The sequence below is a fragment of the Lolium perenne genome, chromosome 2 (genome assembly GCF_019359855.2).
Source record: "Lolium perenne isolate Kyuss_39 chromosome 2, Kyuss_2.0, whole genome shotgun sequence".
Lineage (NCBI taxonomy): Eukaryota > Viridiplantae > Streptophyta > Magnoliopsida > Poales > Poaceae > Lolium > Lolium perenne.
The window spans coordinates 321,522,296-321,594,384 of NC_067245.2; the positions used below are offsets into that span (position 1 = coordinate 321,522,296).

At 43.6% G+C, this 72,089-nt stretch overlaps 3 protein-coding genes across 5 annotated transcripts; 2 read left to right on the forward strand and 1 right to left on the reverse strand.

Annotated features, from left to right (window-relative positions):
• Nucleotides 1-22,695: 22,695 nt before the first annotated feature.
• On the forward strand, nt 22,696-27,610 carry LOC127336620 (multiple C2 domain and transmembrane region protein 5). Of its 2 annotated transcripts, none has more exons than XM_051363453.2 (2): nt 22,696-23,047; nt 24,277-27,610. In XM_051363453.2, the coding sequence occupies exon 2, from the start codon at nt 24,311-24,313 to the stop codon at nt 27,347-27,349; it is 3,039 nt and encodes a 1,012-aa protein (XP_051219413.1). In that variant the 5' UTR covers nt 22,696-23,047; nt 24,277-24,310; the 3' UTR covers nt 27,350-27,610. The 2 variants fall into 2 exon arrangements, with proteins under 2 accessions (XP_051219413.1, XP_051219414.1); XM_051363454.2 differs by having other exon boundaries at nt 24,282-27,610.
• A 393-nt stretch (nt 27,611-28,003) lies between these two features.
• On the forward strand, nt 28,004-30,328 carry LOC127336622 (probable phospholipid hydroperoxide glutathione peroxidase). 2 transcript variants are annotated; one of them, XM_051363456.2, is made up of 7 exons: nt 28,004-28,084; nt 28,170-28,246; nt 28,485-28,561; nt 28,639-28,700; nt 29,710-29,828; nt 29,931-30,098; nt 30,185-30,328. In XM_051363456.2, exons 2-7 carry the CDS (start codon nt 28,187-28,189, stop codon nt 30,212-30,214), a joined length of 516 nt encoding a protein of 171 aa, XP_051219416.1. In that variant the 5' UTR covers nt 28,004-28,084; nt 28,170-28,186; the 3' UTR covers nt 30,215-30,328. The 2 variants fall into 2 exon arrangements, with proteins under 2 accessions (XP_051219416.1, XP_071682922.1); XM_071826821.1 differs by lacking the exon at nt 28,004-28,084 and having other exon boundaries at nt 28,091-28,246.
• Nucleotides 30,329-30,412: 84 nt separating this feature from the next.
• Nucleotides 30,413-32,989, reverse strand: LOC127336621 (AT-hook motif nuclear-localized protein 10). Its single transcript, XM_051363455.2, has 5 exons — nt 31,929-32,989; nt 31,439-31,506; nt 31,114-31,281; nt 30,865-31,020; nt 30,413-30,766 (listed from the first exon to the last, which is right to left on the reverse strand). Exons 1-5 carry the CDS (start codon nt 32,524-32,526, stop codon nt 30,518-30,520), a joined length of 1,239 nt encoding a protein of 412 aa, XP_051219415.1. The 5' UTR covers nt 32,527-32,989; the 3' UTR covers nt 30,413-30,517.
• Between the last annotated feature and the right edge of the window lie 39,100 nt (nt 32,990-72,089).

A 72,089-nucleotide genomic window follows, 5' to 3' on the forward strand; every position in this document is an offset into this window, starting at 1 on the left:
TAACCGTATTGTGTGGAAGATGATTGTTTGCAGAAAACAGTAGAACAATATTGCAGAGATTGTATTTCGGTAAAGAGAATTGGACCGGGGTCCACGGTTCACTAGAGGTGTCTCTCCCATAAGACGAACAAAGACATGTTGGGTGAACAAATTACAGTTGGGCAATTGACAAATAAAGAGAGCATGACCATGCACGTACATATCATGATGAGTATAGTGAGATTTAATTGGGCATTACGACAAAGTACATAGACCGCCATCCAACTGCATCTATGCCTAAAAAGTCCACCTTCAGGTTATCATCCGAACCCCCTCCAGTATTAAGTTGCAAAGCAACAGACAATTGCATTAAGTATGGTGCGTAATGTAATCAACAACTACATCCTTAGACATAGCATCAATGTTTTATCCCTAGTGGCAACAAAGACAACACAACCTTAGAACTTTCACATCGTCCCGGTGTCAATGCAGGCATGAACCCACTATCGAGCATAAGTACTCCCTCTTGGAGTTACAAGCATCTACTTGGCCAGAGCATCTACTAGTAACGGAAAGCATGCAAGATCATAAACAACACATAAGCATAGCTTTGATAATCAACATAACAAGTATTCTCTATTCATCGGATCCCAACAAACGCAACATATAGAATTACAGATAGATGATCTTGATCATGTTAGGCAGCTCACAAGATCCGACAATGATAGCACAATGGGGAGAAGACAACCATCTAGCTACTGCTATGGACCCATAGTCCAGGGGTAGACTACTCACACATCACACCGGAGGCGACCATGGCGGCGTAGAGTCCTCCGGGAGATGATTCCCCTCTCCGGCAGGGTGCCGGAGGCGATCTCCTGGATCCCCCGAGATGGGATCGGCGGCGGCGGCGTCTCTGGAAGGTTTTCCGTATCGTGGTTCTCGGTACTGGGGTTTTCGTCACGGAGACTTTTTATAGGCGAAAGGGCAGGTCAAGAGGCGGCACGGGGGCCCCACACCACAGGGCCGCGCGGCCAAGGGGGGGGGGCCGCGCTGCCCTATAGTGTGGCCCCTCCGTGGCCCCTCTTCGTCTCTCCTTCGGACTTCTGGAAGCTTCGTGAGAAAATAGGCCCCTGGGCTTTGATTTCGTCCAATTCCGAGAATATTTCCTTACTAGGATTTCTGAAACCAAAAACAGCAGAACAAAGAATCGGCACTTCGGCATCTTGTTAATAGGTTAGTTCCAGAAAATGCACGAATATGACATAAAGTGTGCATAAAACATGTAGATAACATCAATAATGTGGCATGGAACATAAGAAATTATCGATACGTCGGAGACGTATCAGGGCTCAAGTACTTAAACTGCCGGATATGCTTTTGAATGAACCTGTAATCCGTGGTATGTGTAGAAATATGGGAGAGATCAAAGAGATTCAAGTCAAATTGCCGGCTGGGTATGTTGGAGAATTTGTACGATTACAAGTCAGACTTGATGTGAAGAAAAAGCTCACCAGATTTGTCTCTGTTACTAAGGATAAAAAGAAAGAATGGTATCAAGTTAAGTATGAGAAATTACCGACTTTCTGTCATAATTGTGGCCATCTGGGGCACTGGCACGAGGAATGTGGAGATGGAGTCCACGATGAGTCAAGTTTTGAATGGGGAGAGTTTATTCTGGCAGGAGGAGGTAGAAGCCAAGGGAGAGGAAGAGGAGCTGGTCGTGGTGTACCGGGGCGAGCTCCTTTCATGGGGAGAGGGAGAGGAAGTATGGGTGACCAAGGTCAAACTTGGGGCAAGCAAGATTGGAGAAGGGATGGACTAGGAAAATTTACAACTGATGAAAACCTAGATGAAGGAGTTAATCCCAGGAAGCGTCTAAATTTTGATGCTTCAAATATCAATGAAGGTACTCTGGCGATTGTTGGTCAGGGGAATAAAGTTTTGGACATTATAGGGAAGTTTGACAATGGCTCTACTGAGGAGGGCAAAGGCTTGGAGAATACTCCAGGCAAGATTCAACATCCGAAGAGAACAAGAATGGATGGTAATTCAGGTGGAGATGGAAACCTGACAAACTCTATATCGGCGGCCTCCGGGATGGAGGTTGTCCGGGAGCAATGAAAATATTAAGTTGGAATTGTCGTGGCCTCAAAAAGGCTGCGGCAATTAGGGGCCTGCTCGACGTTATAAGTCGGCGGAGCCCTGACATTGTTTTTCTGTTTGAAACTCATCTCGATCTTTTTCCAGCTGAGATGCTTAGGAGACAATTGCGCATGGATTTCAAAGAAGTGGTGATTAGTGATGGGAGAAGTGGTGGTCTGATCATTTTTTGGAAGAAAGAGGTTGTGCTGTCAGTTAGGGACAAAACTGAGAACTTCATAGATGTGTTTATTGGGGCTGGACAAGATAACATATGGCGGTTTACTGGTATGTATGGCGAGCCGAGGTGGGAAAATAAACATCTAACGTGGCAGAGGTTGAGAGAATTAAGCCTGATTTCTGATATGCCATGGTTAGTGATGGGGGACCTGAATGATATTCTTTATCAGTTTGAAAAAGAGGGAGGGAGGACTAGACCGGTTAACTGTATGCAAGCATTTAGGGATGCGATTGATGATTGTAATCTGTCAGATATGGGATATATTGGAGATAAATTTACCTGGCAGCGTGGCAATATAAGAGAGAGGCTGGACAGGGCTCTGGCAAATGAGGCATGGAGTGATAAATTTCCTGATGCATGCCTCCACCACCTAGACTATTACAGATCGGATCATAGACCGATTTTGATGTGTTTTGAAGAACCCGTGGTGGAGGAAAATCGAGGGCCGCCTGTGTTACGCTTTGAAGCAAGGTGGTTAAAGGAGAAGAATTTTATGGATATTGTGCAAGGTGCTTGGAACTTAAGTGACCCGCTGGATATGGATCTACCATTGGCGGGAAAGCTGGCGAAAGTTCATGATCAACTCCATAGATGGGACAGGTCGGTTTTGAAAAGAAATAAAAATACTCTAAGGAAAACACAACGTGAGCTTGAAAATGTAGTGCGCCAGTCGATGTCCCCAGAGAATCTAGCTCGCCAGAAGGAGTTAGCGGATGAAATTGAAACACTTCTTGAACTGGAGGAGATACACTGGGCTCAAAGGAGTAGAGTTGACTGGCTGAAATATGGCGATCGTAATACAAATTATTTTCATAACGCTGCTTCTACAAGGAGAAAGAAAAATAGAATTAAGAAGCTCATTGATGATAACGGGAATCATATAGAGGGCACAGCATACCTAAACCCTCTTATCTCTGATTACTTTGCTGGTCTGTTTACTACTGAAGTGGATGAACCGGAGCCTGATTTATTATCTAAAGTGATTCCGAAAGTGACTGAACAAATGAATAATGGTCTGATTGCTGATTATACACCTGAGGAGGTTAAGAAGGCCCTTTTTTTCTATTGGTGATACAAAAGCACCCGGGACGGATGGGTTACACGCTCTCTTCTTTAAAAAATGTTGGGGTATTATTGGGGATTCAATTGTCAAAGAAGTCCTGGAGGCTATAAATAACAAGGTGATACCTGAGGGTTGGAATGATACAGTTATAGTCCTAATTCCTAAAGTGGACTCCCCGGAGAAAATTTCCCAATTCAGACCAATAAGTCTATGCAATGTTCTATACAAGGTAATATCCAAAATGATTGCCCTGAGATTGAAGGTTATTTTGGATGAAGTTATCTCAAATGTTCAAAGTGCCTTTGTCCCTGGTCGGTTAATTACTAATAATATTTTAATTGCTTATGAAAGTATGCATTGCATTAAAAACAAAAAGACAGGGAAAAAGGGTTATTGTGCAGTAAAGTTGGATATGCACAAAGCATATGATCGTGTGGAGTGGATTTTCCTTGAGAGGATGATGATAAGGCTGGGGTTTCATCTTGATTTTGTCGGTCTTATCATGTCTTGTATCAGGTCGGTTAAGTACAAGGTGAGGTATAATGATCAAGAGACAGAGGGTTTTACTCCTAGCAGGGGTCTCCGTCAGGGAGATCCGTTGTCTCCTTATTTATTCCTGTTGTGTGCAGAAGGCCTTTCTAGCTTACTGGCTCATAAAGAGGAGGTTCGTGGCATCGAAGGCGTTAGGGTGTGCAGGAATGCACCATCGGTATCTCATTTACTTTTTGCTGATGATTCCCTAATTCTTATGTGGGCAGATATGACTAATGCAACCTCATTGAGACAAGTTCTAGAAGAGTATTGTGCAAGTTCAGGACAGATGGTAAGTGAGGCAAAGTGCAGTATCTACTTTAGTCCCAATGTTGATGTGGGTGTAAGGGCAGATATATGCATTGAACTGAATATTATGACAGAGGCAATAGCTGAAAAGTATTTGGGTTTACCATCTATGATTGGCCTGGATAAAAGTGAAAGTTTCCTGTATCTTCTTGAAAGAATTATTGAGAGGCTGAAAAGTTGGAAGGAAAAAATTCTGTCACTTGGTGGTAAGGAAATATTACTCAAGGCAGTTATTCAATCAATACCAGTATATGCTATGGGTGTTTTTAAAATTCCAAAGAGTCTATGCAAAGAGATGAATGATGCAATGTCTGCTTTTTGGTGGGGAGATACAGAAGAGCAGAAGAAACTCCATTGGTTTGCTTGGTGGCAGATGTGTATTCCGAAAAAAGCTGGAGGAATGGGTTTTAGAGACCTTTACTCTTTCAATTTGGCTATGCTAGCTAAGCAGGTCTGGCGACTTGTGGTTAACCCTGATTCTCTCTGTGCCCAAGTATTGAAGGCGAAATATTATCCTCATGGTGATATTCTAAAAGCAGGCCCTAAAAAGGGATCCTCTTATTCTTGGCAAAGTATTGTCGCTGGGTTACATACTTTTAAACGTGGCCATATATGGAGAGTGGGAAATGGAAGAAAAATAAATATCTGGGAGGACCATTGGATCGCAGATAGTAAATCAAGGAAGGTTCTTTCAAGAAGGGGTCAAAGTATTCTCCGAACTGTTGATGAATTAATAAACCCTATTACTGGTGAGTGGGATGAAGAATTGATCAGAGAGAATCTGCTTGCTATTGATGCTGAGAAGATACTGCGGATACCGCTCAGTAACGCCATGTCTGAGGATTTCATTGCATGGAATAATACAAAGACATATTCTTTTACAGTTCGGTCAACTTATTACACTGAGTGGGATCACCAATTTGGGACTAAGATCCGCAGACAAGATGGACAAGGATCTGCTTCTTATAATCCAGTATGGAAACAGGTTTGGGAATTGGCAGTACCAAATAAAATTAGAATCTTCATGTGGCGATCTTTGCATGGTGTGGTACCTGGACGCTCGATCCTAGCAGACAGGCATATCAAGGTGCATCCAGAATGTCCTGTGTGTAGAAGAGGACCGGAGGATATGCGTCATCTTCTGTTTACCTGTGATCGCGCTACTGATGTTTGGAGAACAATGGGGCTGTCTGATTATATTAAGCAAGCGTCAATTGGTGAAAGATCAGGGTCTACCATTCTTGAGGATTTATTATGCCGACCAGCTAGAAAATCACCAATTCTGGGTAATCTTCAAGTTAAAGAAACCATAGCTGTTGCTTGTTGGTATCTATGGTGGCAAAGAAGAGAAATAGTGAAGGGGGAGAGAGTTGCAGGAGTAAGACAATCGGCGTTTGCAATCCAAGCTTTAGCATCTAACTATATTCCTGCAGCTTCATCATCTTGTATGGCGCGGGACATCTCATGGAGTAAGCCTCCTCGTGGAACATATAAACTGAATGTGGATGCAAATTTTCATACTAATGGTACAGGCGCTGCCGGGGTGGTGTTGAGAAACGACCGAGGGGAGGCTTTAGCCGGTCTCGCATGCCCATTATCGCATGTTTATGATGCAACGACAGCTGAAGCTCTGGCTCTATTCAAAGGGCTGGTTTTTCTCCTGGATATAGGTATCACAAGAGTCATAATTGAATCTGATTCTCTGGAAGTGATTAAAGCATGCAACGCTGAGGTGGAAATCTGGAGTCCCTATTCGGCCATCCTTTATGATTGTTTTTCAAAGGCTCAAGAGTTTGATTGTATTACCTTTATCCATTGTATTAGAGAGGCAAATCAGGTGGCACATGAACTAGCTAGATATGCTTTTACTAGTAATTCTGTAGTTAGATGGGATGAGTCCCCTCCTAGCTTCATTCTGCCATTTGTACTTAAGGATGTAACTATGTACTGATTTTGGAGCAGCAGGTACCAGACGCACTCTTTTCCTTCCAGGGTATCTAAGGGGGCTGGAAGGTTTTTAATGAGGCGGCCTGCTGGCTCGGGTTAATATATACGATGTTTCAAAAAAAAAAAAACATCAAATCCGTCCTCTCGGAGAATGAGAGGCTGGGGCCAATCGACCTCTCAACCCATCTCGCGCTTGATATAATATGACCCCTGTTAGGCCGCTGTGAGTCAAAGATAAGGGCTACTCAAACAATGACATATCGATGGATCGCGAATGCTATAAAATGTGTAAACTGACATGTGGAATTCGCATTTAATAAACCCAGGCAGATTAGGGAAGGAGTGAATAGGAGGAATTGAGGATGATACCACGGATAGCGTCCTGGTTTCCTGATTAAGGAATCGTGGTGTTTTCCTTGCAGATACGGTAGTGAGCGGTGGCATCGTTCTGCTAATATGCTAGCACACACGCGCCTACTGGCCGTTCTTTTTCTGGTTGCTTTCAATTATTTTACTGGTGAAAGAAAATGCGGAGTACTAGTTTGTTAGGCTGGGGTCGTGTCAAGTGTCATCGTGGCGTGGCATATTCTGGTTGCTTGCGTGGGTAGTTAGGATGAAAAGTCGGATGGATCGTTCAGAAACGATGAGACGGGAGGTGTCGTAAGCGATGATTTGGAACGTATGGTTGGTCGCTATCGACGGAACGGACGAGTGCCGACGTGCTGCTGCCGTCCAACGGTGATGTGGCTGTTGGGAGCCCAGTGCCGACGGCGATATTTCCTGTAATCCCCACAATACAAGGATCCTCGTAATAGCGATGTTATGTTCGGTTCCATTAATTTCCGATTCGTGTAAGAAGGATCTCCACTCGTTTGGCCTCCCCACGCCGAAATCTGACGATATTTCCGTCCGGATTGGAGGAAAATTAGGTCTGGGAAGGCCCATTTTCCCAGCCGCGAGCCCAGGATGGATGCAAGTACTTTCACGTTATTCTCCGAATTCAGACAAATTTGGGCGAAGCGCGTTCAAACATAAGCGAAATTCAATGATATTTAACATATATATGCGAGTTCGTACATAAATAGGCCGAATTCGTACATATATTTGAATTAGGCGATTGGCAAACTAAAACTTAAACTAAAAAGCGGCCTCCTACATGCCGAAATGGCGGTAGAAGGACGTGTAGTCGCCGCCGTCATCATCGTCGCTCGAGCCGGCGTCGTCCTGGGGCGGCGGTGCCTCGTACCAGCGGCTCGTACCCTGGCCAGTGTCGCCGGCGCGTGGCGGCGACGGCCGGTAGATGTCGTCGTCGCTGCTCTCCTCGAGCTTGATCACCTCCCTACTGGGCGCGGCGGCGTTCCTACCGGCGGATGGTGCGGCGGCGCGGGCGGCGAGTTGACGCGCGGCGGTCAGAGTCCAGCATCCGCCGCCGATGCTCCGCCTCTGGCGCTCCTGGCCGCCTGGACCACTCCAGTGCGGCGTCGATGGGGAGGCTGTTGTCGGCGGGCACCAGGTCCTTCAGCGACCTGGCGATCGCCTCCGCCACCGCGACGTCCTCTGCGCGCTTCGCCTCTTCCTCGGCGAGCTGGTTCGCGGCGGCCGAGGTGTCCTCCTTCTTCGCCGACTTCCTCTTCCGCCCGCACTGCGGAGAGGAGGGTTGGTCGTGGATGACGAGGGCGCCGCTGCTGCGCCCTCTGCTCGACGGTGGAGACGTTGGCTCCTTCTTGACGCGCGCCGGTGTCGACGGAGACGCCGCCTCCTTTTTCACTGGCGCCAAGGATGGCGCCGACCTGGAGAGCGACCTCGACACCGATCCGGAAGACGACGAGCTGGCAGCCATGCGCCGTGGCTGCCAGATGTTTCCCCGACGGCGGGTGGCCGATGCCCTCGATAGAGGGGGCATCGTCAGCACCGGGAAGTTGCTGCCCTCGATGTGCTCGAGGACGTTCTCCAGCGTCCTATTCGGCACGCTCCACCAACGTCGGCGACCCGCGACGTTGTTGCACGGAGGCGGCGGGCCGTCGTAGGCCGCCAGCTCCTGCTCCCACCACCGGAGGAAGAACGAGTTCCAACTCGTGTAGTTGTCGGGGTGGTGGTGCGGGTCGGCGCGCTCTTCGTCCGTCATCGTCATCCGAGCCTCCTCGATGGCGACGTCGAGGGCGTGGCCCCGGGGCGGCGGCGGGATTGGTACGCCGCCAGCACTTAGCCGCCACCCGCCGCCGGGAGGCCTCGTGTCCGGCGGGCAGGGGTACCCCGCCTGGTGGAGGAGGTGCCCCTCCCACGCGTGGAGCGACCGACGGGGGAAGCCGTTGTTGGCTGCGCCATCTTCGTCGTTGAACGCCATGGATCGGGAGAGTGGAGCGGGGATACGCGTCGCGGCGAGTGGAGCGGGGTATATAGGCGCGGCTGGTGCCGGCGATTAAATGACGCGTGGAATGCGACGCGTCCACGGCGAGCTGACCGGAGGCAGCCTTTTAGTGCGCGCGGAAGACGATGCGTGTGTCGCTGACCGGTCAGGTCCACCTCTGCGGCGAAGACGAAGCGAAAAGCGCGGGAGAAATATCTCGGCGTTTCGCGCGCTTTCGCTTCATCCGGAGTCTCCGAGCGCTCCCCGGTAGGACGGGGTTGGCGTGGGCTCGCCGGATGGATGAAAGCCCAAATCCGGCGAAAAACGAGGAATCGTGGGCGCGGCTGAACCATTTTTCGCCGTCCGGATGAAAAAATGGCACGCCAGGGACCTGTTCGGGGAGATGAGTGGAGATGCTCTAACCCGCCCGTGTTGTAGTTGTAGGTTATTCTTTCAGACAAGGGAGTGGGCAGTGCCTTTGATGCTCTGCTAGCTCAATAATGATGACCCCCTTTTCGCTTGAAATTAGTAAACATATATTATTTCAGCCTGTTGACGGAAAACGAAAACAATGTCCAGTGTAGAAGAAGACCATGTGGCGTAAGGAAGCTTATTATACACCGGTCGGCAGCTGGTAGGCACCGCACACCCCCTGCGTGGGTGTGGGCCTAGCCCAGGTAGATCGTTTTCCCCCTTTTTGTTTTTTCTTTTTTTGGTTTTTTTCCAGAATCGAGTTAATATTAATATTTAAAATGTTTAAATTCCAAAATGTTCCAATTTAAAAAATGTTTGAACTTGAAAAATGTTCAAGTTTGAAAAATATCTAAATTCGAAAAATGTTCAAGCTTGAAAATTATTCGAACTAAAAAATGTTCAAATGTTTTTGTTTTTTATTTTAAAATTGTTCAAAATTTCAAAATATTAAAATTTTAAAAAACATTTAAAAATTTAAAATGTACAAATGATTAAATGTTTAGATTTTTAAAAATGTTGGCTTAAAAAATCTGTAAAAATATATATTTCAAAAAATATAGACAAGAAACAAGAGAAAAAACGAATTTTTTTTGTATGCGACGACGAAGCGATTCTTTCTGCTTCGAGACCGCGTGGTCTTGGCAATCCTATACACCGACCAGGTTGGTTTATACGGATCGTCGCACACTCTCCCCCGGGCATGGGCCTAGCCCATATATCACTTAAGGGTTTTTCCCGTTTGCTGATGTTTTTTCATTTTTTTTCCAGTTTCTGCTGTTTTTTTTGCGGTTTTTAATTTCGGTTTTCCTTTTTTTCCTTTTTTTTCTTTTTTCTATGTTTCTTTTTTATCGTTTTATTTTTCTATTAAAAATAATTTTCGAAAAATTTGAAATTTTACAATGTTCATATTCAAAAGTTGAACGAATTTCTAAATTTGAACAATTTTAAAATCTAACAAATTTCAAAATTCGAACAATTTTAACATTTTGAACGAATTTTTGAATTTTGAACGAATTTTGAAATTTGAACAATTTTAGAATTTGAACGAACAAATTTCTAATTTTGAACGAATTTTCGAAATTTGAATTATTTTCAAATTTTGAACCATTTCTGATTTTTCTAATAGATTTTGATTTTTTAATGATTTTCGAATTTAAAAAATGAATTTTGAACGACTTTCGAATTTTGAAAACATGAATCGTACATATACAAAAAAATTTGAACAAATTTTAGAATCATAAAAATAAACAGAAAAATGTTATTTTTTGAAACAGAATTGTAAACAGAAAAACAGAAAAACCGAAAATAAAAAACAAGTTACCTGATGGGCCACGGCCCAATTAACAGCCGCCGGGTTGGAGGTGTGTGCGGCACCCCGTTCGCGTTGACCTGGTGGGCATATAGCACCTCCCCGTGGTGTTGGCGAAGTCTTGTACACCTGGTGTGTACGAATCATCAGACACCCCACCGACCAGGCCGGTTGGTTGGGCCGCGGCCCATTAGTAGTAGGTACGTTTTTTTTTATGTTTCTTTTTTGTTAATATTTTTCTTTTTTAATATCTAACTTTTAAAAAAATATTTCGGAGAACAAATTTTCAAAATCTATTCAGATTCGAAATTTTAAAAATTTAAAAAATGTTCAGATTTTGATTTATTTTTTTTCGAAATTTGAACATTTTTTCGAATTTGAATATTTTTCCAAATTTGAACGCTTTATATATTTGAACGGATTTCAAATTTGAACGCTTTTATAATTTGAACATTTTTGTATTTGAACATTTTTCAAATTTGAACGGATTTCAAATTTGAACAATTTTTTGTATTTGAACATTTTTCAAATTTGAACGGATTTCAGATTTGAACATTTTTTGTATTTAAACGGTTTTAAAATTTGAACGTTTTTAAAATTTGAACATTTTTTAAATTTTGAACAGTTTTCAATTTTTCTGAATTTGAAATATTTTCAAATTTGAACAAAAATAAATATAAACAAAAAAGAAACAAAACAAAAAAAAGAAACAAAAAGGAACAGAAAATAAAAAAGGAAAAGGAAAAAAAAAAGAAAAAAAGAAAAGAAAAGAAAGAAAGAAAAACAGAAAACAGAAAAAAGAGGCGAACTGGGCCGACCAGGCCGGCCCATACCGCGCGCGGGGGTGTGCGGCGCGCGGTAGGGACCGACCTGGTCGGTGTATAGGATTTGCCGGTGTTGGCAGCAGCACCAGCACAGTTGCACTTTGGGCTGACATGGAACGAGCATTGTATCGTTGGGCCTGCACTTGGACCTCGACTGGTGCAAACACATCGTAAGAGAGAGAGACCGGCCAGTCAATCGTAGCAAGGAGACCACTCTCCGGCCGGTTCACTGATCGCCAACCTCTCCTGCCTCCCTCTACTGTGTGTGTTTGCCTTCTTTATCTGCTTTTCGCCACCACAGCACGCTGCGACCCAAAGACGGAAATACTTTCCAATCGTTCACTGTTCCGATCGGTAGGATAGGATCAATTGGCCATTTCGTGGAGGAAAATGAAGGAGGCACATGACAGACTCATTGTTCTAGCATCATGTTCGTCCTTTGGGAGAGTGAGGGACCGGAAGCAAATGAATCTCGAATCGTCACTTGGTATAACACAATCCAGCATCTCTAACCGAATTAGTACAAAAATTTAGAGGAGACAAAGCCTTCATATGACTTAACTTTTTATATTTAGTCCTCTAAATTTTGCGCTACAGACCCAATAGTTTGGACGACTAAAGATCTTTTTTCAGAATAATTTGCAAATTTAAGCACATGAATACATGAGAACATATACCATAATTAGATTTATAATCATGTAAGTAGACTCATAATGCATATATAGTCATACAAATTGGTAGCATCATCTAAACCTGACAAATTGATAGTCATACAAATTGATAGCACAATCAAATACTTGTTAAGGACCGAACATTTCCACTAGTCATTATCTATAACCTAAGTAGGAATAGAAGGGAAGAAATTCCCTAATTCTAGAACCTAAATAGTTAGAGTTTAGTTCTAATTATTTAGCAAGCCAAGTAGCTCTACATGTAGAGCTAGGATAAATCTAATCAACGAGTTATTCTTCTGTAGTTTATTTGCAGTTTTACCTCATCTTAATTAGGAAGTTATGTTGATCTTTTGTAAAGTCTCTGTGCAGTAATTCTATAGACATGCATTGGCCCCGTATATGTTTTTGTTGTACCATCTGAGGGATGTAATACTAGTAAAACAGTGTTTTAATGATGTTTTTTGAAGCAACCAAACATTTCATTAATCGAAAATCAAGTTACATGAAGCAACACATGTGGAAAATAAAAGACAAACCAAGATAAAATGATTATCCTGAATTTTCAGATAAAATCCAAAAAGATCGAAACATACAAAACGATCTCTAGGGTTTCCTGCAACCACCGTAGCCAACAGTTGGCGTCCAACTGCAGCGCCGCCGAGACGGACACAGGAAGAGACGCTGCGCCTCCACCATTGCAAGATTCAAAAAAGCACCATCGCCAACAACGTTTTGTGATTCAATGAACATGCCTGCTGAACCAGCGAGGCACATGTCGTTGTGGCACGTCGACTAGGGGATGTCCCCATGTTGTCTTGGACCAAGATACACCGCCTCCTATCGAAGAAGTCGCAGAAGAACGACATATCCACCACCCACAGACCAATATATTCGCTCCAGAAGAACCACATCGGCCTGGTCGCCAGCGTCGTCGCGGATAACAACGAATGCCAGCGACACACCGAGAAACATAACTCACAAGCTCTGAAAAACAGCGAGAAGACCAAGCTATCGATCTGAAGAACCGATCAGCACACGTTGCCATCAACTCCGAGACGCCCTTAGAAGGTTGTCGCCTGTGAAGGAGTAGAGTTGAGGCAAATTTATTAGCCCGAACGCCGCTCCGACCACCCCAACGGTGCACCATAGGAAACAAAACCTAACCCTAAGAGCATCTCTAGCAGAGCCTGTAAAAACGCGAACTGAAAATTTGGAGTTCAGTTCACCGAACTCGTGTTTACGGGTCGAAAAATTGCTGACACGGAACAAAGCCCGTAAACTAAAACTCTAAAAATGCATATTCCTAAATATGCCACTGGACCCACATATTAGCTCTTTTTTTCTTTTTTCCTTGCCTCCTCCTTCTTCTTCCTCCAGCCACCCCGGCCTGCTCCGCCGTCCTGCCCTGCGCCGACAGAATTTAAACTTCTGTAGATAATGGGGTGCATGCTAAATGACTACACCACAAAACAAGGCCAATTTGAACAACACCAACAACATAAGTAAACCAACTTTAAAAGATTCAGTACGGGGATCTCAGAATAGAGAGAAGAGGATTGGGGGCTGGACCACGCGCGCGCCGGTGATAACCCACAAGTATAGGGGATCGCAACAGTCTTCGAGGAAAGTAAAACCCAAATTTATTGATTCGACACAAGGGGAGGTAAAGAATACTTATAAGCCTTAACAACTGAGTTGTCAATTCAGCTGCACCTGGAAAAGCACTAGTAACAGGGGTGATGTGAAAGCAGCAGTAATATGAGAGCAATAGTAACAAGAATACGATAAAGAATAAAGAATACGAGCATGAATAAGAATACGAGACAATGACACCAGAAAATAGTTGATACTACTTCCAATGTCATATAGAACGAGTATATGATGATGAGAGATGGACCGGGGTTCCCAGCGATCTACACTAGTGCTAACTCTCCAATAACAAGTGATAAGTGTTGGGTGAACAAATTACAGTTGAGCAATTGATAGGATTGAAATAGCATTAAGACAGAACATCAAGATTATTAATCATGTAGGCATGTTTTCCATATATAGTCATACGTGCTCGCAATGAGAAACTTGCATAACATCTTTTGTCCTACCAGCCGGTGGCAGCCGGGCCTCAAGGGAATCTACTGGCTATTAAGGTACTCCTTTTAATAGAGCACCGGAGCAAAGCATTAACACTTGGTGAAAACATGTGATCCTCATATCACAGCCTTCCCCTTCGGTTGTCCCAATTTCTGTCACTTTGGGGCCTCGGGTTCCGGATATCAATATGTGCAAACAACTTGTAGATACAATCTAAGCAATAATTATACAGCTTAAATCTAAGATCATGCCACTCGTGCACTAGTGACAAGCTGTGGTGACCCGGCATACCACTGCATGGTGTAGTATGCAAGTCTGATATAACACCAATGAAACACCGTTCCACTAGTATTATATCGCTCAGAGTGGTACAACAGAAACATATGCGGGTCCAAGGCATGTCTATAGAATTACAACATTGACTCTGTTACATAAGATCATCATAGCCTCCTACTTTACAATGAGGTAAAACTGCAAATAAACTCCAGAAGAACGACTCGTAGTCTAATCTTATCACGGACTCTATTTGTAGAGTATTTAACTAGCTATAGAGGCTAAGAATAGATTCTAGCTAAATAGGAGCTAGGTTTAGGAAACTAGTTCCCTTCTATGGCTAAATTAGGTTTTCTCCTTGTTGGATATGGTATCTGACTCCTCTGACAGGGTCCTGTCTCGTGAAGTAGTTGTTGACTCCTCGGCCTTCGAGTTGCACTGTAGATCCTCCTTCGATGCCTCCATATCTAAGCAGGGGATTTAAGAGTGGGATGAGTACGAGCGTACTCAACAAGTTCATTATAGGAAAGAGGTGTTTAATGCACTAGCTACGGCATTAGACCAGAAAGTCTAATACCAATGCAGGTTTTCATAATCATTTCTTCAAAAGGTTGCTTTTATTCAGAAGAACTATGTCCGTCAGCCTTCACCGGTTTACTAGAACTTCATGGAGCTCCTTTCCGGCAGCGTTCGCAGTTCCATATCCCGGAACAGGGAGTGACAGGTCTCGGTTCTTTACACTCTGCAGAGGTGTGTTGCTTTACCCATAAGAGATCTTAACCTTGGTGCCAACCGGGCGTACACCCCGTTCACACTTCCTTTGGTGTGAGGCCCGGTATAAGGTCATAGCCAATCATATTCCTCCGCTACCTCGCACACCCACCCTTTGTTGCATACCCCGACCCTGGGTCCTCGCCGGTCCTCTTATACCAATTAAGGATGGACCCCGACCACGACAACAGTTCAGGTCTCTACCATGAACTCCTTCGCCGGTAGCTGCAACCCATCATAGACCGCAATAACCGTGGGGACTTCATCGGGACCCCCACCCTACCACTTGTCTTCTCTTGGATCAAGGGTACCACTTGTCCTCTCTTGGATCAAGGGTCTACGGTAAAGCGCATCCGTTGATGTACAAGAGGTGGAAATACAATTGACTATTCCGTCCCACTCCAGATCTTATGGTTAACACGGGTATTACGGCACAAGAATCACTGGACGACATTTGTTGTTTAATCCTAGATGGATATAAACCCTTGCAATGGAACCTCCACCATATCAACACAATCCATGGTTCCATTGCCCACCACATAGTCATATTCATAGTTATGAAAATAGTGGTTTTGGTTTTTTATGCAATAGTGATAAACATAGTACTTTGCAAGTAATTTGGTAAAAAATACTCAAATAACATGAGAAAGCGATGAACTTGCCTTTCTTGGCTGCAAGATTATGCAGACAAGGTCTTCGATACGAAATAACTCCAAATTCTAAAATAGCATCATCGTCCGGTAAGGACGATGTTTAAAAGATTGGCAAGGATGCAATAATGCATAAGTATGAGATGCAATCGCTCTAAGCGTGACCTAACCCCGATGATTTAGGATCAGTGAGTTGTAATGATTGGTTCAGGGTGTGTTGCACTTTTAGAGTGATTCACAAACAAGGTTCTTATTCATGTAGTATTACTTGGTATCATGGACAGGTAGATAATAAAGCATAGTAATCAATTAAGCACACAAAGAATGATATTTGGCATAATGTTAACATGTAAAGAATAGTTGTCAGTTTTAGTACTATATGGCATGGTTAATGATTAATTATCATATACTTCAAAAGAATAACTTTTGAAGAACATGTTCTTTAATGAAGAACAAGTATGATAATTAGGTTTGTGGAGTTCTATGGTTTTCTATGGTTCTAATTGGTTTCTGGAGTAAGTAGTAGATGGATCACAACCTAGTTGGATTCATCAACACCAAGGGCTTGTAAGGTTGAGTTAAGCCTGGCATTCTAAGCAATTATTCATACAAGGTTGCTATCAAGATTGGTTCATCTTGTTGGTGATAGCTAGCTAGGGTTTATAGGTCCTTATAAGCAGGGTTGATGATGATTCCTTATTTTCTTCAAAAGAATAACTTTTGAAGAACATACTTCTTAAGTAATAAGAAGTATACCAATTAGGGTTGAGGTGTTTAGGTTTTACTATTGGTTCTATTAAGTAAGGAATAATTGGCTCCTAAATAGGATGGTGGATAAGTATCCAACACTAATAGGGTTTAGTGGAATATGGTTATGGAATGCTCAAGATTTGGCATGGTTGCTCCTAAGGTTCATCATATTGGTGTGATGCTAAATAGGAATGAATAAGGATGATGGCTTTGGTAATAGGATCTAGGTTTACACTTGGTTGACCCTACTTGATTATTTAGGTCTGATGAAGATGAACACATGGGATGCTAATTAGTAGTGATAGGGTTCCCATATTTTATGTGGATTTGAACTAGTATTAAGTTGCTAGATATGAATCCATGATAACTAATGAAGTAACATGATCACATGTTACATGGGTTTAGGTTTGGAAACAATTTAGGGTTCACACATAAAATAGTGGAGCTAGGGTTTCTAGTGGAATTAGGGTTTGGGGTTTCACATACAATTATGCGGTTGTAATCTTCATTCAATATGAAATTAGGGTTTTCTAATTACCATGTAGTTCTATGATTAATAACTTGAATTTAAAGTTGAAGTTATTAATAACTTGGGAATAAAGATAATATTGAATTTGGCATTTTATTATTTTTAAACAATTAATAATTAGGTAATTATTAATTAGGGTTTAAATCTCTCTAGTAATAATTTAACGAATAATAAATAAAGAAAATTAGTTTTCATGTTTTTCTTTATTTATTCATTGGTTTTTATTTAATTTGGAAGATTTTCCTAATTATTGAATTTTAATTGCATTTAGAATTAAAAGAAATGACTTAATTATTAAGTTTAAAACAATTAATTTTTTATTAAAAATAAAAATTATATTATATTTTTATTGGATAGATTTTATTTTTAGGATCATTTTGATATCTCATTTATATTTTTTTTGATTTAAGATGAATTTTTAAATTTATTCTAAGTTTCAGTAATTATGGGGTTTAAATTTAAACGGAGAATTACTGAACACACCCGACTGACTCTACCCGTGGTCACTGACTAGTGGGGCCTAGTTCCAGCGTGGCAGCCACGTTGGCGTGGACTGGTCAACTGGCTGGCTGTGCATATAAGCACACCGTCGGCGAAGTAGATGGCGACGGCGCCGCCAAACTATGGCTGAAGGCGGTGTGAGACCATCCGCGTTCAACGCGCAACATTTTTACGCGTCGGACAAGATGCTTGTAGGATCAAATGGTCAACAGAGGCGGTGGTGATGATCTCCGACACGGCGGCGCTCGCCGGCCCGATTCAATAACGAGCTACGGTGATCCGTAAGATGAAATAGAAGACTTAGGTGAAGCGCGGGATTACCTTGAGGACGATGATATGCTTGACGAGCTCGCAGGTGGTCGGAGACGGACGAATCGTCCACTTTTCCGTCGATCACCGGCGAAAGGGAATGTTGATTTTCCAGCGATTGAGGCTTCCCCTCCTCGATTCCTGTTGCCAGAAGGTTTCCCGCGGCTTCACGCTCCTCCTCCGCTACCCCACGGACCAGGGGATGGTCTGAGTCGACGAAACCGTGCTCGACTCCGGCGGCTACTGCCAGATGGTGGCGGAAGATACAGAGGGTTAGAGGATGATTGAGTTAGAGGTCAAGTATTAGGGTTCTCTAGCGGATCTCGGAGAGTCTTTATAGCTCAAGGCAGCCTCGGAATCGGCAGCAATCCGACGCCGGCGGCCCGGATATAACGGTGGTGTCGGTCGCGATTTTTGGACGGAATCCAGAGGTTCCAGTTGGCCGCGGATGTAGAGGGTATTCGTCTCAGCTTTGGTACGGTCGTTGGCGTCCGGGGATCCTTATCATCGACGAGGAGGTGGAGCTGATCGGCGTGATGTCGATATCCTGTGCGTTTGAGCGAGACGGAAACGAAGACGATGACGTCTTCCTCACGAGCGGATAAGGAAGGGTAAGTTGGGCTGGGCTTCGTTGGGCTGTGCGGGGGCAAGTGCGGCTGGGCTGCTCTAGGGCTACTGATGGTGGGCTGCTCGCCAGGTAAGGTCCAGGTAAGCTTCTCTTCTCTTTTCCTTTCTATTTTTATTTTCTGTTTTCCTTTTCTATTTTACATTCTGTTTTTAATTCAAACTTAAGTCATTTTATACCATGCAGGTATTTTATAATTTGAATTCCATTAGGAATAAGAAAAGTATACATGCATTACTGCATTGTTTTTGAATCACATTCAATATATGTGAGCCTTATGACAATGTTTAAATTAAGCAATAATTTAGGTATTTATTTTAATTTCTTTTTTTATTTAGAATACAACTCCCTTTTGAATGATTGGAGTTGATAATTTGTACACCAAGTGTTTTAGAGGTTATTATTATGACTTGGTTCTTATTTGAGAATTTAGTCAAGTACATATGATTTTATGTGAATACTTCTTTATTAATGTTTTATAGGGTTTATTATAACCTTATTTCAAAGGTAGCACTAGGATTATATTTAATAACATCTTCAATTACCTAGAGTAGATATTACTCTCATCATGGTTTGGTCTTGGTTTCAATGATGAGTGATTAATCACCATATATAGGTTTAAATTGTAGGGTTTAAACTAGGTTCGTCTTATGCTCCATAATTAAGCATAGGATTTAACTAGAGTGCAATTCTAGGGTTCTAATTATATTTACCTAATGGCACATGGTTTGGAATTTGATTGTGGCTTAGGTTTTAGTTGTGATCACCCAAATGATGCACCAACTAAGGTTTAGTCTCCCCTATCCATGATAAGGTGGTTACTTCCTTAATAGTTGATGTTCTCCTTTAGTTACTAAGGACTTGAGAATTGGTTTTATCTTCCACCAATTGACTTTTATTACTATCCTCAATTTATCATTAAAGTAACTAAAGTGGTTATGGTTCTTTTTATAGTTAACTTTGGTTATATGGATGATTGGTTTCTCACCATATAAAGTATAGAATTTGCTCTAAGGTTTTCTTATGTTCTTTTATTGAGGAGTAGGTGGAATTTAGATGTGATAAGATTCTATTTATTATCACCAAGTGGTTCACAAGTTAAGGTTGGGATATAAGCCTAGGGTTGCTTACTAGTTACCTCCCTATAATTTCATGTGGTGAATGATATCTACTTATCCTATTAGGGTTTAACTTATCCTTACATATCTCCGTAGGTATTTAGTATAAAATTCCACTTGGCTATCTTGGTTGAATTAATCTCCTCCTTTCCTTATCAATCCCTGGGTATAATCTTATTCCATGTGATATTAGGTTGTCTCACTACTCCAAGATGAAATGGTTAATCTCCTAATACTTTAGTTCAAAAGTTGTCCTTTATTCTAAATTAGGTAAAGCTAAGATTGGTATGAGTGGTCTCTCTTATTTGGGAAGGACTTTAATACTATCCTAAGGTTAGGCTCCATAGAGAATGATGTGGTCACCAATATCTATGGTTAACATAAATGGATTCTCTCTCTAGGAAATATCTTGAATAAGATCCTAGGGTTCCTCTTAAAGGTGATGGTTTGAATACATGGATGTATATCCATGGTTTAGCTCAAGGTTTGTTATTGCTTCTCTAACAATTATAATAGAACTCTCACCTTTCTAGGTTTGATGTATAACTATTTGGAATAGAGAAGAATTATATTCCTTATTTGGATCTCCTTGTCTTATTTCCAAGATTAAGGTAGAATTGATATCATATGGTTGATGATAAGAGCATGGATTAGTTAAAGACATGGAGAAGATAAGTGAAGATTAGTTTCTCCTATTATTGTTACTTGATTTCCAATTAAATGTATGTTCATATGTTATGGCAAGGAATATCATGTTGTGATCTTTAATAAGATCAAGTAGTTGATCCTTGATTAATAAGTTCTTGTGTTGATTTTAACTCCATTTGATTTAACCCCTTAGATCAACTTGTCTCTACCCAAAACAAGGTTTTAGCAAAGTCACATCGAGGTTTATAGCGCTTGACTTGATGAGCTACTTCAATTCCACCAAGGTCAAGTGAAACTTCAGTTACTGTGACTGTTTTACTTTAAAGCGCGAAAATTCCCCAGATTTTCTATGCATGAATGCAATGCACACATCTGTTTCCTCTATTTTTTGTAACCCCAATACCTGGGATATTACACAAGCATTAAACACAACAAGATTGCAGCAACAATAACTTCATAAAGTTTATAGATAGACTAATCATAATGTATCATCCATCGGATCCCAACAAACACAACACCGATTACATCAGATGAATCTCAATCATGTAAGGCAGCTCATGAGATCATTGTATTGAAGTACATGGGAGAGAGTACCAACTAGCTACTGCTAGAACCCGTAGTCCATGGGGGAACTACTCACGGAGCATGATGGAGGCGGTGGCGTCGATGGAGATGGCTTCCGGGGGCACTTCCCCATCCCGGCGGCGTGCCGGAACAGAGATTCTGTCCCCCGAATTGGAGTTTCGCGATGGCGGCGGCGCCCCTGGAGTCTTTCTGGAGTTTCGTCAATTCGTATCGCGTTTTTATGTCGAAAGGGCTTATATAGGCGAAGAGGCGGCGCAGGAGGCGCCTGGGGCCCCCTCACCATAGGCTGGCGCGGCCAGGGGGCCACCCGCGCTGCCTTATGGTGTGCCCCCCTGCTGCCCGCCTCCGACTCTCCTTCGGTGTTCTGGAATCTCGCAAAAAATAAGATATTAGGTCTTTGTTTCGTCGATTTCCGAGAATATTGCCCGAACAGCCTTTATGGAACCAAAAACAACAGAAAATAGGAACTGTCACTGTGGCATCTTGTTAATAGGTTAGTTCCGGAAAACGCATAAAAATATTATAAAGTGTGAGCAAAACATGTAGGTATTGTCATAAAACAACCATGGAACATCAGAAATTATAGATACGTTGGAGACGTATCAGCCGGTGAACTAGCGGCAGCGAACATCGTGGCTCCTGGCCGATGGCGCATCTCGAACCGGCCTGCGCCCTGCTCCGCCCAGCTCGGCCCTGCCTCGCCCCGACCTGCCCCGGCCCTGCTCTGCCCCGCCCCACGTCGTCGCGGGCTCACCGGAATTTGGTTAGATTCCGACGACTATACCGGCGGAAGCAGTTAGCTCGATCTGAAATTTCAGCGCACCACGAATATAGTTTGGTGTTCAGTTCGTCCTTTCAGCCCCTACAAATACAGATCAAGTTGGGTTTTCGGTCTCGGCCTGAATACTTTTGTGATTGATCCGCGGCATATTTTGTACTGAACTCTTAGATTGGTAGTTATTATTTGGTTTTGCCCAGTTTACAGGTTCTGGTAGAGATGCTCTAACTACTAGGTCAGAACGGGGAACGAGATCCCCCTCCCTCATGCCGCTGCGGAAGAGGCGAACAGAGGGAGAGGGGGACCAGGACCAACGTCATGGACGGATGAGATCGGTAGGATTTGGCCGCAGCGGGAGGAAGTGAGCGGAACCGTTCGTAGTCCTTGTATGATTTTATATGTCATGTACTATTGGCACATACACTTAGGGTGTGTTCGTTTTTTGGATGGGATGGAATGGAATGGAACCATTCCATTCCACTGTCACAGAACCGTTCCATCCCTGTGTTCGGTTTGGACACAAATTTTATCACGGAACGGTTCCATCCCTGTGTTCGGTTTTGGAATGGGACTAGAATGGAATGGAATAGGTGAGATAATCACCCAATTAATTATTCTAAACTCGATTAATTATTTGCTAAACTTGATTAAGTAGTGCTAAACTTGATTAATTATTGCTAAACTTGGTTAATTATTGCTAAACTTAATTAATCAGCGTGTGACAGTCACCCGTTCCACTTGGTCCGGCCGAATCGGCCGGACGGGTTGGTTCCGCATCTGGAGGGAATATGCCATTCCGAGGAACCGTTCCATTCCATTCCATCCCCAAACCGAACGCAAGAATGGGTTCTAGAAATGGAACGGTTCCATTCCATTCCGTTCTATCCCAGAACCGAACAGACCCTTAACTATAGTCCTGTTATTTTTATGGTAACCGTGCTATAGGAAAGAAAATAAAATAAAATTGTGTCCCTCTCAAGCTTTTGGCACGCGTAGCACCTTTTGTTTTGGTGAAGTCACGTGCCAGTCATCCACCCGTTGGTCAAGTCATCGGGGCCTGACATCTGACGACGCCTCCCATTTTTGAATCCTGACCGACGGTACGGAGCGAGACGAGAGGTAAAAAAAGAGAGAGAGAAAGGAGAAATTGCGGAGGAAGTATCCAAAAATCGGTGGGCGGCGCGGCGCGGCGCGGCGCACGAGGAAGAAGCAGAGGACGGACGGCGACGACCCGACGCCAACGCCAACGCCAACGCCAACGCCAACGCGTGACGCGTCTCCTCTCCTCTCCTCTCCTCTCTTCCTCGCACGCATTGCTCACTCACTCACTCACTCTTTCCCCAAAACCCACGCCCCAAGCAAAGCCTCCCTCCCCCTCCTCCTCCACCAAATCCCCGATCCCCAACCCACCGCCGCCGCCCCCAACCTGAGCCGACTGACGGAACCCATGGCAGCGGACTGAAGGACTCGCGTGCCTCCCTGCGTGCGTGCTTCCGCGGTTCCGTCGCCCGGTGACCTCGGGTTCCGATACCGGCATTGGCCCAGATCTGCCCGGATCTGGCCGTCTCCCACTCCTCCCAAGGTGAGCACCCTTCCATCTCCTCATTGATTCGCCGTCCTGTTATTCCGCCGGGGTTTCTCTAGGGGTTTGGGTCTGCCCGTGACGGCAGCTCAGATTTTCCTGGGGGGCAAAAAAGGCGCTCTCTTTTGCATATTCTCACGGATTAGTTAGGTAGCACCACTACTAATCAATCAGCGAGTCGCGCTGATTCTCCGGGGGATTAAACTAGTGCTCCCCGCTTGGCTTTACGCGAAAAAGCTTGATCCAGTTGTGGATCTTTTATCCGGATATATTGTTTATGCGTTCGTCCAGGGGGAAATAATAATACTAGTGCTGATCCGCAGGTTAGATCTGTCACATATATGTGTGTGTGTCGCCTTCAAGTGTGAGCTGCTCAGGGACATCCGCGGCTGGTTCCTGACCTGATTGCCAGCTTAGTCGATTTTTGTCTCTGGATATCATGTCTCCTGTTTGATGTAGACTGCTTGTTTCAATATTCCGGCTCATGTAAACAGAAATAATAATATTGCGCCCTTTGGTCCAGCCAAGAACAATATGTTTTTCCTCTATTAAACTAGTGCTCCCGCTTGGCTTTACTCCAAAAACTTACGCTCTAGCGAATCCATGATTCGGAATATTATTTATACGCCCTTTGTTCTACCGAAGAACAATACGTTTCTCCTTTATTAAACTAGTGCCCCCGCTTGGCTTTACTCCAAAAACTTGACGAGCTAGTGGATCCATGATTCGGAATATTATTTATGCGCCCAGGGGGAAATAATACTAGTGCTGATGCGCAGGTTAGATATGTTATATATGTTTATGTGTCGCCTTCAGGCGTGAGCTCAGAGACATCGCGGTCAGCGGGCAGCGTTAGCGGTTGCTTGCTGATCAAAAGTTTCTGGTCCTAGTGGAGTTCAGTCTCTGGATGCCATGTCTCTGTTTGATGTGGACTGTGGGTTTCCATATTTCCGTGTAAATAATAGGAATATTGCACCTATGTTGAAATGAATAGTACACTTCTGCCTCAAACCAGACCCCTTGGCGTGGTTCTGCAGGCATGATTTTTGAATTTCAGTAATTTGCAACATTGAGTCTTTCTTATTACTGTGTATTATATGGCAGTGGCAGCCAGCATTCACCATGGAGCTAGCCAACTGGGATTTTCGTTAATGTGTGCTTACTTGACTGTTCTGCCAGTTTGTAGCATTTGAAGTGGTGCTAAAAGTGCTTCTCTTTCATGTATGCAGTACAGTGCCGTAGATCGCGACATCTCCAGAGGCAATGGCGACGTATAAGCTGGGTGTGGAGGTCGCGAGTGCTCACGACCTGATGCCCAAGGACGGGCATGGTTCTGCCAGCGCCTGCGTCGAGCTCAACTTTGACGGCCAGCGGTTCCGCACGGCCATCAAGGAGAAAGATCTGAACCCGGTGTGGAATGAGCGCTTCTACTTCAACGTCTCCGACCCATCCAACCTCCCTGAGCTCGCTCTCGAGGCGTACGTCTACAACGTCAACAAGTCTGTCGAGGCTTCCAGGTCCTTCCTCGGCAAGGTCAGGATTGCCGGGACCTCGTTCGTGCCCTTCACGGACTCTGTTGTCATGCACTATCCGCTGGAGAAGCGTGGGATGTTCTCGCGCGTCAAGGGTGAATTGGGCCTGAAAGTGTACATCACCAATGACCCCAACATCAGGGCTTCAAACCCTCTTTCGGCGATGGACCCTGTCTCGAATAGTTCTCCTCCAACTCCGAGTCATGCTGAGCAGATCGCGGCTGATATTACCGGTACTAATCTGAACAATCCTCAGGAGCACAGGAATGATGTGAGAACCTTGCATACCATTGCCAAGGACGTGCATCATAGTCAACATGGCCATCTTCCAGCCTCTTTTGCTGGGCAGCCTACCAACTCCAAGTATGGTGTTGAGCAAATGAAACCTGAACCACAGCAGCCCAAGATTGTCAGGATGTATTCAGCAGCCTCCCAGCAGCCCATGGACTATGCACTTAAAGAAACTAGTCCATTTCTTGGTGGTGGACAGATTGTTGGTGGTCGGGTTATACGTGGTGAGAAGCATGCTAGTACTTATGACCTAGTGGAGAGAATGCAGTATCTGTTTGTGCGTGTGGTCAAGGCAAGGGACCTGCCTGACATGGACATCACTGGGAGCCTAGATCCTTTTGTGGAAGTAAGAGTTGGCAACTACAGGGGCATAACTAAGCACTTCGAGAAGCAGAGGAACCCTGAATGGAATGCGGTCTTTGCTTTCTCTAGAGATCGTATGCAGGCGTCCGTCCTTGAAGTGTTGGTCAAAGACAAGGATGTTATGAAGGATGATTTTGTTGGCATGGTGCGGTTCGATTTGAATGATGTACCGATACGTGTGCCTCCTGACAGTCCACTGGCTCCAGAATGGTACCGGCTTGTTCATAAGACTGGGGATAAGTCAAGAGGTGAGCTGATGCTGGCAGTTTGGATTGGCACCCAAGCTGACGAGGCATTTCCTGATGCATGGCATTCAGATGCTGCTACACTTGATGACCCATCTGCTGTAGCACACATGAAGTCGAAAGTTTACCATGCTCCCAGATTGTGGTATCTGCGAGTTAACATAATTGAGGCCCAAGATATCCTCATACACGATAAGACCCGCTATCCAGATGTTTTTGTTAGAGCACAAGTGGGGCATCAGAATGGGAGGACAAAGCCTGTTCAAGCTAGAAACTTCAACCCATTTTGGAATGAAGACCTTATGTTTGTGGCTGCTGAACCGTTTGAGGATCACCTTATTCTGACGCTTGAAGACCGTGTAGCTCCTAACAAAGATGAGATGCTTGGCCGCATAATCATACCATTGACGATGATTGATAGACGGGCTGATGACCGTATTGTCCATGGGAAATGGTTTAATCTCGAGAAGCCTGTACTAGTTGATGTGGACCAACTGAAGAGGGAGAAGTTCTCTAGCCGCCTTCATCTCCGCCTCTGCCTTGATGGAGGGTATCATGTTCTGGACGAGTCAACAAACTACAGCAGTGACCTCAGGCCAACAGCAAAGCAACTATGGAAGCCATCCATTGGTTTGCTCGAGCTTGGAGTCCTAGGTGCCCAAGGGATTGTTCCTATGAAGACACGAGATGGAAAGGGTTCATCAGACACTTATTGTGTTGCAAAGTATGGGTCAAAGTGGATAAGAACACGCACTATCATGAACAATCCAAACCCCAAGTTCAATGAACAATACACCTGGGAAGTCTATGATCCGGCAACTGTCCTGACTATTGGTGCTTTTGACAATGGCCAGCTTGGAGACAGGAATGGGGAGAAGTCCAGTGGTAAAGATGCGAAAATTGGCAAGGTTCGAATTCGTCTTTCGACACTAGAAACTGGCCGTGTGTATACCCACTCTTATCCTCTCCTGGTTCTACACCCATCTGGGGTGAAAAAGATGGGAGAGCTGCACCTAGCAATACGATTTTCCTCAACGTCATTGGTGAACATGCTGTACCTGTACTCTCGACCTCTGCTACCGAAGATGCACTATGCCCGTCCAATACCAGTGCTTCAGGTTGACATACTGCGCCATCAAGCTGTCCAGATTGTAGCTGCCCGTCTTAGCCGAATGGAGCCACCTCTGAGAAAGGAAGTTGTTGAGTACATGTCAGATTTTGATTCTCACTTGTGGAGCATGAGGCGAAGTAAAGCAAACTTCTTCAGACTTATGTCAGTCTTCTCAGGCGTGTTTGCAGTCAGCAAGTGGTTCAGTGGTGTCTGCGCATGGAGGAACCCAATTACCACAGTGCTAGTCCACATCCTCTTTATCATGCTGGTGTGCTTTCCGGAGCTCATACTCCCAACAATTTTCTTGTACATGTTTCTGATAGGGATCTGGAACTACCGTTATCGACCTCGCTACCCTCCACACATGAACACCAAGATCTCTCATGCAGAGGCTGTTCACCCAGATGAACTTGACGAAGAATTTGACACATTCCCGACAAGCCGGAGTCAAGAGATTGTAAGGATGAGGTATGACAGGCTGAGGAGTGTTGCTGGAAGGATACAGACTGTTGTCGGTGATATAGCAACTCAAGGGGAGAGAATCCAAGCACTGCTTAGTTGGAGGGACCCTCGGGCCACATCAATATTTGTCCTATTTTGTTTCATGGCCGCTATAGTGCTGTACGTCACACCTCTCCAAGTTCTTGCAGCAATAGGAGGGTTCTATGCCATGAGGCACCCAAGGTTCAGACACAGGTTGCCTTCGACGCCGGTGAACTTCTTTAGACGTTTACCAGCAAGGACCGACAGCATGCTATGAAGTCTGACATCTGGTGGCCTTATCGTTGTAATCCGTAGAAATATTCCATGTCTGTTGCTGTAGTTTGCCTCTCTTGTTATCTGTAACTGTGTTTGTTGTTCAGAACTTAAGAACCTGTCTATCGTATTAGTTGCGGAGTCCAGGGAATAATGTGCTGACAACTTATCATGACTCAGCAGGTTTTGGAATCGTGCTGATCGTTGTAAGATATCTAGTATTTTAATGTTCAATATCGTGCTCGACTGGTTATTGCGGTCTGTATATCTGTGTTTCTTACCACTTGAGTAATTGCATCTTTCAACATGTCTTTCTGTGGCTTGTTTCTGCATCCAAGGTTTTTGCGTGAATTTGACCTGATTCTTGTGCATGCCTTGATTAAAATGATGCTGCTTTGACTTCTGTAACAATGGTTGTATGACTATATTTGGCAGAAACAATTGCTTATAACTATGTTTCCTTCCCTTCCATTTGCATTTCAATTTTAAATGCTGTCCATTAAGGAATGCCCAAAGGTAAGTAATTGTAGTAGCTGGTGTACAGTAGGCCCAAAGTATTTTGTCTACTTCTCATTGTAGCATTCTAGGCCATTGAAATAATTGTGATTTAGAAACAGCCTGTTCAATTATAATGCTTTGCATTTTCTGTGGTTGTCATTAGCATCCGAGGGAACATTTGGACTGCACAAAAGGAAGAATTCTAGAACTTCCTGAGATGCAGAAATAAATTTGAGGACAGGTGCTTGCCACTTGTCACCATTCTTATTGTTCTTCAGACTTCAGAGTATTGCCGCATAACTTTTCTTCTCGAATCCTTTCTCAAGTGCTACTGAAAGCAAAGATGGGAGCAGCAGAGTCTTCTTCCAAGCCCGGTGGTTCTATCCATGACTTCGTCGTTAAGGTCCACCACCCATCCCTCCCTTTGTTTCTCCCGCCAGGGCTCATCTTTGTTTATCAATCATATGGAGGATTTGCCTTCGAACCTGTGAACAAAACATGTTGAAATTTCTGTAAATCAATGGAATGGGATTAGTTCTAGGCAAAAAAGCAAATAATTTCAGTACGTCGGCTTTTTTTGTATGGCTATCCAGTTTCATTTCATCCTTACGAAAAGAACAATCTGTGGAATAACTTTGCAGGATACAAGAGGAAATGATGTGGAGCTCAGCAGATACAAAGGGAAAGTTTTGCTGATTGTGAATGTTGCATCTCGATGGTATCACGTTTTACAGTTTTAGTTCGAAATTCTCCAATTTGAATCTGTGTTCACCACCTGAGTTCATATCCCTGCAGTGGTCTGACAAATTCCAACTACACTGAACTGGGTCAGCTCTACGAGAAATACAGGGAGAAAGGTACTTATTTTCCTGTACCTCTGTACATATGTCATTCCACTATAGCTCTAATGTATTATTTCCGCTTTAGCTTTCTTTAGTCGTTTGACAAGTTCTGATTTGTTACTCTGTATGGTTCTTAACCATCGCTTTTTGATTAAGCATTTTTGCTAAAACTGAACAGAATATAAGATAAGTGCTGTTATTTTTTTTTGAGGGAAAAGTGCTGTTATTTAATATGTTTCAGTTATCTTTCTCATTGTGGAGAATGCTTAGAAGTCTTCGATGCATCACTTATGTATGTTGTCGGGAAAGAGAACAAGCAATTTGCTTTGCCTTCAGTAGAAACCCAAAGCGTATGATTCATAAAGACCTTATATGCATCATAATGCATAACACCTGCTGATTATTAAAGGTGCTAGGTATTGGTCAACTGCTAACCTTTGTATCCCCAAGCACACTTAATTAGAATTTAGAACATGAATTATGCACATAATCAAATGCCCAAGTATAATTTAGATTGCATAGACAAATGCAATTCAATCAGCGCAACAGATGCGGCATCTGAGTTGTTTCTTGGTCATAATGATCATGCATTCAATATATACTTCCCCTGCTTACTAAACAAGCCGTGGAACTTTGCCTGTAGCTTAGCTTGCTTTCCAAGAGCACGAGTTCAATTACAGGCTTGTACTACAAATGTATGTGTTCTAAAGTTGTATTGTCGTGTTCATACACGGCTACATTGGTATCTAAAAGCCCTAGAGGTTGAACAAGGTCAAACAGTTTGCTTCCTTTATTTATTCTACCATCAATCATAGATGACAGAAGCTATGCTGTGTTTGGTCCAACATTAGGCTAAATACCACCAGATATCAAGCTTCAAAGACAAAAGTAGAAGAGAAAATTCTTCATCTATGTTAGGCTGCAAGTTTAGTAGGGCAAGCTGGGAATTGTGCAGGTCAAGTAACTTGTGATGTATTTTGTCTTGAAGCTTCATTTATCTTTGCATGTTTTCTGCTGCAATTAGGATTGGAGATATTGGCGTTCCCCTGCAATCAATTTGCCGGACAGGAACCAGATAGCGATGAGCAGATTGTGGAGTTTGCCTGCAATCGTTTCAATGCAGAGTATCCAATTTTTCGCAAGGTCTATCCAGTGAAAACCTTTTTCCTTTTATGTGCATGTGTGTGTTAGCTTCCATACACAGAAGCATTTGCTTTTATCTGAACATGTCCAAGTTATCATCAGGTTGATGTTAATGGCAACAATGCCGCTCCACTGTACAAGTTCCTGAAGTCAGAGAGAGGCGGTCTATTTGGAGAACGTATCAAATGGAACTTCACCAAGTTTCTAGTTGACAAAGAGGGGCACGTTGTGACTCGCTATGCGCCAACCTGTTCCCCGTCCAACATTGAGGTAATGCTGCAACTGAACGGTATATCCATATTTGTTGTCTCCAGGCACCAGTTGAGTGATTAACTTGGTGAATGTTGTTTCCACAGAATGACATCAAGAAGCTGTTGGAGGTTTGAGGTGTCTCCAGGGAAGATCATGCATCATGGGTGTGTCGTGTGTATGGTGTCTTCTGTTATTTTAAGTACTGTATGTACTCTTTACTCTATTAAGAGAAGATCCGGTCTGTGGTACGTTGTGTCGTTCTACACGGCGAAAAGAATATTAACAACATTTTTCTGAAATATAAACAAAATCATGTTGCTGCAATGACAACCTATAAGAATCATCTTAAAAAACTGAATGAGCTATTTCAAAGTATACATTCGGTTTTCTTTCAGGAACAGAAAATTTCTTGAGACCTGGAGGTATCGACAGGTGAGCTATCCTCTAGACGAGTTGTTGATATCAATGCTGGAACTTCTCGTGTCAAATATCCCGGAGCTAGGCCATCCTCCAGTTGTTACGATGGAGGGCGGCGGCGTTAGGTTTTGGTTATGTCCACCAGAGCTGGGTGACGCGTCTGGCCCTCCTCCGCCGGTGAGCGTGTCTGGACCGAAGGCTGGCGGTGGTTTCACGGCTTTCTTTGATTTTGATTTGGACCCTCCATTGACAAAAGTCCCTAGTACCACCTGCACATGCCAAACAGAATTGTAAACTTTAATTGTATTGTGTGTCTTCTGAAAACTGTTGAGGAATCGTAATACATGAGATGATCTGGTAGTGACACCTGCACTGTGCTGGCAGCCACCAAGGCTCCACCCAGAACACCTCCAATGACATGCCTCTCTGGGCTGCAGAGCGTGACGCTGAGCCCGTCACTCTGGTTCAGCTGCGCCTCATTCAGATTGTAAGAGCCAGATAAACTCAGGATCTCATACAAGCCCTACAAGCATCCACATCATTGAGGGTTATACATAAGTTTCAGTTGCATTTCTTTGATCTGTTGTTCCCTGCACTGCGTAGGATGGTGGCCTACCTCGTAAATGGAAGGATTGTTGTTGTAAGAAGGAGGAGCCATTGCGGCGGAGGAGGCGTGGTCTCCCAGGTTGCGGAGGACGGCTCTGGAGATGGAGCCCATCGCCGAGAGCACGCACACAGCCCTCGGTGACTGGCTCACGAATGCCGCTATCTTCCCTGCTACATCCTGACAAGGTGACATTTCATCTGTCAGTTCAATCTGCTGCAACATCAGGTGCAACAAGATAACAAAGGAACAAAATGGAATTCTGATAAATTCTGTTGAATGTGAAGATACTCCTTGTTGCCTGGGTTGTTTCAGTTTGCATTGCGGTCATCCATACCTCAGAAGGAGATGCTGTGATGATGTGAGGAGTGAAGCTCGTTCCAGCTGAGCCAGAGAACGCATTGCCTAGACAGAATAACAATTTTCAGAGGCAGGAAGAACGGAAAACCATCGCGCATTAGTAGTACTGTAGTATTATTCTCTAATAACGTGGTTTCAGTAAACTGCAGACTCTAGAGTGCCAGCACGCTGCAACATGTTGAGGATTTCAACTGGTAAGCATAATAAGTGAGATATACTTGTACTACTAAAATCGTTCAGAAAAAAAATTTGTTTTCTTGCAGCTGCCAGCCACATACTACTACAGATGTTCTTTTCCCCATACAGAATACAGAATAATCGACATAATCTATTGGTGAAAGAAACTTTGCAAAAACAATCACCTTTTTTCCGATAAAGAGGGGGAAAATCATCTTAATTAGGAAATTATAAATTGAGAGTTGGCCCTGAAAAAAATATTCAGAGTTGAGCTAGATATATATACTAACCGGAGGGTTTAGGGGAGGAGAGCTTCTTCCCGGTCCCGGGAGGCCTGCCCCGCCGCTTCTTGGCCGCCGCGTCATCCAACCCGCCCGCCATGTCCTGCCCGGACATCGAGCCCATCCTCGGCGGCGGCGCGGCGCCCATCATCTGGTGATGTTGCTGCTGCTGCTGCCCCTGCGTGGACGCCAGGTGCTGCTTCATGGCCCCGTCGGGCCCGTACTTGCGCGGCCTGCCCCGCTTCCGCTTGACCGGCTCCGGCTGGCTGGCGACCGGCATCGTGCCGCCCGAGCCAGAAACGGAGACCATGTTGCCGGACCCGGACATGTTGCCGCCGTGCATCATGGAGGACGGCGACGGCGTGCCGTCCATGTGGAACTGCATCCCGGAGAGGGAGCCGGGGCCGCCGCCGCCGATGGACTGGAGGATGGCCGTGGGGCTCATGCTCATGTTTGGCATAGGGCGGATGACGGAGTGCATCCCGGCGAGGGAGGACGGGCTGTTATGCCCTCCTCCACCGCCGCCGAGCATGCGGTGGTGGTGGGGTGGCTGTTGCGGGTAGAATGGCGGCAGGTCGGACGGTGAGATGAGTTCTTTGCCATCCATGCATGGATCGATCAGTAGCTGCTGCTGCTGCTCCAGCAAGCTTGGGCGATAGGGTTGCTGATCACGGTGAAACACGGCAAGCTTAGCTTCGTCCACCGGCGGCGGCAGCTTGTCTTCCCTTGGCCGCAGGGTAAGAAAAAGAATGGTGGACAGGGAGAGATGAGGGGATGGGAGGCACCACCAGGAGCACGAGCTGCTAGCTAGATCAGATGGAGGGAATGATGGGAGAGAGAGGATGATGAAGGATAAGATGACGCGGTTGGCCTACATGCACAAGAGGGAGGGGCAAGTAGCCGGGATGTGTTTTTCAGCGGGGAAGGGGAAGGGGAAGGGTGGGACTGGGATGGGATGGGTACAGCGCAGAGGAGAGCCGAGACGACGGATGGATGGAACGGCGGCAAGGCAAGGCGGGCAGCAGCAGCGCCCCACGCGACACATCCATCCTCCGGCGGGGCGATAAGATTTGGGTTCCGTTCCTTTCGCCCAACGAAAAGGCGCTGGATCGATCGATCCGCCCGTCGCCGCCGTAGCTTTCGTCGGGCGCGCGGCATCGCTAGCTTGACACGGCCCATCCATCCATCCATGGCGTGGGGTGGCATGTCGCTACCCGGCCACTCCATCCGCCCCCACTCTACAGTCAAGGGAATAGAAGCCTCCTACATGGGCCCTGCGTGCCATATACTCATCATGCATGCAGCTCCTTTGAGATATTTTCATGCTTGTTCTTTGTGCTACAAGTAATAGTGATTAGTTGCACGATTACATTTTCGATGATGGAAGGAAGAATACTAACTTTTATCAACTTTTATCGTGTCGCCGTCAAACCGATGCACACACATAGGAGCTCAAACTCGGAATGGCCATATGTCTCATATACTGAGACCGACCCGGTGTAATGCTTAAACATTTTAAGTAATAAAGTGTCATCTCTATCACATGGTAGATAACATGATCACCGGTGACTAAATAACCAGAGTCCTCTTCGATGGGCGGTGGTGATCAATGTCAAGCTATATTCTTTTTTGCCCAGTCCTTCCTCTCTCACGAAAGTTGGTCTCTCCGCTAGCCGTTGAAATCTTGGATGTGTGAGGCTTGTACGTGTGCATATGCGTTGGTGTTGGGTTTATACGTCGAGGAAGACAATGATTCACGCGGGTGAGAATATTACACATATATTGTATTGACATGATCACATACTACATATTTTCTTGTGCCTAACATACATACGTCTCCGTAGGCAGATCGAAAACTCATTAATAAAATTGCAAGTGACCGAGAGGCCGGGCAATGTCTACGGCCAGTCTAGAGGCTAGTGGGAACCTATAGCCAAATACTTGAATAGTACTGCCATCTCTTTTGCGCTATACCCATGGATAGGTTTTACGAAAAATGAAGTGCTTTGACAATTATTCATAAGGTTTTGATCTCCACACCTCCAAAGATGAACTTTAGATTGACTCCCTCTCACACATTAGCAATGGGAAAGTTTTCTTCATTAAGAATTATGTATAAATCCCAAAAGTGAATACCAATACTATAGGAACCAAACCATTGATCCTCCCATAACTTGGTTCTCTCACCATTCTTTACTTTCTACGTATAACCCATTTTTGCAGCCCTAGCAGCCAACATCACACCTTTCCAAAAAAAAAAGGTGAGACACTAGACTCAGGGCATGCAAAGACATTAGGTTCTTTCATTCTATATAGCTAGATGATATTTATGGCGCTCTTCATAATTATTAGTGAGCAATCTGAGAATTGAGCAGATTTATTACTCATTTAAGAAATTTGATAACACAGATCAAATAATTTAGGATGTTGCCAATCATGCTTTAATAAGTATGATCTTAGACTTATAAGACAAGAGTTTTCCTCTCCAACCCCGTCAAAGGGAAGTCACGTAACTTCTAACATAGATTTTGAGCATAAATTTGAGCTTCAGCTCTCTCAACATTAATGGGAACTAGATCAAGCGATCCTAATACCCGGCATCTGCCCCTTTGATTTAAGTTCTCTTGGGTCATTGTTCAGTTGTATAGTTCCTTTAATTTTGCATCGTATGGGCTTCCCCTACGGTAATGTGGTTAAAAATTCCCTTTATGACACCATATTAAGCAGAAAATGTCTATCTACTATATCATAGGATTTTTCATAATCCAGTTTAAAGATAAAACCGGATACTTTTTTCTTCACAACATCATGAATAATTTTATGTGCTGAAACAACAAACTCAATGATAAACCTTCCATTGATGGCGACGGTTTTGATTGAGGCAATAAGTCATCACTAATTCCTCGAAACCTATTAGTGACACATTTGGAGAAGATTTTAAAGCTATAATTGGTTAAGCCAATGGGACTAAACTTTAGAATTGTAACTGCATCATGCTCTTTTGGAATCAGAGAGAGTAAAGAGAAACCGAGCCTACAAACATCATGTTCTCATCTATTCCAGTCTTCGAACCTATACAATAGATCAAACCCCAAAACTACTGATAAAATAAAAAGAAAAAAACATCCTGTACCGGTGCACGTTTAGCATAAGAGACAAAAATGGTAGTTTAATTTCTTCATCACTAAACACATCTTCTTGGACTAGTGACTTTCACACATGGTTCCCAGAAACCGTCCTGTAAAGTAATATTTAAAGTTTACTCGGAACCAAACAAATTCTTATAATAATGCACTCACGTTTGATTATACCTGTAGTATCATGGACTTCTCCATCAGGGTCTTGTAGAATATGGATTTGTTTCTTCCTCCTCTTATTGACAATAACATGGAAATAATAAGTATTTTTTTATCTCCCTCTAGAATATCTCTCTCTAGATCTATGTCTAGCTTTCATTTCTTCATTCCTTCAAACGCCTCTATAACTCTCTTTCACTACCTCTCATTTGGTTTTAGCACTTGGAGACAAGGGTTGGGTTTCAGACATGGTGTCCATCGTCCGCATTAAATAATAATTAGCTTCTTATGCTCGTTTTGCTTAGACTCCATATTAAATGCCTGACCTTTCACCACTATCCCAAGATTTCTTTCCTTGAATTACCAGATGTCAATAGATTTAGACATATTGCAAGGAAGGTTCCTAGTTTTTTATTTTAACTCTTTAAAACCCTCCTTCTTTAACCACCACCTTTTCAACCTGAACTGTCTTTTACTATGGACTGCAGGGCAAAAAGCCCCACAAAAAAAATATTATATAAAAAGAACACACCAAATAAGGTACAAGAACCTGAAGCTAAGCAGAAAAGGAGGGGGCGAGAAGCCACCAAACAACTACCTATCTGTGTACAAAGAAATTACAAAAGGCTAGCAACCCAAGAGATCAAAATAGCTCTATGCTTCGTCTTGAGCTTATGTTGCAGCAGAGACATGTCTTGAACAAAACCAGCGTTCCACCTCCTAATAGTAGGCCTTTCATGATTGAATTATTTTTCATTTCGAACAAGCTAAATATTCTAGCAAGCAGTAATCAGGACCTCCAACAAGAACAGATGACCAAAGCTTTCCCTAGCCCCAGATATGACAGTCTGCAAGTCCACATCTCCATGCCCATTCCAATTAATTTGCAGGTAATTCCATATTCTGCAACTGAAGTTACACTCAAAGAACAAACGCATCATATCCCCATGACACCTTAAAGAGCACAATACACAATGAGTGTCATCTGTAACTGTCCAATGTCGTCACTGCAGTAATTAAGTCTCGTGTATTCAACATATCAGAGAGTAATAACTGGGAAAAAGTCTTGATTTTTATGATGCAACTTGATTTCCACAAACATTTATATACTGGCGGCACAACCAAACGAGCATGGATATATTGATAGGACTTGGTCGAAGCATACCTTTCCCCCTAGCAATAAACCCAAGCATCATCCTGATCATTTGCTGGGTTTGCCTGTAACAGATTCTGTAATTCCACCAACTCATCAAAAGCCCACAATGACAAAGGGAGCTGGAAAAGGGATGTACTATTATTAGTTGCAAAAGCTTGCACAACTGATATCTCAATGTCCAAGGCATACGAGAAAAATCTCGGATAACGACTCTCCGAAGGTGAGCTTACACCATTCAACATCCAATTATCACGCCAGAAGAGAAAAGTGTTGCCTTTACGATGCCTAACTGTCGCCACTCCTTTGAAGTTATCAACTAGTTTAAGGACGTCCTTCCACCAAAAAATCCACATAAATTTTTCGGATGAGGAATCTTATGGACATAATGAGAGCTCCAAATAATATTTAACCATGGTAGATCCATATGATTGTAAAATTTATCAAGATATTTTATGAGCATAGCTACATTTTGCTTTTGAAAATCTACAATCCCCAAACCTCCAGATTTTTTGGGTTTGGAAACCATCTCCCATGCAGCCAAAGAGGGCTTAGGATTATCTTTGTCTCTCCAAAGACACCGTCTCAAAATTCTTTCTAACTGACTGGTAAATCCCACTGATAGTTGGAGAGTTGTAAGAAAGTGAAGTGGCATGGATGCTAGAGCACAATTTATCATTTGCAAACGGGCTCCTTGCGAAAGAAAACTTGAAATCGAACCTAACCTCCTTTCGAGTCAACATGCAAGAGGCATTAAATCTATTATCCGTGGCATTGTGGTGCCCAAAGGCAAACCCAAGTAAGTAAATGGCATAGTTCCAACCTGACAACCAAACACTTGTGCGAATTCTGAAATCAATTCATGTGAAACATTAATAGGAACCATTTGATATTTCCCATAATGAATCTTCAGCCCGTGGATAAACATAATTTATGTAACACCTCCTTGAGAGCTAAAATCTGTTCCATATCAGCATGCATGATCAACAAAGTGTCATCCGGGTAATCCGAGTCATACGTTTCAATTGGCTTGCTGATAACTCCTTGCCTGGCCAAATTCACTGCCGACTATACAAGTCTGAACCAAAGAGATAGTAAAAAGGTGACAATGGATCACCTTATCTAACACCCCGTTTGCATACAAATTGCTTCCTAGGTATACCATTCAAAATAATCGAGGATGTACCAAAGGAAAGAATGGACTTAGCCCAGCCCAACCATTTCCGATTAAAACCCTTATGTTTTATCACTTGGAGTAATGCTTCATGCGCAATATTATCGAAAGCTTTAGCGAAATCCAATTTTAAGATGATAATTGGCTTCTTTGAGATTTGGCACAATATAAATATTCAAATGACCAAGCCAAGCAATCTTGATAGACCTATTACGTACAAAACCATACTGGTTCTTATGTATGCACTCCAAGGTTTTCCCTTGTAGCCGATTCACGGCTATCTTGGTTAAGAATTTTAGACAAACATTAGTGAAGGATATAGGGTGGAAATCATTAACCTCCTCTAGTACTAACTTTTTAGGAAATAAAGTTATATAAGACCAATATTCTAACTTATCGGTCATCCTTAAAAAGAAGATTAATCGATTATCGATCGATTAATCAATTTTATCGGTCAACCATTTATCGGCTTATGTTTTCTAAATACTAATTTCCGACACTAAATTTTCTAAAATGTGCTATGCAAAAAAAAAAAAATTTGAGAATTGCACATAAGTATTACCTTGATTCCTTGCATTTGAATCAATAATAAAATTTGAGCTAATGCAAAATTCTAAAAAACCATAGGACGAAAATATCGATTGCATACCAAATTTCATTGAAATTTCACTAACAATCATCCGAAATATCGGCCATGAGAGTGAAAATGGGGCGAAATATCGGCTCTCATGCGGAAAATCGGCCGAAATATCGGAGGCGCGATAAACTGGCCGATATGCCAAAATCTTATCAGTTACCACCCGATTCACGATAAATTGGCTGATAAATCGATATCTCAACTGATTTTTTGAACAATGTATACGACCCATTGATGCTTTGTAGGTCCAAACTTCCCTCATGGAAATAAGATGCCAAGGGATAAAATTCAGCTTGAACAATGGGCTAACATTTCTTGACGAATAAACCGTTAACCGGCCTAGGCGCCCTATGAGAGGGCATATCATTTATCACATCATCCATCTCCTTTTTGCTAAAGGGAACAATTAACTCATCCAAACCATCAATGACCGACTATTGTAGTAGGTGAAATGGCGGATTCACCTGCAACATTACAATACCTCGCTCCTTATACGGGAGCAGCCCTAGCTGAATATTTTTTGTACCGCGAACGACATACTTTAGTAATTAATGATCTCTCCAAACAGGCCCAAGCTTATCGCCAAATGTCCCTTCTATTAAGTAGACCCCCCCAGCCGAAGCTTATCCCGGGGATGTTTTTATTTGCATTCACGCCTTTTAGAAAGAGCCGCGAAATTTAATTCTCTTTTAGATAACCGCTTTACCAATAGTTGAGACTCAATCTGGAGACGTTTCTACCTATATTCCTACTAATGTAATCTCCATTATAGATGGAAAAATATTCTTATCAGCAGCAAGCGAAGGTTAAATTACAATGAAATCCCATCGGAATGCCCCATTCTTTCCTTGTAAGTAACCCAAAGCAATGTTTCCATTTGATGATCAGAGATCTCCACCCCTTCAGAGTTCCTTAACATAGCAATGTTATTTCTTCATAACCTATCCATAGCCATTGCATGGAAAGACCTAGTATTATCCTCCCATTGTTTTATCCAACGTATAGCACAATGTTTTTTCCAATAATTACATTCCACTAGGAGCAACACCTCTAGATAAAGTTTAACAATCTTTCTGAAGTTGCTTTCAGCTGTAAATAAAGGTCTAAATTTATCCAAGGAGTCCATGTGAAGAATCACATTATTACAATTTTGTATCAAAAGTTTCATCCTAGAGAGACTGACCTACCACTTTTTGAGATCAAAACGCAAATTTTTCAATTTAATTGTAATAATACCTGAGCAAGAAGTTTTGTGCGGCCCCTTTGCCCAAGAAGCAGTAATACACATTCTTTAAAACCAGGCATGTCCATCCAATAATTTTCAAATAAAAATAATCTGGCCTTAGGATTGTAGTATCAATGGCTACTACACAGTGAACATGGTCAGAGCTAGTCTTTGCAAGTGGTAGAACCATAGAGTTTGGATATTCATAAATACATGTACTAGTAAAAAAACCAATCTAGCTGTTCTAACATAGGTGAATCTTTTTTTTTGACACGCAAGACTGTGAGGCAAAGAGCCCCACAACAATTTTCATTTTATATAACTCTCAAAAAAGTCCAAACTTATGTACAAAACAAAAGAAAGAAACTGTACAAAAAAGAAAGCTACAAGAAAAAGGCTCTAAGGTAGAGACCTAATCCAAGACAAAAGTCTATCCTTATGTTTCAATTTGATCCTATATTGAACCAAAGATATGTCATGTATGAATTTTGCCTTCCACTTAATGAAACATAGGTGAATCTTGCATGTTGGACCAAGTATACTTTCTCCCTTTCAAAGGAAACTCCAAAAGGCCAAGATGTCCAATGATTTCGTTAAACAAGAACATGTCATTAGTGTCACCCCCATGATTATTACGATTCTCTTGATATCTAATAAAATTGAAGTCACCTAATAACAACTAGTTGTCATTCTCCACCCCCTGCAAGGGTCGTAAACTAATACCATATTCGAAGAAGCATTATGATGAGTAGATGTAAAAGTAATATTTACACCAAAGTTTTGAACCTCAATCAACTAGTCCTGAAACATGGACGACTTCCACAAAACAATGATCCCTCCCGAGGCACCAGCAGATAGAGCAAAAGCAAATATATCAAAATTCTTAGGACAATTTTTTTTAATTAGTTGCCAATCGAACTCCCCATATTTTGTCTCCTGGAGACATATAATGTCACAAGCATTCTCATCAATTTTGGATCTCACTTCCCTTTGCCTACTCTCCCCATTCAAACCACGCACATTCCAACATAACACCCTCCACTTCCTTTTAAAAATAAGATACATTATAAAAACTGAGAGATAGGTTCAAACAAGGCCACATGTTCAATATACGGCTAGATATCGTGCTCAAAATAGACACCCTAAAAACGAACATTGACACCATAACCCATTCACTTAACAAAGAGCAACAAATTATTGACCCATAACTACCAAAAGAACACTCATAGACGGCCATAAACCTGCCATGACACAGAGTGCTGAGCCACCAAATTGATGAAGAATAAAGAGTATAGGCAGGCACTTCCAAAAGCAACTGAATGGAACTAATCATCTTTCACTCCAGGAGATTGGGTAGAAGGATCTTCTTCAAGCTTCTCCTTAGACAATTTGGCAGGGTCAATTGATACGTCTCCAACGTATCTATAATTTCTGATGTTCCATGCTTGTTTTATGACAATTCCTACATGTTTTGCTCACACTTTATAATGATTTCATGCATTTTCCGGAACTAACCTGTTAACAAGATGCCGAAGTGCCAGTTCCTGTTTTCTGCTGTTTTTGGTTCCAGAAAGGCTGTTCGGGCAATATTCTCGGAATTCGACGAAACGAAGACCCAACATCTTATTTTTCTCGGAAGCATCCAGAACACCGAAGGAGAGTCGGAGAGGGGCCAGGGGGCCACCACACAACATGGCGGTGCGGCCCCAGGCCTGGCCGCGCCGGCCTACTGTGAGGGGGGCCCAGGCACCCTCCTGCGCCGCCTCTTCGCCTATTTAAGCCCTTTCGACCTAAAAACGCGATACCAATTGACGAAACTCCAGAAAGACTCCAGGGGCGCCGCCGCCATCGCAAAACTCCGTTTCGGGGGACAGAAGTCTCTGTTCCGGCACCCTGCCGGGACGGGGAAGTGCCCCCGGAAGCCATCTCCATCAACGCCATCGCCTCCATCATGCTCTGTGAGTAGTTCCCCCATGGACTACGGGTTCTAGCTGTTGGAGATATGCCCAAGAGGCAATAATAAAATGGTTATTATAATATATCTTTGTGTTTATGATAATGTTTACATACCATGCTATAATTGTATTAACCGAAACATTGATACATGTGGGTTATGTGAACAACAAAGAAGTCCCTAGTATGCCTCTTAACTAGCTTGTTGATTAATGGATGATTAGTTTCATAATCACGAACATTGGATGTTATTAATAACAAGGTTATATCATTATATGAATGATATAATGGACACACCCAATTAAGCGTAGCATAAGATCACGTCATTAAGTTATTTGCTATAAGCTTTCGATACATAGTTACCTAGTCCTTATGACCATGAGATCATGTAAATCACTTATACCGGAAAGGTACTTTGATTACTGACATAGGCATCCCCAATGGGCCTGCCAAAGATAGTACCCGGGGTTTACTGAAGGCCCACTACCCGAAGAATAAGAAGATTCGGAAGCCCAAGATATTATTAAGGAAAGCTAGAGTTGTAATAGGAAGTGTTATTTGTAATCTTGCGGGATGAGTTAGAAACCTTCCCGGACTCTGTAACTTGTACAAACATGAATCCCTCGGCTCCGCCTCCTATATAAGGGGGAGTCGAGGGACGAAGAAAGGATCGAATCATTGTTTTCCCAAACCCTAGTTTTACAATCGTCGAGTACTTTTTGGCTGAAACCTTCGAGATCTACTTGCCCTCTACTTCTAACTAAAACCCTAGTCTACGATCCGTAGGCATTGACGAGTTAATACCTTGTCAATTGGCGCCGTCTGTGGGAATTAGAGGTGACAAGGAGCTGATCTCGATGGCACGTTCAGGATCGTCGACTTCATCGACAGCAAGCAACATCATGGACAAAGGTAAACAGATCGAAACTGGTCTCGTTGATTTTATACCTCACCCGCCCTCCCGTGTGGATGCATATACGTATCTGGAGGAGCCCATGGAGATGACGTTCGGAAGGTTCCACTATCGCGTCGGGAAGGAAGGAACGTATCGTCTCGAAATTCCGACCTTCTCGAGGTTTTCTGTGGAACATACTGAATCTTCAAGCTCGGCATCATCGGTCGAGTCTGGCGACGAAGAAACCTCTTTGCCACGCTTCATCAGCACCAGGGCAAGCGAAAAACTCGCCAAGATCTTCAGCGACATGTCTTTCGAGTCATCTGCGGACTCCTATATAAGCAGCGATTCTGAGAGTGTTGATAGCTTCGACTTCATCGACAAGTCCATCACCATTGGAAAGGTCTTCACCAATCTCTATGATGGTGTCACCGAATCTAGCAAGGCGCAGAATTCAAAATATTATCAAATCTACGTCATTGGCGAAGTAAGTCGCGATCAGGAGGAAACATCGGAGGCTTTCGACGATTTGGGAAATCCATACGTCGATCCCTCTGACCTAAGGCGAGGTTTAGGCACCAAGTACGTCGGGCCTACACCACGTGTGAGAGTTCAACTGCCACAAGCAGCGTGGGACAGAGCCGCAAGAGCCATGGATGGTTCAGAACCAATGGCGACAACTGCCACGGTTGAAGAATTGCAGGCATACCAATATAGACTCGCTCGAGCTGGAAGGGAATTGGAAAAACAGACAGCCGCTGTGAACAGAAGAAGGGAGGCAGCTTCCGCTTCAAGCAGGCGAAGGGCAGATTTAAGTCGACAATCAGAAACTTCGGGAAGCACTCATAGAGAAGCTCGCAACAGGGCAAGGTCTCGACTAAACAATATACCTGAAGCAGAGAGGGAAAACCTAGTCCAAAATCTCGACATGTCCTTTATGACGATAGACACAAGGGGAAACATTATCCCGAAAACACCAGAAGCGGGGTACATGGCGACGCAAGCTTTCATCCTGGCGTCCAAACCACCTGCCGGGGATCCTAGAGAGGCACTGTACAACATGGCTATGGCGGGAGTTGGAGCCATGGGAGCAGCGTTCATAAATTCACCTCCCGAAGGATCAGCAAGGCAAAATAGTCCACGCCCTGCTGTTGTAGCAGCAGTTCCAGAAAGAACAGGTGAAGCAAGGGATACGGAAATCCAAGCAAGGGTAGACAGAGCACGACAACATAGAAGGGAACATCAAGACTCTCCAGAGATAGCTGAAGAGGACATGTGTGGGCTGCCATGTTTTACGAGGAGGGTCCGAAAAACTCGGGTGCCTTCAGGGTTCAAGTTGCCTGATAATTTCAAAAAATTCGATGGACTGCAAGATCCTGAGGATTGGCTGGTAGATTACCTCGAGACAGTAAAATTGATAGGCGGAACAAGGGCAACGGCGATGCAAAGTATTCAGGTGCACTTGAGTGGAGCCGCAAGATCCTGGATAAAGAAGCTTCCTTCTGGTTCCATCGACAGCTGGACGGACTTCGAGGACATATTCGTCAAGACCTTCCGGTCTACCTGCAAAAAGCCTGCGACACTCGAGGAATTGAGGTCATGTCGACAAAAACATGATGAATCAATGAGGAAGTACATCCAAAGGTGGAACATCATCAAAAATTCGGCAGAGAATATATCGGATGAAAGAGCGATAGATGCGTTTGTGGCAGGAGTTCGACGAGGAGATTTTGTGGAGGACTTGGGAAGAACCAACCCAAGAACAGTATCAGCATTAATGGAGATAGCGAACAGATGGGCAGATGGCGAGGATGCTGTGCAGAATAAACGACACAGGTCACCTGAGGAGGACCGTAGTCGAAATTTGCAAAACAGACGACGATTTTCTCGATTCTCGAGTTATGATCCACCAGGCCAAATTTCGGCAGGGTTTCGAACAAACTTTGGAGGAAGCAATAGAGATAATTATCAACAAAGCAACGAGCAGCGAAGCGACAACAGAGATGATTCCCGAAATAACAAGCCAAATAATGGGCCCAGGTTCTAGAGGCCTTTCGTGTCCCCTGAGGATATGATGAACGGTCCGTGTCAGATGCATTTTTATGTCGACAATAACGGCAAGAGGCAGTCGGGACATTTGCAGAAGGACTGCCGAAATTTTCAAGCAATGATGAGGTTCGCTGGGCAAGCCAATGCCCAGGCAGCAAGTCGCAATCCCCAGGGACCTAGGAGTGAGATCCACCTGCCACCTCCTCCCGCAATTACGGATGAAAATCGACATCAGCTCAGAATAGCGGCAGCACCAGCACCACCTCCATATGTGGATCCTAACTCTCATGGAGCGGTGTCGATGATTCAGAAAGGCAGACCATCCAACAGAGCTCAGAAAGTAATCTCGCGACAGGTGTTCATGGCAGAAAAGATGCCTCCACCAACAGTCGAGTACCTCAATTGGTCAGGACAAGATATTGGCTTCACGATTGCGGATCACCCGCAGCAAGTTACTCGACCAGGGCAATCAACACTTATTTTGCCCGCAGTAATCGCAGGATTCGATGTTTCCCGAGTTTTCATCGACGGAGGAAGCAGTCTAAACCTTATGTATGCAGATACACTAAGGAAGATGAACATATCCTTGGCAAACCTCAAGCCAACGGATACGCGTTTTCATGGCATCACGCCAGACAAGCCAAGTTACCCATTGGGGAAGATCAATCTTGACGTCCAGTTTGGTACTCGAGAAAACTACAGGATAGAAAGGTTGGAGTTTGAAGTCGTGGATTTCCCATCGCAATACCACGCCTTGCTAGGGCGCCCAGCATACGCCAGATTCATGGCGGTGCCGCATTACACATATTTGCTGTGGAGGATGCCTGGACCTAAGGGGCCAATCACAGTTAAAGGCAGCTTCGCGCTAGCCGATAAGTGTGACAAGGATTTTCATCGGCTCTCAGAAACCTTCGGGATGCAAGCAGAATACATGGAGTCGAGGCTTACAACCGACTACGATGTATTGCCAGACGTAGGGAGGCCTAACAAAGAATCAGCTTTCAATACTGCAAAGGATTCCAAGGAAGTACAGATCCACCCGACAGACCCGAAGAAAACGACGTCCATTGCAACAAACATGGACCTCGCATAGGAAAGCGCGCTCGTCAAGTTCCTCCGTGAGCACTGGAAAATCTTCGCATGGTGTCCAGCTGACATGCCAGGAGTACCCAGGGAACTTGCCGAGCACCACCTAAACTTGGATCCAATCGCAAAACCAATCAAACAACCTTTGCGGCGTTTTTCGGAACCAAACCGCAAGGCTATGCTGTCGGAAATCGATAGACTCAGAGAAGCTGGTTTTATCAAGGAATTACATACAGAGGCCACGTGGGTAGCTAACCCAGTGTTGGTGCCGAAGAAAAACACAAAAGTACTTCGCATGTGCGTCGACTTCACGTGTCTCAACAAACATTGTCCAAAGGATCACTTTCCCCTCCCAAGGATCGATCAAATTATCGACTCCACGGCAGGATGTGAACGTCTTTCCTTTTTGGACGCACACTCTGGTTATAACCAGATCAGATTAAAAGAAGAAGACGAGGTCAAAACAGCGTTCATCACACCGTACGGCGTGTTCTGCTATCGAACAATGCCTTTCGGTCTGAAAAACGTGGGAGCAACATATCAGCGGATGATGCAGAAGTGCTTGGCAACACAGATTGGGAAGAACGTACAAGTATACATCGATGACGTCGTCATAACAACAAAGAAGGGGGACACACTAATTGAGGATTTGAAGGAAACTTTCGACAATCTCGATAAGTTCTGTCTCAAGCTCAACCCGACAAAGTGTTCTTTCGGCGTCCCTGCAGGAGAACTTCTTGGGTTCTTAGTTTCAGCAAGAGGGATCGAAGCGAATCCCGAAAAAATCCAGGCCATCGTAACAATGAGGAAACCAACAAAGTTAAAAGAAATACAACAGTTAACCGGGCGAGTCGCAGCTTTAAGCAGGTTCGTCGCCAGGTTGGGAGAAAAGGCGCTACCGTTCTACGCCTTGATCAAGCAGGGAGATAAGTTCCAATGGAGCGAAGAAGCAGACAGAGCCTTTGAGGATCTCAAGCGCAAAATTTCGACACCACCAATTCTGGTGGCGCCGAAAGAAAAAGAACCTCTGTTGCTGTATATCGCGGCCACACCTCAGGTGGTAAGTACAGTACTTGTCGTGGAAAGAGAAGAAGAAGGAAAGCTCCACGGAGTGCAGAGGCCAGTATACTTCATCAGCGAAGTTTTATCACCTTCAAAACAGAGGTATCCTCAGTATCAAAAGCTAGCATATGGAGTGCTCACAACAGCAAGAAAATTGCGACACTATTTTTCGGCACACCCGATAATAGTGGTTAATGAGGCACCTTTGTCCAATATACTCAACAATCCAGAAGCTACGGGTCGTGTCTCCCTTTGGGGAATAGAACTTTCCCCTCGGGACATCACGTATGAAAAAAGAAAGGCAATAAAGTCACAGATTCTACCAGACTTCATCGCAGAGTGGATGGAGTTACAAACCACGGGACCACCAGATTTATCGAGAACTTAGACTATGAACTTCGACGGGTCCAAAAGATTAGAAGGAGCTGGAGCAGGCGTGATACTAATCTCACCTGAAGGCGACAAACTGAAGTACGTTTTGAGGATGACTTTCCCAAACGCATCCAACAATGAGGCAGAATATGAAGCCCTCATACACGGCATGAAGATGGCAAAAGCTTGTGGCGCAACTCGACTAAAAATCTTTGGCGACTTGCAGTTGGTAGCTCAGCAAGTCATGAACCAATGCGATGCAGTTAATGATAGCATGATAGCATACAAGGAAGTCTACAATGAGCTTGAGAAGCTATTTGATGGGTGCGAAGTAAATCATATAAGCAGGTTGAGCAATGATGAAGCCGACGTTCTCGCAAACATCGGGTCACAATGCCTCGCAATTCCACCAGGTGTATTTTGGGAAGAGATAGCGGAGAGGTCTACGAAGTCGACAAAATCAAAAACGAAGGAGAAGGACAAGAAACCCTCGGGGGCTCAGGAAACACCAAAGGATGAAGAAGAGGAACAGGACCTGGTTATGATGGTACAGATACCATGGATGCAGGTGTACATATCATACATCCTGAAGAAAGAAATACCCGACGATCCAGTTGAAGCAAGGCGAGTTATCAGACGATCTAAAGCTTTCACCGTGGTCAAAGGGGAGTTGTACAAACGAAGTATTTCGGGAGTACTTCAAAGGTGCGTCACACCTGAGGAAGGCAGGATGATCTTGAAAGATGTGCACGAGGGAATTTGCGGTCACCACGCAAGTAGTCGAGCTATTGCAGCCAAGGTCTTTCGAGCTGGATTTTACTGGCTAACAGCAATCGAGGATGCGAAGGAGATAGTAAGAACTTGCGATGCGTGTCAGAGATTGCCGCAAAACCGCACTCCCCGGCAGCAGAGCTGATGCCAATACCATTGTCATGGCCCTTTGCTCAATGGGGCCTAGATATGGTCGGGAAACTACACAAGTCCTGGCCAGGTGGAAAGGAGTATATGCTCGTAGCTGTCGACAAATTCACAAAATGGATAGAAGCAAAGCCGATAAATTGACCAGACGGGGCATCTGCCGTTAAATTCATAAAAAAGCATCGTCTTCAGGTTTGGAGTGCCTCACAGCATCGTCACGGACAATGGTAGTAACTTCACATCCCATGAATTCAAGGATTACTGTGAAGAAGTGGGTATCAAGCTGCACTTTGCGTCAGTTGCACACCCGCAAACTAACGGTCAAGTCGAGAAAGCCAATGGCATCATCTGCAACGGCATCAAGAAACGCTTGTTAGCACCACTGGAGAAAGCACGACACACCTGGCCAGAGGAGCTGCCTAGTGTGTTATGGAGTATACGAACAACACCAAATACAGCGACACAAGAAACGCCGTTTTTCTTGGTCCATGGAGCGGAAGCGGTGTTGCCAATCGAAATAGAACACGATTCTCCACGAGTCGTGGAATATGATGAAGAGGGGTCGAGAAAAGCTCTAGAAGACGACGTCGATGCACTCGATGAAGCTCAAGACGAAGTACTTTCACGGGTAGCCAAGTATCAGCAGGACCTGAAGAATTACCACAGCCGATGTTTACGACCAAGATCCTTTCAAGTGGGAGATCTAGTTCTACGACTCAATCAACAAAGCACTGAAAAACTCGAGTCACCATGGCTTGGCCCTTACGTCGTCACGGAAGTCATCGAAGGAGGAGCATACAGAATCAAGGATAAGAAGTCAGGGGCTCCCGAGAAAAACCCCTGGAACATGGCACAGCTAAGGCGTTTTTACGCCTAGTGTCGAAATATAGTCCTTCTTGTAAAAATACAATGTACTGAAACGCCCGCGAGTTTTCAGACGTGCTCTTTTCCTTTTTCGGGGCACCGAGTGGGGCCGGAAAAGGTTTTTAATGAGGCGGGCTCGCGGTGCTGCAATAAAGTAAAGATAGTTGAGATATATATTTCTTCGACAGGCTCGGGGGCTCATGCCTTCAATTTAAAATAATCTTGAAAATATTTCGCCTTGGTACAAAATACCTCATGAAACAAATCAAGATACGAGATAGCGATCAAGCAAGACATGGGGACTCATACCCGCAAACATAGCGCAATCAATAAAGATAGTTGAGATATACATTTCTTCGGCAGGCTCGGGGGCTTATGCCTCAGACTTGCAAAAAACATACTTCCGACAATATTTCGCCCTGGTGCACAAACACCTCGCAAAATAAGACCAAGATACAAGATCGCAAACAATAAAAGGCACGGGGGCTCGTACCCGCAAATATAGTATGCTCAATACAATTTAGACGCTTTGGTTTGAAAACCTCGCGCATACAATAAATAAAGTCGATACCAAGACACTTGGGGTCTCAACAAGGAAAAAATAGTTTATCGACTGTACAATATAGAACATGACGACAATATACAAGAAACAATTCTTGAAGAAAAATTCAACGAAGAAAAGAAGTTAGTGGTGGCCTAGTATGTTATCTATGGACATCCGATTTGAAGAACGAGTGCTATGCTCAGCATAGCTGCCTCTCACGAAGAACTCAGAATCTCTCCGAAGAAGTTCATCCATCATAGCTTCGGCTACAGGGGTTACATAATCATCAAGTTTGCTAACATCCCTTTTCTTTTTCGCCATCTTTGCCAAGCACTTGGGGATAATTTGGTTCATATCAAACTTAGGGTGGCAGATTTTGATCATGATCATAGCAAACCTAGCACCAGCACAGAGCTGTGCCCGAATAAAGTCGTGGATCCTCGGGGCATCTTTAAACTTCTCCATCAAGCCAAGAAGAGTATCGGGTGTTTCTTTCCGAGGAAACAATGTTTTATAAACCAATGACAAGGTTCTGGTACAGGAATCCAGGAAATCGCGAACCTGGCAGGCGCGGTCTTGGAATCTGACGATCTGTCGGGTCCTTTCTGGAGTAGCCCAGAACAAACAGCCATGGTCAAGGGAGAGATTGACGAGTAAGTTGGTCCTCGTATTTACTCTATCATCTTCGGCAGCAGCATCGAGAAAGGAACCTATTTAACGATAGCATGAAGATCTCAAAAAAGGATACAGCAGACACATAGAAGAAGCTCTGGTTCGAAGTAAATTACCAGATATATCGACAACAGCCTCATTCATCAATTCAAGCATGGAATTTTCTCGAGAAGCTGCTTTTTTTAGCTTCAGAAACGGCATCATCCTTGGCAGCTATGGCCTCTTTGGCTTGTTGGAGAGCAATTTTCTCTCTTTCAGATGCTTTTCGAGATTGTTCCATCATTGCCAAAGTTTGTTTTTTCATGGATTGAAGTTGTTGTCGAAGTTCTTGCAAATCTTGCGACAAATGTTCGCTTGAAGAACCTTCGATGAGGTTATCTCTGACTAGTGCTTTCTTCGAGAATGAAGAAGCAGGCGAAGTTTCGGCAGAACAAGGATTGGTGGAGTAGTTATCAAATATTAACTGGAAAATAAATTCTCAGGATCAATGATGGTGCAAGGTAGAATTTCATTGATCTTCAAGAAATTTACATAGATATTACAGAAGGAGTTCTCCAAAAGGATTACTAAGTAATTATCGCCAAAGCTAACATGGCGACAATAGCAAAAGAAACAAACAACAAGTAAAGAAAAAGAAGAGGCATTCAACTAGACCTCCGGCCTTGATGAGCTAGGAGTTGAAGATGGCTTGATCCCGAGATAGGCCAGGATTTTCTTCGTATTGGGTTTAGCTGCCTTGATCAAGGATCGCCATTTCGCTTGCTCTATCTGGTCGGTGTCACCAACTTTCATCCAGTCAACAGTTTGTTGGCTGTCCGCGACCAAGGCAACAGTGCTCTCGACAGCAATCTTCATGTTCTCCTGGCGCATCTTCAGTCCAAGATCTTCGGGTGGATTGAAGTCCTTGGCAAGAGCAAGGAAAGTCTTGGGCTCCTCTTTCTTCGGGAAGAAGTAGGGGAACAGCCTTGATAATCCTGCGTCAGCATGTTCCGTGCCTTCACGAACTTCAACTCCATGAAACTCCAGGAAGGAGAGAGCGTCAAGAAGAGGATCATTGTCGGGATCTTCAAGCTCAAAATCTTGGTTTGTTTTACCTGTCGCAGAAAATATATGTTGGTCGACAGTAGGCGAGGAAATTCAAGTCTAAGAAAGATAGAAGGGATCGACAAAATTACCAAGGAAGCGCCGATTCTGTATGGTCAAGCGCTTGACGATCGCCTTTTCACGAGTAGCCTGGGCGGCCTTGTGCTCGTTCAAAGCAGTTTCGGCGTCATCAAGTCTTCTCTGCAGATCTTCGACGCCAGCGGCTTTCGCCTTGGCCTCTTCAGCCTCTGCTTTAGCTTGGCTAGCGTCGAGTTCAGCCTTCTTGCGAGCCGTTTCACTCTGCTCCAGTTTCTGAGCAAGTGTGTCGATAAGCTTGTTGGCTTCTGCAAGTTTCTCTGTCAAGATAGTAAAGAATCGTCAAAACTGCGATAAGACAGGAGCAGAAAGTTATAAAACAAGTCATTATAAGGTTGTTACCTTCAGTCTTGCTGGCATATTCACGGTACCCAATGAATTGGGCACCGATACGAACAAGCTCTTGGATCATAGGCTGTCAAAGGACAAAGAAAGAAAACATCGGTATGGAAAAAAAATAAAGGCATAAAGAAGCAAAACAGAGGAAGTAAAGATAGTAACAAGCAAATTAAAAACTTACATCATCCAAGAGAGGATTGGAGGAGCCACCCAATTGGAGGGTAGGCTCCACGACCGTTTCCACCCTCGTCCTTTTTGGTAAAGGGACAAGGGGGCTTGAAGGAGTAGGAGCGCCAACGTTTAGTTGAGGAGGCGAGGATTCCTCTCCTTCAACTGGCGTCTCCGAAACAACTAAAGTATGTGACGTACTCGTTCGAGCAGCCACATCAAGAGTTGGTATTTCTTCCTCATCATCACTGGGTTAAAAGACGACACCATAAAAAGCAAGACAGGAAAAATCTTCGAGTACAAAATAAGGGGAACTAGAGGTGACTTACGAGCTGATGAGGGATTCAAGATATGGATCATAAGTTGCCTTCTGACGTGAAGGACCAACTTCTTCGGCTTTGGAGGTGCTGGAATCTTCGGCACCATTCCTTTTCCTTTTGTTCCTTGGAGAAACAGCAGGAGGAGGAGATTGTGCCGATGTAGCGCCTTCGGAGGCAGCTTCCTTTTCAGAAGATCCCGCAGATTTTAGAGAATCCACGGGTTCATTCACAAAAGAAGGAGCATCTTGATTGTCGTCAGTGACAATGGCCCTTTCCTCGTCGTCTCCACCTTCAGGAAGCGGAGGAAGCGAGACAGGATTTGGATGGTCCTATACAAAAAGCAGGGAAAGATGTCAAAAAGCAGGGAAATAAAAAGACAGCAAAGCAAAAGCAAATTACGCGACAAAGTTTACCTTGGGGAGTGGATTGGTGGCACTGAATGGTTTTACATGACAAGAAGAAGGGACAGAATCTTTTTTGCTGAGAGACGAGATTTTTCGGACAAGTTTTTCTAAATCCTTGACCTCTAAATCCGCTGACAACCGATCTGCGTCCTTGTCGCCAGCATATTCCCAGAGAGGATGTTTGCGAGCTTGGAGCGGTTGCACTCTGGTTCTGAGAAAATATGCCGTGATTTGAATACCTGATAACTCTTTGCCGCGAGTATTCTACAACTCATGGATGCGGGTCATTAGGGCTTCTGTCGCTATTTTTTCTTCTTCGGTAGCCTCTGCGTCCCAGGAGCGGCGGCGAAGAATTTTCTCGGCACCATCAAAAGGAGGGATGTTGTCTTCAGCACATCCATGGTTCTCCTCCTGAATGTACAACCACTTCTTGCGCCACCCTTGAACTGAGTCAGGGAGTTTGACGTCGAAGTAGTCGACTGTGGGGAGAACGGAAATTACAACGCCGCCTATATTATAGGCGACATTGGGGGAGCCATTACGGCGGCAAAAGAAAATGCGCTTCCATAGCGCCCAGTTAGGCTGGACGCCAAGGAAGGCCTCACAGAGGGTGATGAAAATGGAGATATGGAGGATAGAGTTGGGCGTGAGGTGGTGAAGTTGAAGACCATAAACAAAAAGCAATCCACGAAGGAAAGGATGAATGGGGGCGGAAAGACCGCGGATGAGATGGTCGATAAAACTTACCCGATACCCCATTGGAGGGGCTGGGTAGCTTTCTTCACTAGGAAAGCACAGCGCCTTCGGCTTCTTGCTGATTCCCAGTTTCTTCAAAAGATTGACGTCCTGGGTGGAAATTTTAGACCTTTCCCACTCAGCGCTTCCGAGATCTACGGCGGCCATGGAGGATTCCGGCGTGCTGTGCCTGGTTAAGCGACGCGGTGGCATCAACAATGGCGCAGGAGTGCAGCTGGGAAGAGATGAGCTCTGGGAGTTGTAGGGCGTAGGAGGAAATTTCGCAGATGAAAGCAGGGGAACGGCGCGAGCGGAAGTGCCCGAGGAAGAAGAAGGAGATCTTATATAGAGGTGCGGTGAAGCGGCGGACCGTTGGATGAAAAAAGTGTGCAGCAGATGATAACTACGTGGAGACAAGGATAAAACAGTATCTTAACATTGAGAAGTTTCGGTACGTGCGCCAGGAAAAGCGGAGGACGTGTGTCCCCCACCTGCACGACGTGTCAAGATAATGGTCACTTTGGGCCCGCAAGGCAGCGGGAGAAAACTTCTCGCGATTTTCGGACTCGAAATCGTGGCTATCGTCAGCAATAACGTCACCTTGGCAGAAGAAAAAATTCGCCTCAATAGCTTCATAAAAAGGCGACATAAAAAAAAATATTGGTGAGCATTTGATCAGATACAAGTTTTTGCCCAAATGCTCGGGGGCTACTTTGAAGAAAAGAAAAAGTTCGAGTATGACAATATAGAAACTGCGGGAGCCTATGATCAAACGCAAGCATTTGTTCATAGCCTCGGGGGCTACTCCCATCGGGAGCGCTGTTCGCGCACCCGAGAAATTATGAAAACTTCGGGAGATAAAAAATATATAGTGGCATAAGGCGTGGAGCCTACAACCAAGTACAAGTCCTTGGCTGTAGCCTCTGGGGCTACTCCCATCGGGAACGCTGCTCGCGTACCCGATGAAATCATAAAGAAAGAACGGAAAAAAAAGAGATAGCAGAGCACAAGAGTATATTTCGAGTTATAAATAACTCTGCATATACTCCCATCGGGAGAGCAATATAAGTCATCTTTGACTCAACAAAATGTGCCATTCCAACAGCCGAATAAGCACTCGACAATATATTCTCAGAACGCCAAAGTTGCGATCAATTTCTGAATGCTGCAAATTTGCGAAGGTAAGACCCTAGATCCGTTCTGTGTGGCGTGGCGCCGTCTCTGACGTCGGTTTGCTACTTTTTATCCGTATCAACAGATACGAAGAAAAATCCTAACGGACGCGTTAGGTACCCGATAAATTAGACTGGGACTCGACAGAATGGTAAGTACTTAAGCGGCACCTGTCGAAGTTTACACCAGTATCCCGAGATCATGTCCAGGGACGTGATCTTGAAGTAGGTTTTTGCGGATTGCCACTAGAGCAGTTAACTAGTACCTGATCCGTCAGATGAACTAGCCCCAATTACCATTATCCCTGTACAATATAGAAATTTATGTGAAGAAATATAGAAAAGTTAAAGTTGTCGAATAAAAATAAACAGTGGAGATTTTCCCTGATTCTGCGATTCAAGCAAAATCTCGGGGGCTACTGACATAGGCATCCCCAATGGGCCTGCCAAAGATAGTACCCGGGGTTTACTGAAGGCCCACTACCCGAAGAATAAGAAGATTCGGAAGCCCAAGATATTATTAAGGAAAGCTAGAGTTGTAATAGGAAGTGTTATTTGTAATCTTGCGGGATGAGTTAGAAACCTTCCCGGACTCTGTAACTTGTACAAACATGAATCCCTCGGTTCCGCCTCCTAAAGAAGGGGGAGTCGAGGGACGAAGAAAGGATCGAATCATTGTTTTCCCAAACCCTAGTTTTACAATCGTCGAGTACTTTTCGGCTGAAACCTTCGAGATCTACTTGCCCTCTACTTCTAACTAAAACCCTAGTCTACGATCCGTAGGCATTGACGAGTTAATACCTTGTCAATTACATCAAACGCCACTGCGTAAATGGGTGGTTATAAAGGTGGGATTAAGTATCCGGAAAGTATGAGTTGAGGCATATGGATCAACAGTGGGATTTGTCCATCCCGATGACGGATAGATATACTATGGGCCCTCTCGGTGGAATGTCGTCTAATGTCTTGCAAGCATATGAATAAGTTCATAAGAGACCACATACCACGGTACGAGTAAAGAGTACTTGTCAGGAGACGAGGTTGAACAAGGTATAGAGTGATACCGATGATCAAACCTCGGACAAGTAAAAATATCGCGTGACAAAGGGAATTGGTATCGTATGTGAATGGTTCATTCGATCACTAAAGTCATCGTTGAATATGTGGGAGCCATTATGGATCTCCAGATCCCGCTATTGGTTATTGGTCGGAGAGAGTACTCAACCATGTCCACATAGTTCGCGAACCGTAGGGTGACGCACTTAAGGTTTGATGTTGAAATGGTAGAACTTGAATATGGAATGGAGTTCGAAGTTTTGTTCGAAGTCCCGGATGAGATCCCGGACATCACGAGGAGTTCCGGAATGGTTCGGAGAATAAGATTCATATATAGGAAGTCATATTCCAAGTTTGGAAATGATCCGGTGCATTTATGGCAGGTTCTAGAAGGTTCTAGAAAAGTCCGAAAGAATGGCACTATGGAAGGTGGAGTCCCGGAGGGACTCCACTAGCATGGCCGGCCAGCCCTAAGGGGAAGGAATCCCAGGTGGATTCCACCCATGGTGGCCGGCCACCCCACCTAAGGAAAAGGTGGGAGTCCCACCTTGGGTAGGACTCCCTCCTTGAGTAGGTTTCCCACCTTTGGGAAGTTTTGGTGTTGGGGTCTTATTCGAAGACTTGGACTACAACTCTTGGGGCTTCCATCTATATAATGAGGGGCATAGGAGAGGGGGCTGACCACCACAAGCCCATAGCTTGGCCGCACCCCTAGGTGGCCGGCCACCCCCTCTCCCAAACCCTAGCCGCCCCCTCTCTCCTCCTCTTCTCCCGCACGCTTAGCGAAGCTCCGCCGGAGATCTCCACCGCCACCGCCACCACGCCGTCGTGCTGCCGGATTCAAGGAGGAGCTACTACTTCCGCTGCCCGCTGGAACGGGGAGAAGGACGTCGTCTTCATCAACACCGAACGTGTGACCGAGTACGGAGGTGCTGCCCGATCGTGGCACCGTGATCAAGATCTTCTACGCGCTTTTGCAAGCGGCAAGTGATCGTCTACCGCAGCAATAAGAGCCTACTCTTATAGGCTTTGGAAATCTTCAAGGGTTAGTCTTGATCATCTCCTCGTTGCTCCCGTCTTCTAGATTGCATCTTGGCTTGGATTGCGTTCTCGCGGTAGGAAATTTTTTTGTTTTCTATGCAACGAATCCCTACACTAGCTGTAGCTAGTTGGTATTCTCTCTCCCATGTACTTCAATACAATGATCTCATGAGCTGCCTTACATGATTGAGATTCATCTGATGTAATCAGTGTTGTGTTTGTTGGGATCCGATGGATTGTTACATTATGATTAGTCTATCTATAAAGTTTGTGAAGTTATTGTTGCTGCAATCTTGTTGTGTTTAATGCTTGTCACTAGGGCCCGAGTGGCATGATCTTAGATTTAAGCTCTATATGTATTGCTTAGATTGTATCTACAAGTTGTTTGCACATATTGCTGTCCGGAACCCGAGGCCCCAAAGTGACAGAAATTGGGACAACCGGAGGGGGAGGCTGTGATATGAGGATCACATGTTTTCACCAAGTGTTAATGCTTTGCTCCGGTGCTCTATTAAAAGGAGTAACTTAACTACCAGTAGATTCCCTTGATGCCCGGCTGCCACCGCCTGGTAGGACAAAAGATGTTGTACAAGTTTCTCATTGCGAGCACGTATGACTATATATGGAAAACATGCCTACATGATTAATAATCTTGATGTTCTATCTTAATGCTATTTCAATCCTATCAATTGCCCAACTGTAATTTGTTCACCCAACACTTGTTATTGGAGAGTTAGCACTAGTGAAGATAGCTGGGAACCCCGGTCCATCTCTCATCATCATATACTCGTTCTACATGTCATTGGAAGTAGTATCAACTATTTTCTGGTGCCATTGCCTCTTTGTTACTATTACTGCTGTTGTGTTACTGTTACTACTTCTCTCATATTACTGCTGCTTTCACATCACCCCTGTTATTAGTGCTTTTCCAGGTGCAGCTGAATTGACAACTCAGTTGTTAAGGCTTATAAGTATTCTTTACCTCCCCTTGTGTCGAATCAATAAATTTGGGTTTTACTTCCCTCGAAGACTGTTTTGATCCCCTATACTTGTGGGTTATCAAGACTATTTTCTGGCGCCGTTGCCGGGGAGGCATAGCTCTACTCATAAGTTCACCTGGGGAGTACACTCTACCTCTCTCTCTCTGTTTTTGTTTTATTTTATTTGGTTTTTCTTAGTTTTCTTTTGTCTAGTTTATTTGTGCTCAGTTTATTTCTGTCTAGTATTATTTTGTTTAGTTTACTTTTGCTTAGTTTCTTTTTGTCTTGTTTTATTTTTTTTATATACCCAAAAATCCATAAAAATTTGAAAAACCTAAAAATTAAAAACTGCTGTGATGGGAGAACCCACAACCTATTTGGAGCTTATAGAATTATATATGAATTATAGAGAATCAAGAACGGGTAAAGTTATGAGTGCTGTGATAGAAAAATTGAATGCAATTGCTAAAATCTTGCTTAAACGCCATGATATAAACTGTTGCTCTCAACAGGATACTAAACATCTTAAATTTCATTGTGGCTTTAGTGAGGAAGTTTTAATTAAGAACTATAATTGGAATAGCTATATTCATCTTGGGTTCGAAGAGGTAGAACAATTTGTCTTATTTATGGGAGCCTCTGAGATAGAATCCTTCATGGCTAAAAATTATGAAACTTGTGTTGTTTGTAAGGACCTTAAAGACTATGTCTCTTCTATCCTTAATTTTTGCATAGAAAGTTACATCAATAATCCTTATATCATTGATTATAAAGAGAGACTCATTAATGCACAAGAATGCACTCACAATTTGCAGGAACCAGTGGAAGAAGAAATTGATGAACCTGAAAGCTCATTGGATGAAAAAGAAGAGGAGAGTGATGAACAAAAGGAGCAAGAATGGATTAGCTACCCATGCCAACCTTCTAATGAGAGTAACTCTTTATATCTTACACTGTTTGATTGTCCTCCATGCTTACCAAAGGAGGTTGAATGTTATGTTCCTGTGGATTCTCTTGAAATATTACCTATGAGTAAAACTTGTGAGAATAATTATGCTACTGTTATCTATGATAATCCATGCTATTTTTATAAATCTTATGATAATGCTTTGTTTGTGCCTGATGTTGAAATGCATGGTACTAAAGAATTTTGCGTAGCAAATATTTATGATAAAGCTCTAGATGATGGTCCTATGTTACTTGATAATATTAGTTGTACTACTAATGAAAATGGGATTGGAGAGATCTTGAATTTATCTATGAGTCCCATATCTCTTGAGAATGATCAATCATCTTGTTATATTATTGATAAAAGTGGATTTGGAAGTTTTAATCCCATTATTTTTGAACTTGATAAAAATTATGTGTTTATGGATCATGAAAGATATGCTTTATGTGATAGTTATATTGTTGAGTTTGTTCATGAATCTACTGAAAATTATTATGAGAGAGGAAAATATGGTTGTAGAAATTTGCATGGTACTAAAACACCTCTCTATATGCTGAAACTTTTGAAGTTACTCTTGTTTTATCTTCTTATGCTTGCCACTTTGTTCTTCATGAATTTATTTGTGTACAAGATTCCTATGCATAGGAAGTGGGTTAGACTTAAATGTGTTTTTGAACTTGCTTTTTGATGCTCTCTTTTGCTTCAACTCTTATTTCTTGCGAGTGCATCATTAAAATTGCTGAGCCCATCTTAATGGCTATAAAGAAAGCACTTCTTGGGAGATAACCCATGTCTTTATTTTGATACTGTTTTGTTGTGTCTTGGAAGTTATTACTACTATAGCAACCTCTCCTTATCTTTATTTTATTGCATTTTTGTGCCAAGTAAAGTCTCTAATAGAAGGTTGATACTAGATTTGGATTTCTGCGCAGAAACAGATTTCTATCTGTCACGAATTTGGGCAGGGTTCTCTGTAGGCAACTCAGAAAAATCTGCCAATTTACGTGAGTGTTCCTCAGATATGTACGCAACTTTCATTAGTTTTGAGTTTTCTGATTTGAGCTACGGAAGTACCTCTTAAAAATTCGTCGTCACTGGCTGTTCTGTTTTGGCAGATTCTGTCTCTATTTTTTTGCATTGTCTCTTGTGGACTTTAAGCAAGGCTTTCTAGACGTGGAGAGCTGTAGCTAATGTTTTATTGAGTTCTTGCAATGTGTCACTACAGGACCAAGGTGACATAAAGTTTTTTGAGTACTAACCCCTCTAATGAAGTTTATGAGAAGTTTGGTGTGAAGGAAGTTTTCAAGGGTCAAGAGAGGAGGATGATATATGATCAAGAAGAGTGAAAAGTCTAAGCTTGGGGATGCCCCCGTGGTTCATCCGTGCATATTTCAAGAAGACTCAAGCGTCTAAGCTTGGGGATGCCCAAGTCATCCCCTTCTTCATCAACAATTTATCAGGTTTCTTCTATTGAAACTATATTTTTATTCAGTCACATCTTATGTGCTTTACTTGGAGCGTCTGTGTGTTTTTATTTGTTTGTGTTTGAATAAATTCGGATCCTAGAAATCCTTGTGTGGGAGAGAGACACGCTCCGCTTTTTCATATGAACACTTGTGTTCTTCGTTTTACTTTTAATGTTCAATGATAAAAGTTGGAAGCTGTTGCATTTATTGCTATTTGGTTGGAAACAGAAAATGCCTCATATTGTCTTGGATAATTTGATACTTGGCAATTGTTTTGAGCTCTCAAGTAGATCATGTTTAAGCTCATGCATCATGTAGTTTAAACCTATTAGTGGAGAACTACCGTAGAGCTTGTTGAAATTGGTTTGCATGATTGGTCTCTCTAAGGTCTAGATATTTCCTGGTAAAAGTGTTTGAGCAACAAGGAAGACATTGTAGAGTCTTATAATGCTTGCAATATGTTTTTATGTAAGTTTTGCTGTACCGGTTCATACTTGTGTTTGCTTCAAATAACCTTGCTAGCCAAAGCCTTGTACTGAGAGGGAATGCTTCTCGTGCATCCAAAACCTTGAGCCAAAAACTATGCCATTTGTGTCCACCATACCTACCTACTACATGGTATTTTCTGCCATTCCAAGTAAATACTTCAGGTGCTACCTTTAAACAATTCAAAATTTATCATCTCTTATTTGTGTCAATGTTTTATAGCTCATGAGGAAGTATGTGGTGTTTTATCTTTCAATCTTGTTGGGCAGCTTTCACCAATGGACTAGTGGCTTCATCCGCTTATCCAATAATTTTGCAAAAAGAGCTGGCGCGGGGTTCCCAGCCCCCAATTAATTAACTTCATTAATAATTCTCTTCACATGTTTTGCTCCGATTCATCAGTAAGCAACTTAATTTTGCAAATAGACACTCCTCCATGGTATGAGATTGTTGGAAGGCACCCGAGTATTCGGTTAGCCATGGCTTGTGAAAGAAAAGGTTGGGAGGAGTGTCATCCAAAAATAAAAACACTAAAGTACATGTGTAAACAAAAGAGAAGAGGGATGATCTACCTTGGTGGTAGAGATAACGTCCTTCATGGGAGCCGCTCTTTGAAAGTCTGCTTGGCAAGGGAGTTAGAGTGCCCACTATCATTCGTTGACAACAACAAACACCTCTCAAAACTTTACTTTTATGTTCTCTATATGATTTCAAAACTTGAAAAGCTCTAGCACATGATTTAATCCCTGCTTCCCTCTGCGAAGGGCCTTTCTTCTACTTTATGTTGAGTCAGTTTACCTACTTCCTTCCATCTTAGAAGCAAATGCTTGTGTCAACTGTGCATTGATTCTTACATACTTGCTTATTTGTATTCATCATATTACTTTGTGTTGACAATTATCAATGAGATATGCATGTTGAAAGTTGAAAGCAACTGCTGAAACTTAAATCTTCCTCTGTGTTGCTTCAATGCCTTTACTTTGAATCTATTGCTTAATGAGTTAACTCTTATGCAAGACTTTTGATGCTTGTCTTGAAAGTACTATTCATGAAAAGTTTTGCTATATGTTATCTATTTGTTAGCAACTATAGATCATTGCCTTGAGTCACTTCATTCATCTCATATGCTTTACAATAGTATGATCAAGGTTATGTAAGTAGCATGTCACTACAGAAATTATTCTTTTTATCGTTTACCTACTTGAGGGCGAGTAGGAACTAAGCTTGGGGATGCTGATACGTCTCCAACGTATCTATAATTTCTGATGTTCCATGCTTGTTTTATGACAATTCCTACATGTTTTGCTCACACTTTATAATGATTTCATGCATTTTCCGGAACTAACCTATTAACAAGATGCCGAAGTGCCAGTTCCTGTTTTCTGCTATTTTTGGTTCCAGAAAGGCTTTTCGGGCAATATTCTCGGAATTCGACGAAACGAAGACCCAACATCTTATTTTCCCCGGAAGCATCCAGAACACCGAAGGAGAGTCGGAGAGGGGCCAGGGGGCCACCACACAACATGGCGGCGCGGCCCTAGGCCTGGCCGCGCCGGCCTACTGTGAGGGGGGCCCAGGCACCCTCCTGCGCCGCCTCTTCGCCTATTTAAGCCCTTTCGACCTAAAAACGCGATACCAATTGACGAAACTCCAGAAAGACTCCAGGGGCGCCGCCGCCATCGCGAAACTCCGTTTCGGGGGACAGAAGTCTCTGTTCCGGCACCCTGCCGGGACAGGGAAGTGCCCCCGGAAGCCATCTCCATCAACGCCATCGCCTCCATCATGCTCCGTGAGTAGTTCCCCCATGGACTACGGGTTGTAGCTGTAGCTAGTTGGTATTCTCTCTCCCATGTACTTCAATACAATGATCTCATGAGCTGCCTTACATGATTGAGATTCATCTGATGTAATCGGTGTTGTGTTTGTTGGGATCCGATGGATTGTTACATTATGATTAGTCTATCTATAAAGTTTGTGAAGTTATTGTTGCTGCAATCTTGTTGTGTTTAATGCTTGTCACTAGGGCCCGAGTGGCATGATCTTAGATTTAAGCTCTATATGTATTGCTTAGATTGTATCTACAAGTTGTTTGCACATATTGCTGTCCGGAACACGAGGCCCCAAAGTGACAGAAATTGGGACAACCGGAGGGGAAGGCTGTGATATGAGGATCACATATTTTCACCAAGTGTTAATGCTTTGCTCCGGTGCTCTATTAAAAGGAGTACCTTAATTGCCAGTAGATTCCCTTGAGGCCCGGCTGCCACCGGCTGGTAGGACAAAAGATGTTGTACAAGTTTCTCATTGCGAGCACGTATGACTATATATGGAAAACATGCCTACATGATTAATAATATTGATGTTCTGTTTTAATGCTATTTCAATCCTATCAATTGCCCAACTGTAATTTGTTCACCCAACACTTGTTATTGGAGAGTTACTACTAGTGAAGATAGCTGGGAATCCCGGTCCATCTCTCATCATCATATACTCGTTCTACATGTCATTGGAAGTAGTATCAACTATTTTCTGGTGCCATTGCCTCTGTGTTACTATTACTGCTGCTGTGTTACTGTTACTACTGCTCTCATATTACTGCTGCTTTCACATCACCCCTGTTATTAGTGCTTTTCCAGGTGCAGCTGAATTGACAACTCAGTTGTTAAGGCTTATAAGTATTCTTTACCTCCCCTTGTGTCGAATCAATAAATTTGGGTTTTACTTCCCTCGAAGACTGTTGCGATCCCCTATACTTGTGGGTTATCATCAATCCCCAACTGAAGTCCCACCCTCTGCAAACATGAATTGGCGTGGCCGGGACCGACATATTTTCGGAGTTCTCTGAATCTTCTTGCTATTTATGTGCCCCCATATTCCGCGGAGCCAAATACACCTTCTCCTTCCGATCTTTATTCACCAACAGAAACTTTGCACGTGGTTTCTTCTTTGGAGTCGGTGTGTCAACTTCTAAAGGTTGCGCCTTATATCCATCCAACTTGAGCGAACTACGAGTTAATCTTCTATTTGTCGGATGTACCAAGTGTTGGAGATTTAGGTTTTTCCCCCTCGCCCTTTTCTTCTGAATCGAGACGGGGACATCAGTAAAAGCCAAAGGACCCTGCATGTCAGTCCCTTGCAAGTCAAAATTTAGTGTTTGAGCAACATGACTCCTTTTTTAACAGATGCTGAAAAACTTTCCCGTGACTTCCCTAAAACAGAGATGAGAAAATAACCGCCTCCATCAAATGCAACCGACCACGAAAAATTTGCAAGCACCGCCGTGTTAAAGCTAGCAAGTGGAGCAAACAAAATGGGAGCAGGCAAATATGCATCCAGCAAATAAGTCAATATAAACTGAGAGAGACTGTCCCACTTCATTTCAGGTGGCAACAGTGGACCATGGACCACCATAACAATTTGAATGACATCATTGTGCACCTGGTACAGCTGCAATGATCCATCAACAAGCCCCAAGGCAAGGTTTAGGTCTATGTGTCCTGGCTGAATCACCTCATTGTGCAAGTTCATAGAGGACACCGAGTTTCCAGAAGGATGCAACACCATAGATTCTTGATCATCCTGAGGAGGCACGTGGTCCTGTTCCATGTTACCATTGTCACCAACTTCATTGTCCCCAAAATTATTATCACCAGCCTATGGAACTTCATTCCATCCAATCTCACGAAAAGGGGTAGAACAAAATTATTCCGATTGGTTTGCATTTGTCCTGGCATACAATGTGGGCTGCCACTGGGTGTCATCTGATCTTCATCACCAGGGAGTTGCTCTGTAAAATCCGCTGATAGCAGTCCAAGATTCGCGAAAGCCACCAACTCTGCCAAATTTCTCAAACACAACATCTCGAGGTACCAAGGCCATAGATGGGAAGGAAACAAAACAAGAATCTGAGATTTAATTGGATCTAATGAGTTCCAAAAGTGGTAATGTCCAAAAGTTGACACCGCATTTGTAATATCGAGATCATTACGATAATCAGGTAGTATCCCTAGAAACATAAGCCAAGCATGGCAAAATCCTTGCGCAACTCGATGATTCTCAACATCAGCAGGATCAATGAAGCGAACAAGAAGATTAGCGTGAAGCTGGAAGTGTCCATGCTGAACTAGCGCATGCTTGGATCTAGTGCCATTAAGGTGGAACAAAGTGACCCCAAACAGACTCGGCTGATAATCTATGACATGGAGATTCAGAGGCCCTTCCAAGAAACCATGAACTCTTCCTGCACCAATGGTTGAATGGCTCCACAACAGCAGTGCATTAGGACCGATGTTGCGATGGTGGATCTTGAGCAGGGAAGTAGAAGGTACGAGGTAGTCTGTTTGACGGCTAGTGGAGAAAAGGCACCCGCGTCAATCACCAGATATGTCTGGTCACTCCCAACCCTAAGTAAAGCTTTTAAGTAGGCAAATGAAAACATATTCTCCAAGAACGTTGTAAGAAAAACTTTCAATTGCAGACATAATCAGTTTTCCTGATTATTTTCCCAAGCAAACTTCCTAACAACATTTTTCATTTCAATTAAATCAAATTTATTGATCCAATCATTTAAAAGAATGGTCCAATGTTGATTAGTCACACCATTATTTTTCTCTTACTATCCTCGTTGAGGTTTAAATCCCTGATGTCTACACACGCTTCTATTCTTGTAGACAATGTTGAGTCTTCAAGTGCAGAGGTTTGTAGAACAGCATCAAATTTCCCTTAAGTGGATCACCCAAGATTTATCGAACTCAGGAAGGTAGATGTCAAAGATATTCCTTTCAAACAACTCTGCAATTACGATACAAGAAGTCTCTTGTGTCCCAACACACCCAATACATTTGTCAGGTGTATAGGTGCACTAGTTCGGTGAAGAGATAGTGAAATACAAGTAATATGGATTATTATGAGTGGTAATTGCAATCTGAAATAGAAATGGCAGCATACAAACATGTAGCAGAACTGGTTGTAAACGGCGTTTCAATGCTTGAAAACAAGACCAAGGGATCATACTTTCACTAGTGGACACTCTCAACACTGATACCATAATTGAATACATATATATTATCTCTTCACTACGCTACTATCAACTACTCTCCGGTTTGATAACAAACACAATTTCACTGCGTAGGGCTGCATAGGTACTCCTTAAAGTCCGCATTCCCAATCTATGAACGCCCCACGCTATCACTTTGAGCATGAAAGATGGTACTAACTAGACACCGGGAGCGGTGTTTTGGAACATGGGTGCATATGCTCCCTATATTTTGAAATGCATCTTACATGCATTTTAATTTTTTTTAAATTGAAACTAAAAGTTTACACGTACATCTTCACGTGCTACGTGCTCACAAAGTCGTTTCATAAATAATCGACCTATCATGTGACGTGTGTAAAAAAGACAAAATTCAGTGCTAAAAATAATGCTTTTCACAAGATAAAATTTCTCTTTTTTATATAGACCACACAAAATATTGGTTTTTTCGTGAAACTTGATGAACACACGTATATCATGGAGATGTACATGCATAATTTTTTGTCCAAATTTTTTGACATTTCGAAATATGATTTTTTGGTAGAGGGAGCATACGCACCCGGGAGCCGAATTGAATTTCCGCCAGACACCACAATTTATAAGTACTTCTGTAAATTAAGCTTAAGAAACAAACACGGTGTGCACACTGTCACCTTCACACCGCTGGACAAGGTGTCCCCAAAGATCACATAATAAAACCACTTGAATAACACAATTGTTGAAGAATAACATCTACTTATTCAACTAGATTACAACGCTCATGATCACATAAAGATCATACATGGAGAGATAGATAGACCACATAGCTACCGGTAAAGCCCTCACCCTCGGGGGAGAACTACTCACTCCTCATCGTGGGAGTCAGCAACGGCGATGAAGATGGCGGTGGAGTCGATGGAGATGGCTCCGGGGGCGATTCCCCATCCCGGCAGGGTGCATGAACAGAGACTTCTGTCCCCCGGATCTTGTCTTCGGCGACGGTGGAGCTACAGAACTTTTCATGGACGGAGGGTGGTGTGTTTAGGGTTTTTGCATCGGGAGGCATTTATAGGCGGAAGGGCGAGGTCGGTAGAGGCCAGGGGGCCCCACACCACCCCTAGGCGCAGCCAGGGCCTGGGCCGCGCCAAGGGCCTGTGTGGCCGCCTCATGGCTCCCATTCGTCTCTCCTCTAGACTCCATCTTTTCTACGAGAAAAATAGGAACTTTGGCTTTTGTTTCGTCTAATTCCGGGAATATTTCTTGTACAACTTTTCTGAAATACAAAATAGCAGAAAATAGGGAACTGACTAGCATCTTGTCAATAGGTTAGTTCCAAAAAATGTATAAAAGTGCAACAAAGTGTAAGCAAAACATATATAAATAGGTGTAAAACAAGCATGGATAATAATTTTTTTTAGATACGTTTGCAACGTATCAATCCTCACCAATGAGAGTAGGTCCATCCCATAGGGCAAAAATATTGTGTAGGTCATTAATAAAGTCTAATTTATAGTAATCATAATATGATCCATACATAGAGATAAATATCCAAACACAAGATCACTTTTGGTCTTAATTATACATCCTATTGCTTGCTTGAAGCCAATTCCATACATAATCATTTCTACCGTCAATTGTTTGTAGTTGAGCTGTTGTGAAATTAGCTTTCTTAGACTCAGAAAATCTATTTAAATCTGGGGATGAATCTCTAATGAGTTCATGCACCCGAGGGAGCTTGTCAGGCCTATTTAGACTCCTTCGATTCTTGATGAGGCATACTACCATTTAACCTAAGTACAAACTTCCGTTTACTGCTATTTTTCTTAGAGAACACCTCTCACTCCAAGGTGACTCTTCGAGTGTATCCTCATTACTATGAGAACCAATACCCCTATCATCCTCATCATAATTGTGAGTTCTACCTGCCATCTCTTCTCCAGTAGTAACAATACTAGCAGGAAGGAACATGTCAGAGTTATTATCATGGAAAGAAACTAATCTACTAGTTCGTACTACTTTGATAACATTAATATTCTTAACAATATTTGCTTCATCACTACCTAAGCAAATATCACCACACTTATCCTTATTAAGCAAAGCATGGTTTATCTAGAACATCAAAATAATTACACATACCATGAGGAATTTTTCCTGCAGGCTTCTCAAGGTTCTTCACCTTCTTCAGTTCTTGTCCTTTTCAATAGTAGACTTCCCCTCATGTTTTATTCTATTGCTTGTACTAGTATCCAACACTGGTCCTCACTTTCTTTTTCCAGCTTGACTAACCGGCTGAGAAGGCCCAACATCAACATCTTGTTCAATAGCATTAAGAATATGTCTAGCTAACACAACCATATCATCATCATCTTGCTCACTTTCAAACTGGCCAGCTAGTTGTAACCCAAGATTCTTTACATGTGCCCTATTTCTATCTCGGACTTATACCTTACTTCAGTTGTCCCCATAATTTTGCTCCTGACTCTCCCGAAGGTCTAGAATGGGAGATGAGTGTCTCTCGCCAACCTTAGCCCAGAACTGACGAGCAATAGTGCAACCAAAGATGAGGTGCGTCGTTGTCTCCTCGGGGGCCTGGTAGATTAGGAAGCGCGCCTCGTTGGCGGAGAGGATGCCTTTCTTGAGGAGGGATGCACGCGAGAGGATCCTCGCATGCACCAACAGCCACCCGAAAAAATGCACCCTAGACGGCGCGGCGTTGTCCCATACGAAGGAAATGAAGGGCACATCGACGCCGCCAAAGCGACACAAGTGGTACATCGCCCCCTGTGTCGAGTCCACCGTTTGGCTTGGCGCAACGTGTCAGGGTGCGGCAGTCCTAGGGCTCTGAGAGGGAGACGAAGGCCAGCTCCCCCGGCCATGAAATTGTGCTGCCTCGCGCCGACCAGGGTGAGCCGGGGGACCAGAGCGCGGTCCAAGCCAGCAAGCACCTCCGTGCGCACACTAGCATGAGCGTCCAGAGCGTGCGAGAATAGGGCGGGGAAGTGCACGAACATCGGGTGCTTGGAGAGCCAGGCATCCACCAAGAACGCGGTGTGTTCCCCATCACCAAGGGTGACGGAGAAAATCCCGCGGTAGAGCGGAATCAGTGCCACGAGGTCCTTCCAGTGCTGGTCGGCAAGTGCCGAGCGGTGGCGTGGCACAGCGGGACCCTGGGTGCTCTCCCAAACTCAGTAGGACCAGGGAGCGTCGCTGTCGGAGTGCAAGCAATGGAGGAGCTTGAGCTGGAGACATCGGTTCTGCGTTAGCATGTAGCGAAACCCGAGGCATTTGACGAGAAAAGCCTCATTCTGCCACCATAATTGGATCTCATCTCCGATGAAGCCTCGAATCCACTGCCATCGACTTCGCTGCTTCACCACCATCATCCTCTCCATCCTCCATCCATCGACTTGTAATCTTTGATTTGTGACTAGAGGCATTGCCAGACTCATCATTTATATCTTTGAGATTTGTTATACAATGTTTACTATGGTTAATCCAATTATGTGTGGGTGCATAGTCCACTTGGGCTATGGGCTGAGGCCTAATCGTAGTAGCAATATGGGCAACTAATTTCATATGGGATATTGGGCAACGTGGGAGCACAGATCCATTTCATGTCTTAGATCTTTTTATCACGATCGTGAAGGTTTGATAGGTACCTAAGCCCAAGAGACCGGTAAAGGGTTTAAAGTTTGAGTGTTAGTTGCATGATTCGATGCCATGCTCAAGTGAAAATATTCATGGGTTGATAGCATGGTTATCATCTAGGGAGTAACGATGGCGCCACCAAACTTAAGGCTATTTTCCGATCTATCTTAATACCACGACTCCACGTTGCGTTGGAACTCTGGGTGGATAATTGATCCATGAAAACCGCGACAGGCGGCAGGTGTACATTAGAACACATCGCCCATGTTATGTTGCATATTTACCCTTACTATTATAATGTTACCTGTGAGCTTCAAATTATATTTTGAATCCCATCTACTAATGCACAACTGCAAGAGAAACTTCAAGCCTAGGGCTATTTCCAAGCATTGATACACAACCAAACATAAGAAAACAGTGGTACGGTAAGATAAGATTGAAACGAGGACTACTGTTCTCGCCTGAGTGATCTTACACCAAAAACGATCTCCTCGTGGATTCGCTAACCTCGGGTCTCTAGGGAGAACGTTTTAGTATTACAATCCGTAATTCGGATCGAAGGTATCACTTACCTACCTTACACATCATCATTCCCACATCCACATGCACTTATAATCTTGGTCTTGTGCATTATGTGTTAATCCATGTTGTGACATCTTGGCACAAGGCTTAATAGGATTGTTAGGGTACTCATGCAAACAAGTAGAAACTTCTTTTCTGGAAGCTCATCTCCAAAGAACTCCAAGGTTATTGAAAGTACTACTCCCTCCTCCATAAAAGAATGTTGGAGATTTATCTAAATCCGAATCTATCTATTCACGAAAGAGTGTCTAAATAGATCCAAATTTAGATAAATTTGTGATATCCTTTTATGATTAAATGTAGTAGTACTTTCAACTAAGTAATACTCTCTCCGTCCAAAAATAGATGTCTCATTTTTTCTAGATACAAATATATCTGTAACTAAAATGTATCTAGATACATCTGTATCTAGAAAAAAATAAGTCACATATTTTTTAGATAGAGGCAGTAGAAAAATAGTATGCATCACTTGATGCAGTGGATATGCCCATTTTGGAAATCAATTTTACCAATGAAACTTGGGCTATGCATATGTCACCAAAAAATACTCTCTCTTCGAAATTGGCTTTGGTCCCTCTATATTAATATAGCAACCACACGGTACAACGAACATGTGAAACCGCTGCACAACCAAAAGGAAAGATAGAGAAAATACAAAAGAAACTATACTCTCTCTATAGATCGATCGAATCGAAGGAAAGTTTGTCATGCAACGACGACAGGTGCCGATGGACCGAATCGATCAATCCACATCACAGATTCACAAGTGTAGCGATTGGTGTGATGGAACAATATCTAATTAACGGGCACACCATGCATATGAGATGCTGAAAACGCGTTGGGATGCAACCATCAGTTATGGCGCGTGCATGCATATCATGGGCCGATTCGATTGGTACGGTATCCACTATCGATCGATCCTGAGCCATGCATGGCTTTGTTCCTCCATGATTTCCGCAACAGCAAAAAAGAAGTGTCCTGTTGGGCGCGCTGGCACGACCTAGATGGCCAGCAATTGGGATGGGTTGGTCATTGGCGCACGGATGGAGAGGCCGGCCGGGTCAGGTTGTCGATTGACCAGTATCCAAAAATCAGCCGCGCGCGCGTGGCAGCGGGGCCACCGGCCGCCCAGTGCAACTGGGATGAGATGACCATGACGTTGGTGCGTGCTAGCCACAAAGAAAATATCCAATGTAGATCGAGGATGGAGCAATGGTCATCCGGTCTTGATCCATGATAATGGAGCGCACACACGAGACCCAAACATTTCATCGAGATGAGCACCTCTCGGAAGCCGGCCGGTCAAGAAAATGCTTTCCCGTGGTCAGGCCCTCAGTTGATCTTTTGGCAAACCCCCTCAAATATCCAATTTCCACTCAGGATAGTGGAGGAGGACCGTTACATATAGCACGAGTTTAATGAGCTCACTATTGCTCCGTCCGTTAAAATATAAGTTTCTAAATTTCTTCTAGAAATAGATGTATCTCATCCGTACCTAGATAAAACTAAGACACTTATTTTCAGACGAAGGTAGTACATGATTGATGTTGCATCAGAATCACGCATTCTCGGGTTGCGATTGGGTCCCATCCTGCTTCCCTTGTTTTTCCGGGTTAAGGTTGATTCACACGTGTGGCTGGGTTTGACTACTCTTAATACCATGGATGTTTTAGAATCTGTGAGACATGCTTAATCGAGGTTATGTGTTAAGCAAAATTGAGGGTAGCATCGTTAGGCAACCAACGGGTGGCTTTTACAAAGTGCATCATATCTCCATGGGGTTCCTACTTATAATGGGATTGCTGAGTCAAAATTGTTAGCAACGGTGCCTAGAGCAGTTGTGGCTAGAGAGGTTTGTGTTTTTCTTGCCACCTTGGCTGCTGTTTACTCTGGATCCAGAGTTGATTGATGGATGCTCCCAAAGTTATGGGTTGTCTTTGTCATCACGGTGTTGGAGTGTGATGTTTGGAATGTCTTTTTTTTTTTGTTTTTGTGGTCTCTTGTGTTAGCTTGAGTGGGTGCGATCCAGTTTTTCGGGTCTCTATTAGGCTTGGATGTGGGTGCGTTGTGTGTTTAGGGTTTAGGATGGCTTTCTCCTAAAAACCTGGCACTCTCTTCTTAATTAATCAACGAGGGAAAGCTTTTGCCTCTGTTTAAAAAAAACGCCATATGAATTTTTATAGGATTTTTGTATGATTATTTCTACAGATTGTCTTTGGATAAAATGAATGATACTAGTATCAGAGTTTCTAGGCACCGAGTTCTCATGCCTGAGTTCCATTGACGTTTAAACACATCCATTCTAGCCTTGCTTTAAAACTCGATTGCGTGGAATCGAGTAGTTTTTTGTTATTTTACGGTGTTCCATCGAAAATTCTCTATTTTTCATGTGTTCTGCAATTCTATTTTTTAGTTTGTGTGGTTTTTATGTTCCTACGTTTCTTAGTCTACAACCGAAGGAGAATCTAAACATTTATGCACAAGTTCGCATATCAGCTGAGTTAGCTATCATCCCGGTTTAACTCGACTAATACCAAGGCGGCTCTATATGTAAAGGTAGCCAGTGTCGGGCTAATAATTGAGTATTCCAGGGCTAAGAAAGATACATCTGAGGAGCAACTTCCTGCCGGTGGCCCTTATCTAATCTTAAGGGAGGCGCCAAAGCTGTGATAGTGTCGTCCATTAGTCAATCTCTAAGCTACGGGGTGACACCGCAACCGCGACGGTGCCC

What these genes read in the sequence shown, in the direction of transcription:
- LOC127336622 (XM_051363456.2), top strand. Translation starts at nt 28,187, where the DNA reads ATGGGAGCAGCAGAGTCTTCTTCCAAGCCCGGTGGTTCTATCCATGAC. An exon ending in TCCATGACTTCGTCGTTAAG is followed by an intron (nt 28,247 to 28,484) that starts GTCCACCACCCA and finishes ATAACTTTGCAG; the next exon opens with GATACAAGAGGAAATGATGT. An exon ending in AGTATCCAATTTTTCGCAAG is followed by an intron (nt 29,829 to 29,930) that starts GTCTATCCAGTG and finishes AGTTATCATCAG; the next exon opens with GTTGATGTTAATGGCAACAA.
- LOC127336620 (XM_051363453.2), top strand. Translation starts at nt 24,311, where the DNA reads ATGGCGACGTATAAGCTGGGTGTGGAGGTCGCGAGTGCTCACGACCTG.
- LOC127336621 (XM_051363455.2), bottom strand. Translation starts at nt 32,526, where the DNA reads ATGGATGGCAAAGAACTCATCTCACCGTCCGACCTGCCGCCATTCTAC. An exon ending in CTCCTCCCCTAAACCCTCCG is followed by an intron (nt 31,507 to 31,928) that starts GTTAGTATATAT and finishes TATTCTGTCTAG; the next exon opens with GCAATGCGTTCTCTGGCTCA. An exon ending in ACAATCCTTCCATTTACGAG is followed by an intron (nt 31,021 to 31,113) that starts GTAGGCCACCAT and finishes GGATGCTTGTAG; the next exon opens with GGCTTGTATGAGATCCTGAG.